The following is a 72,089-nucleotide window of genomic DNA, read 5'->3' on the forward strand; positions in this document are numbered from 1 at the left end:
GGGTAGGTTAGATATCTGAGATATAGAAATACAGGAAGGTTGGAGAACCAAGTTCGCAAACCGCAAGTTCAATTGGGAACAGTTCACGAACCCGGTAGGCTAACCGTGGTGAACTGAATTTTATAAGTTGGATAAATAGGCTAGCAGTTGGCGTCCCCGGTTCATGAACCGTGGTCAATTGAGTTCGGTAGTCTAGTAGGGTTCGCGAACTCGGTTCACGAACCGTAGCACCCGGACTCGTGAACAAGCCCTACGGTTGGAAAACCGTTGTACCAACTGTCCTGATAATGATTAACAAATGCTTAAAGACTATATATTATAATATGTTTAGCATTGCTCCAATAGATTTCAGTTCTTTGGCTAACTTTCCAAATCGAAGAGTAATTATACACGGTTCTGTAACCGAACTTATGTATATAGTCTTTTATTGTATTTGGAAGACCTACATTATTGCTTGATTCTCAAGTTATCTTAGCTTGAAGTCTAAGCTAACCTTGGTCTTTGAAAATTATAAATATAACATCTTTGTCAACCAGGAAAATCCATCCCTGACACTTTGTATCCTAGTTGATTCTAGAGTCGATTTCTATTGACCTTTTATCTCTACGGTTAAAAGACTTAGCTTCGGGATTCGTGAAGCCAAGACCGACTATCTTTACCTTGATAGTTCGTGAATCCTGATCTTGCTTTTCTGTTATCGAGGTTTTCGTAATCTCTTTCAGGAAAGATAGATAGTAATTGCAAAGTTCTCTTCGTCTCAGACTTTGTGATTCCTCAAGATAGATATCTAAAGACTGATCTTAGTTGATCTTTCGAAGATTTTTCTTAAGAAGTGGTTAAGAATCTAGGCTGCTCTTCAGGAGTCGTAAGTTTCAGATTTGTGAGGTTTGCTAGTTTTGTCTAGTGCAAACAGATTTCCACACTTTGATCTTTGATTTAAACAGAAATCAAATAGGCTTATTTGTTAGAGGAAGATTGGTATCAAAAGTCTTCACTTAGGCTGAAGCAACTCTTAGGGTTGTAAAGGACGTCAGCTAAGGGAATCAAGTGCGTAGAATCTTGCGAGGTTCAAGAGACGTAAGGAGCGCCATTGTAACTGAATCTCTTGGAGGGTAGATTCGGTCTCAACTACATTCCAGTCTGAAGTATGATAGTAGGCTAGTGTCTGTAGCGGATTAATACAGTATGGAGTTCAATCTGGACGAGGTCATGAGGTTTTTCTGCTATTGTGGTTTCCCAGTTAACAAAATTTCTGGTGTCTTGTGTTTTTCCTTTTCTGCATTATATTTTTTATCTTTATAATTTGATTTATACAGGGTTGTACGTATCCAATCTAAGTAGATACGTCCGTTTAATTATAATCGATTGCGAGACTAGTTTCTTGTAGAATTCGTGTCTTGAAAGATAGATAACAAGTTTAATCACTTGGCCGAATTCCGATTGAATTATTTGGATACGACTAGATTGATCTTGGATATTTATTTTTGAGATCGTCCAAGTACTATGCTTAATAATCAGGTTCACGGACCTTGTGTATATATACATATTGATTGAGTAGAAGTTGAGATATTAACTCTATATTCATATTGTCAAAGATCATTAAGTTGGTCTACTTGGAATTGTACTAATTTTTGCCTATACAGGTTATCGAACGAAAAAGTTGGGTGTATTTAGTATCCCATGCGTTTTCAATTTTGTATCAGAGCAGGCAAACACTATTAACATAATAAGTATGTGTTTGAAGTGATCCACATTATGGACAAGAGTGCAATATCTACTGACGTATCACCAGTTGTTGAAAAAACTCTTTTTATGGACTCTATTAATAAGATAGGATCTTCCTCTGTTTCAAAAGTATATGAACCTTCGGTTCCCATAAAGCAGTCTGTTGTTGACAATATTTATCCTTGTTATCTTACTAATGAATCTGATTCAGAAGTAGAAAGGGAAGCATTCAAACAAAGTGTTGAGATTCTTAGTCGTCTAAGAATTCGGCTTCTGCTGAAAACCAAACTCAACAATCTTATTTGTAAGGTTAATTTAAAGGATTCACAAATCAGGAATCTTCTTGAAGAAAAGGCTGAAGTAAGTAATCAAATTATTTCACTTGAGACTCAACTTGAGAAAAATTCTTTGGAACTTCAACGTCTTCTAGAGACTCCTCCAATTCCATGTAGCACGTATGAATCTGAGAAATTATCCTTATCTATGGTCGTCTTAAAAATAAAAGAGTTAGAGGATATAATTACCAATGACATTCACAATAACTCAAGTAAATCTCTTTTAGAGGGCCATTCTCAAAGTTTCACTACTTTGACTAAGGATGATCAGTTATTTTTCTCTGACCAAGAAAAAACTGTATCTCCTAGAAAAAAAAAATTTGTTGCTAAACTTGTGCAAACTGACTCTGTTAGGGTTTAGGAACTTTGCTACTTCTATAAAACCGAAGGACATGTTTAGAGGAAGCGTAAGCTTAGATTAAAAAGCAATCAGATTGAGTCTATTCAAGAAACCTTGAATCTCATCTTAAAAGAAGTTACTAACATTCAAAAATTTAAATCTTTGGGTTTATTTAAAGCGAAAGATACTGATTCTCGAATCAAGGCACCTTCCAGAAATGCTAGACAGTACAGCTTACTCGTCAAATAGAACAATGAGCACGGGTTTTGTTACAATTAAGAAAAACCCAAAAAAGTCTTCACAGACATGGGTTCTGGTAAGAACTCAATTTCTTGGAAAATCTAAGGATTTACCAGTTAAAGATACGGCTCAACTTGCAAACATGGATTTGATGGTTGCAGGTTACAATGATCTCATAGACAAGTTATCTTGCACCTTTCAAAGGCAAAAGAACTCAGGTAAAGTTTTCAACTTCATTTTTCTTTATAACGATAGTGAGTTTTATGATAACCTCTCAAAACCTGATGATAAATACAACAGTAGAGTTAAATCAAAACGTGGAAAAGTATCAAATGACGAGTATGATAATACTCGTCTTGATGTTCTCTAAGCAAGGAGGCTGTAATCCTCATCATCTGTAAAAATCCTGTTAGATAGTCCTATTGTATGACATAGTTCTTTTTGTCTTTTCTAAGAGAAGGTATATCATATTGCTGTGATTTCTTAAAGACATTAAAAATTTATTGTTGAGCTTGCTTCGAGAATTTTAAATTGTCTATTATATTTCATAATTTATTATATATGCATCCGAAGTACTCTTGGATATAGATAGAAAGACAATATGTCTCTAAAAGTAATTTCATATTTTGTTTAAAATATAAAACTTCTTGAGTTAAGGAAGTTTGGTTTGCGAACTCTTTCCTTGTTTAACTCAAATTCCAAAAATATAGTGGTCACTGACCGACCATATTCTTGGAAGACTCCTTGTTGTTCATCAACAAATACCTTAGGATTTAGTTGAGTTCTCTCATTTAAAGTATTTTCCGTATTCAAGTGTATCTCTCATGGAAAGCAACAACACGGAGGGGGTTCTTGATAACAGTTGCAGTGGTATTAGGTTAAAGGGGAAGAAGAAGAGAACTCTTGTTGAAGATGAAGTTGATGGATCTGAGGATTATCCTAAGATCAATTGCTACTTTTCATATGATTATCAGGATGTAGAATAAGAAGAGGTGATTTCTGCTAATGTTGTTTATGATTTTCTTAAGAAATTTGAAGAAGAAAAGATTCAGCTTTTCGAAGCACTGAAAAGTCAAGACATGCTACAACCTGAGTTGGAAAAGGTTTCGTCTGACCTTGTTATCATAAAACTACATGTTAATAATCTTGTCAATGAAGAGTTCTTGTGGATACTGTTGATGATAAACTCAAAGGTCTATGGACCGATGAAGTTCCTTCCGGTATTTAATTAGTGTTTTTCTTCTAGTTAACTCCTTGTAGGAATCGTAGGAGATGCTTGTGCCTTATGTCTCCTTGACGCATACTGAGATTTCTTGGTTGAAATCGTCTAAACTAAAGGTTGGAATGTGTTCTATAGTCTTGAAACTCTTTTGATTAATTCATGATTATCCCGATTTTCCACCTTTGCCAATTTTGTTGACAAAAAGGGGGAGAATTATTAAGTAGTATCTTACTACATACATATGGCTTTACGAAGCATCATGTAAGGGGGGTTGAATTATTATCCATATATTTTACTTATTTTGAAAAATTAGTATGTATTGACTAAGGGGAAGAACATATCACAGTAGTATTGCTTCAAAATTATGGTGCGATTGAATTTTGAGGTAGGTAACAATACTATGTTTCTGTTAATGACTAATGAGTAGAGTATGTTTACCTCATTCCATAAATGCTCTAAACGAGTATTATCATAAGTTGTTATCGGTACAAATCTTTAACAACAAAGTGTTGAACGAACACATGCAGAACATTAGTAGAACTTGCAGTACGAAGAATTCAAGACATGTGTTGAAGAACCAAGAAAATCAAGCATAGTGGATTGAGATGAAGAGTTTATTTATTGTATCCATATGTATTGAATAGTTTTTTCACTAAATTTGACAAAGGGGGAGATTTTTATAGCATTGCTCGGTTGAACCCACAAGTTTTGCTATTTCAAGCTTGTTGTTAATGTTAGGTGATCAAAACTATATTTTGATTTCTAGTCTTCTAAGTCAAGTTTCGAATAGGTTAGAATTGTATCAGGTATGTGAAGACTGGACCATTCTATTTTACTCATTATACCATTATTCTATATATTGAGACTATGTCGTATAACTTACATAGAATCACAATGAAGATGTTTCGAGTCAAGATTTTCTTGTGAAAAATCTCGAAATATGATTTAGCAATTAGATGTCCAATGGTCCTTAACAATATTAGTTCTATGAATTAATTTTTGGATCAGTTGAAAATTTCCCATGAAAATGATTATATCACTTGGGAATGTTTCAAACATCAGAGAAATATGAACTTACTGAAATTTCTACTCAGGGTAGGTTGGCGAACCAGTTCGCAAACCATAGATATTTAAAATATAGAAATACAGGAAGGTTTCCAAACCAAGTTCGCAAACCACAAGTTTAGTTGGGAACAGTTCACGAACCCGGTTGGCGAACCATGGTGAACTGATTATTATAAGTTAGATAAATAGGCTAGCAGTTGGCGAACCTGGTTCACGAACCGTGGTCAACTGAGTTCGGTAGTCTATTAAGATTGACGAACTCGGATTACGAACTGTAGCACCCTGACTCGTGAACAATGCCTACGGTTGGAAAACCGTTGTACCAATTGTCCTGACAATGTTTAGCAGATGCTTAAAGACTTATTATTTTAATATGTTTTGATACAGGTGTATCCCTACTCCTCTTAGGAACTTAGTAAACCTCAAACTAAGTTGAGGGAAGAATCCTATATTAGGAAGGAACCCTTATTTGGGAAATATTCCTAGTTAGGAAAGAGTTTTGTTTTAGGCAAAACTCTAAGTTTAGGATATATATTCCTAATAGAAGACTTTGTCGGCTAAGTACGATGAAAGGCTATAAATAGGGAGGTTTGTTTGTTTAGCAAACAGTTTAAGGTTATCTACTATTTAGAGAGATTGTGAGCATAACAAAGAGAGAATTATATTCATTTTCTTGTTCATAAACTAGAGAAGATTTATTTCTTCGAATTACTTGTTTGTGTTATGTTTTCTAAGTTTATGTCTATTATTATTTTGAATTTCTCCTCTATAATAGTAGTCACCAAGGTATAGAGATCATACGTACCAAGTTGGCATCAAGAGCAAGGTTAGTTTTTAGGGATGATCATTGTGGTTTATGGTTTTCACGAGATCTCTCTAAATAAAGCTTGGTGAGGTACTCTAGAAGCTAGAAGACGTTAGGAGAACAAGGGAACCCAAGATGGGTAAGTCGGACAATGATACTAACCCTAGCGAACCACAGACTACGGAAGAAAAGATGGCTACGGTACAAATATGCATGAAGTCGATCCGAATTACCCTTAAAGAATTGACTGAATGTATTTGTTCTCATACACCCAATTCGAAATGAAGAAAAAGGCTACATCTTCACCTATGGTTTTGGAAGATGAAGAGGAAGAAGAAGAAAATGACAAAGAAGAAAAAGAAGGTAAGTTTCTTAAACGTTACTTCAATTAAACATCATGGTAAGAATCTGAAGATTTCTTTTCGTGTTGATATTCCACTTTATGATGAGAGTGTCGATGTAGAAAAATTGGATGATTGGATTGAATGTTTAGAGACGTATTTTTCTTTCTTTGAATATGTTTCAAAGGAAAAGATTGCTTTCATGACATTGAAGCTACACAAGCATGCTCTAACATGGTGGAAAGCTTATCAAAGGCAAAACCTAGGTAAGGGAGCATTGTCGTGGAAAAGATTCAAGGAAGTTGTAAGGAAACAGTTTTATCCAGTTGGCTACCTTGAGGAGAGATAGTTCAACTGGTACAACTTGAAGCAGTCCTACAACCAAACCGTGCAAGAACATATTTCAGAATTTCAGAATCAAGCTATGGTTTTGGATTTAGACTTAGGAGATTATGTTGTCAATATAAAGTATATCTCCGGGATCCATGAGTATATACGTAAGGAGTTGAAGATGTTTACAGCTGATACTATTGCCGAAGCAAGTATAAAAGCTAATGCCATTGAAGGCATGCTTAATAAATATGATTCAAAGGGAAATACTAAGGGAAAATATGGAAGTATTGTTGCGAAAGGAGGTGAAATGAGTAAACAAGAAGGGAAGTCTAGTGACAAGGGATGTTTTACTTTCACACATTGCAAACAAACGGGCCATGTTATCGGCAAGTGTTGATTAAAGAACCCTCATCTAAAACCAAAAAGGTTGCAGAAGAAAGAATCCAAGAAGGAAACACTAGTTGCTCAATCTCCAAAAGAAGTCCAAGGACTAACCGAACACAATTCAAAACTCTCTCTTATGACAGGAGAATAGGTAGGACCTTTAAAGGATGACCCTAGCGAACGACTCTTCACATTGAATAAGCAGGTCAAGACATCGCTAGTTAATGCACCCGGGAAGTCATAAGAATTTACTTTCAAATTATTTGTACAGAAGTTAGGATTGAAGACTTTCAGACATCCAAAGCCGTACTCTTTAGGATGGCCACAAAATGAGGTGGGCTTACAAGTTATATATCAATGTACTATGTTCAAATTTGATCTAAATGAGTCATACATTGGCGAAGTTACATGCGACTTAGTTCCTTTGGATGTTTGTCAGGTAGTGAAAAAATGGGGGTCTAAAAACCACACCCAATATTTAGTTTAGGCCATCTGTATGGACTAACTCCAGTATATTTCCAAGAGAATCAACTAGACAGTCATACTCAATCAAGGAAAATACATCCAAGAGTTATATCTCAATTTCTCAAATCAATCTGCAAGCGAACAGATAGAAATCTGTGAGCCGGCTTAATATGAGAAATAACTTGGATGGTACCAAAGACCAATAGCCAAGCGCCAATCAATTTCAATCAACAACCAAAGGTTGGATTTACCAATTGATTGAACTACGCACAACTTGTGATTATATAAAAATATAATGCGAAAAAGAAATAACACATACACCAGAAATTTTGTTAACGAGGAAACCGCAAATGCAGAAAAACTCCGGGACCTAGTTCAGATTTGGACACCACAGTGTATTAAGCCGCTACAGACTCTATCCTACTATCAATTAACTTCGGACTGGAATGTAGTTGAGCCCTAACCAATATCACACTGATTAACGTACACTCGTGTTCCTTACGCCTCTTGAACCACGCCGGATTCTGCGCACTTGATTCCCTTAGCTGATCTCACCCACAACTAAAAGTTGCTACGACCCAAAGTCGAAGACTTGATAAACAAATCTGTCTCATACAGAAAAGTCTATTGAATAGATAAATATGTCTCCCACAAAAATACCTACGAGTTTTTGTTCCGTCTTTTGATAAATCAAGGTGAACATGAATCAATTGATACACCGGTCTTATATTCCCGAAGAATAGCCAAGTAATATCAATCACCTTACAATAATCTTAATCGTATGGAAGCGAAACAAGATATTGTGGAACCACAGACGAAGATGTTTGTGACTACTTTTTATCTTACCTATCGGAGATTAAATCTCGAGCAAATCTTAGAGAAGATAGTACTCAATACGATAGAACAAAGTAAGATCAGAACACGCAACTACAGAGAAAATAGTTGTGTCTGGCTTCAGAATCTCAATGAAGTCTTTAAGTCGTTAACTTATAATGGTTTTAGGAAAAACCTAGGTTAAAGGAGAATCGAATCTAGTCGCAACTAGTATCACACAGGAGGTGTGAGGATTAGGTTTCCCAGTTGCTAGAGTTCTCCCTTATATAGTCTTCAAATCAGGGTTTGCAATAAATGCTACCTTGGTAACAAAGCATTCAATATTCACCGTTATATGAAAACCCGATTAGAGTCAAGCTAATATCTTTCAACCGTTAGATCGAACTTATCTTGTTATACACAAATGAAATGTGACTTCATTTAGGTATGTGTAACCGTACCCAAACGTGTGCACATGGTTGGCTCAACAATAATAAACCGAATTTATCCATATGAACACTTTCATATCAACCTTGTTCATCTTAATCACAACTAGTTCAAATGACTCAAATGAAACTAGTTACGGAGTTGTTAAATTGTTTATATTCTCATAGAAGTATACAAGACACAATTGAAGCAAAATCGATTTTTATTCACTTGAATCAATTCATAAACATTATATCCACGGTTTTCAAAAGATTGCATTCATTAATATATAAATGTATTTGTTCATGAAAAAACCGATTTTAGAACTTAACCCTCTAAAGTATGCAAACGGGTACGCATACTTAGAATTCCGGACTTGGTCTGGGTTCGCCAGTATGTGAACGGGTACGCATACTGTCGTACATGAACAACCTCAGTTGAATTCCCAGACTTGAACTGTTAAGCCGGTACGCATACGGGTATGCATACTAAGTTCCCGGACTTCAACTATCAAACCAGTACGCATACGGGTATGCGTACTATGGTTCCGGGACTTTGAATAACTTGCAACAGTTAGCATTCAAGTACGCATACTATGTTATATTCAATCAATGGTTAATCGTTCTAAACTCCATATTAATCATTGAAATATTCTTGAAAGACGGGAATAACTGTCTCACACAAACTATTAGCTTCAAAGCAATTTTCAAGTGATCAATAGATCAATACGAAACATTCTGAGTCTACATCAAGTGACTGTCTCACACAAATCATTTAAGACGTTACCAGGTTATTTTCACATGATCATCTTTTGACTTTCATCAAGACTAGACTTCTGAGTGATAGATGAGTTAAAGTTTCCACATACCTTTTGTTGATAAAGTTCCACAAGCTCCCCTTAGTAGTTCTTCGTCTTCAATCGATGAACGCCGTGAAATCTAAAGCTCAACTACACATTCTATCCTAATCCGAGACATAGCTATAAGTAGACTAGAAATCAAGACTTATAGTTTTGGCAACTAAACTTGACATCGCAACGCTCGCGAGTTCGACCGAGCAGTGCTCTAACAATCTCCCCCTTTGTCAATTTTAGTGACAAAACTATCAATACATATGGATTACAAAATAAATAAACTTTGTAGCTTCTCATCCAAATGCTTAGAGTTGCGCAGCGGACCCTAGAAATGAGTAGCTTAGTGATTATACTAACTTTCTTTGAATTGTTTGGAGTGTAATTTTGATATAAATATTATTTTATTAATTTATAATTATTGAATTCATAATTTAATTTATGTATGTAAAAGTTAAATTGTGCTTGGTGAAATAAATACAGAAAATAAAAATAAATCTTTAAGTCTCTTTTCGACCCGTAACGCTTCGAATTCGGATCTCCGTACGGGTTTGACCCTGATCCGGAACTCGGGGTGTTACAGTTTTAATATTGGTTATCTAAAATGGTATGTGAAACCTTCGTGCTTAACTCTTATAGGTTGTACACAAGTCCTTTAGATTTGTAAGATCCTTTCGGTTTGTCCTTTATTTGCTCGTACCTTTGTCATTTTGTGACAAAAAGGGGGATAAATATATGGAATAAACAAGTGATTTGTAATCACTAGGAAAGGAAAATTATGCTTAAACGTTATATCTAACGAAAGAGTAAAGCATTGACTAAGGGGGAGAAACATATCATATTGTTTTGTAGTAATACTTACTTTAAAAGGGGAATAACAAAGATGTTCGGATTGAATATTTACCTTGCTTTCCTTTAGGACGGTTCCTATGGGTGTGGAAAATCAATATATTTTCCAGTTTTGCACCCACTGTGGAGCTGGAAAACAAGCAAACTTTCCTGGCTAAGTGGAAAATTTTCCACTTAGCCAGGTCAGGTCGAATAGTTACCGAGCAGTCGAGTCTCAACCGTTCGGTTGAGTGTAGATCTCCCGGTTTTGTCTCCACCTCTGGCGGTCAACACTAGATCGCTAGGTAATTCTTTAATTTTTATTTTACTTCTTCTCTCCTACTTTTTAGTTATTCTAACAGTTTTTACTATAAAAAGGTCCCACAAAATATTATATAATCCCCAAAATTTAATAAAGACCCCGCCAAACCCAAACAAACAGATTTTTTATTGATAAGGGTGCCACAAAACATAATAAAATATACTTTTTTTGATAGGCTAAAGTCGGACCCAGGCCCCTACCCAAATCCGGTCAGTTGGACTAGTCCCATTGCTAGACCCAACCCCGCCAAACCCCTTTATACAACTAATAATTTAAATACAAACCTTTATTACGGTGAGGATCGAACCCCTGACTTCCTCCATACTGGGGTTGATGGGATACTAGTTTATTAGAATTTGCTAGTTTTATTATAGTGGGAAAACTAGTTTGCCATGCCATGTGGCACGACAAAACAACTTTTATTCCACCTCCCATAGGAACCGGCCTTGGGGGAGTAAAATCTTTTGTTATTCAAATGTCAACAACGGCATTTATTGATTGAATATATGCAGGTTATTGTGTTGTTGAAACTTGGAATCAAGCGTATGAAGAATGAGTTATTTTGTAATTCGTTTAGCTCCATATGTAATAAGAGTTTTGTCATTAAAATTGACAAAGGGGGAGATTGTTATAGCATAGCTCAGTTGAACTCACCAAGCGTTGGTATGTCAAGTTTGGTTGTCATATTTTAGTATTAAAACTCATCTAGAGTCGCTTGATTATATACTAGAGTCAACTTTGTTTAGGTTAGACTAGAAAGTCTAGGAATGTTGATACATACAAGTATTACTCCGAAGACTTGAAGAATGTGAAGAAGTAACGAACTACGACGACGATATCATCCTTCTACTTGAGGTTAGTAATACTGACTTGAACTTGTTTCATTCCTAACGTATCTTTCAAGTCGTGCATATTGAAAACATAACTGCAAAGTTGTATATACTACATACATTGTATATTATATTCTAGTGATGTGACATGATCATAATATTATGATCATAGTATTAAGGAATTAGACTACGAAGTACAACGCTTATCTTTTGAACTTCGTAGATATGACATCGACATAATCTTGTATATAGTGTTACAGTTATGTGAATGGGTTATGGTGAAGATTTCATCCTAGGAAACAATGTTTTATATTTGTTTAAAGAAAGTACATTCATGAACTTGTTTCGTGAATCGAAAGGGAAACCAATAGGCTTATTGATCCGGCTATTCATTTTATATCATTCGATGACCAATATGTGTGAGTTGGTAGACACGATCTTAACTCCGGTTATGTATCTTGGTATAACCGCTCATAATGCCTAGACTTATGATTTGGTATGACCGGTCCTGGTAATTGGTGTAAACGATCCTAAGTAATCACCATGAGATGGTATGATCGATCCTTGTAATTGGTGTGATCGATCCTAGTAATTGGTGTGACCGATCATAAGTGTTATGTGACCGATCCTTGTAATAGGTGTGACTGATCCTAGTAATAGGTGTGACCGATCCTAGTAATAGAGAGATGAATTATGGCAATGCCTATTTTGGTGCCTGAATGAATTATTATTTTGTTCATGTGCAACTGGTTGTCGATTTCATAAAAATTTCTCTTGGAATTGGTTTATTAGCTGAAGAAGGTGCCGACAAAAGCTGGGAAATGATAATTGATATTGTTTTAGAAGTTTTGCAGATTGTTCTGGTAATCGTTACTACAAACTATTGGCTTTTTTCTCGTATGACTTGACACTTTAACATTAACTTATTTCATGTCGCCTCAAATCTTTAGCATTTCTACTTTTCAGCAATATTTTTTACTTATCCCATAAGTGTTGTGCGACCGATTATTGTAATTGGTGTAACCGGTCCTGGTAACTGGTATGACCGATCACATGTAGGTACCATATTTAGGTATAACCGATCCTAGTGATTGGTATAACCGATTCAAACCCATGTATGTGACTTGGAAGGACCGAGCACAACTAACCATTGTGATTTTGTATAACCAATCACATAGTAGTCTTGGAATACTGGCAAACCAATTCTAAACTTGTTTGGAAGTGCGGTATAATCGATTCAAGAAGCAAATCCATGTAGATATGAAATAAGGATTTGCAGTGAAAAGATGTCAACATACTTTGAACACGTGCAGTAACTCTTATCATTTATTGCTCAAAGATATTCCTTGGTGCTCAAGGTGATCCTGTGCCAAAATAAATTAAGAATCTTTTAATTAAGGTTTTGATTTTATATGCTTTAATTACCATAAATTAATGCATAACTCTAGAGAATAAAAATTAGTAATGTGCATTTACTAATTGGAGATTTCCTATTGAGATATTTCAGAAATATTGGACCAACATTTATTGGAATTATGAAAACCGAATTGTTCCATTCATTGCATATCTTGAGAATATTTTCGGTTTTGGAAATTCTTTGGTGTCCAAACATCCTTGGTCTATAAATACCTAAGTTTGCAGTTCTAGCAAACTATCCTAAGAGCTAGGAAAACTTCATTTCTTGTTGTTTCTGGTGGAGCCGTGTATTCGGAATGGAAAGTATCCTAATTAGGTGAAATATCTTATGACCGCTCGTTTAAAGACTCCTATGGAATCAACAAGCTCTACGAGTACCGTTGGTGGGAAACTAGGTAATTGCAGTGTTATTAGTTTTCGATTTGATTTGATTGACTAACGGTTGTTGAAACTTTGATTGCACCTAGTTTGTTTATTCTTGAGAGTCTTCTTTTATGATATAAGATTCACTCAGACTAGATCAACGTATCAACGGGATCTTTAGACTGTTGTTAGATCTAAAGACATCTTGTGATAATCCATTGTTAACAGACTCCGTCTATGCGTGATTTATCACAAGAGATTGAAGTGGTGTTGTTCAGGTTTTGAAGATAAAAGAAGATTTGAAGACAAAGAAGAATTATTATTAATTTTTGTATCTCGTGGATTTAGTGCACAAACCTTGATCGGCTAGGATCCAACTAGAATCAGTTTATCTTTGATATATTTGATTCATTAGTTGCGTGAGATCGGCATTCTCTATATTTCTCTTTGAGATCTATATTGATTGAGTGTGAATCTATAGTTGACTATTTCGGTAGTTAAAGTTAGATTGATAACCAGACAAAGGAGTTTATTAGATTAAATGGAAGAGCCTTTGTCAACGACTCATCTATATATTTAGCAAGATTGATTAGAGTGGTTACCAAACAGATTCTTCTTTTGTTGTTTGAAATACGATTCAAAAGACTTGATATTCACGTGCGTGACTCTAGAAGTCGAAGGTGTAGGGATAATGAGGGAACTAAGTATCTAGGGGTAGTCTACTTGGGCTCAACTATACGAAGTTGGTATTAGATTTTGTATAGCGGCTTAATTCTGGGAGTATCCAAAACTGGACTAGGTCCCGAGGTTTTTCTGCATTTGCGGTTTCCTCGTTAACAAAATCTTGTTGTGCCGTTTACTTTAGTTTTTCACATTATAATGGTTTATTATAATTAATGTAAATTACACTTTACGTTAACTCCGTAATACTTGATAGTGATCTTGTAGAGTTTGGTTATTACCGAACATATTATGAAGTAACACACTTTGTTGTTGTATTGTCTCGATCTTGTATCCATAGTCAATCACACAAGTTATCTTGTCGTCGTATTGTATCGATCTCGTATTCATAGACGATCACACGAAGTGTGAACGGAATTGTTGTATTGTCTCGACTTTGTCCATAGACGATCACATTCGGTACAGGACTTATAGGTTGAAACAAAAAGATTGTGGTGTATTTGGGTACCCTCATCTTTTCAGTCACATCAAGTACTATACTCTTTCCTAGATAAGTAAGTGAGGGAAGATCCCCTTCATAGTACCCTTTCATTCCCTTTTATAGGATTCCCTTTTCTATCTAATTGTGACATATATCCTTGGAATTTCTCTATTTACTAATGTCATTCTGTACATGGTCGGTTTCGGCTCGGTTTCTGGAAAAACCGAAACCGAAACATTAGCCTGGTTTATCATTTTCCAAACCAAAACTGTGACATTAACTAACGGTTTTGGTTTTAGTTTTTCATTTCGGTTTCTGTTTTATCCACCCAGTTCCGGATAACCGATTATTCTGTTGGTTTTAGGTAACTGACAGTTGAAAAGAAAAATTACACATAAAATAAAATTTCACAATAGAAAATAAATCACAATTACATAAATGAAATACTAGTACTCGCCCTAAAGTCAGTAAGGATTTCAACATCCTTACATTCAAATAAATAGAACAAAAAAATTCAAACTCAAAAACATAAAATAGAGTATTGTTCTATGTAGATACATCCATTTCTCTGTAAGGAACATCTCTGCAAATCAAGCTAATAACAAAATAGAACTCTCTTGTTGGTCTTTTATAACAACATCGTACAAATAGACAGGGAACCAATCAACATGGATCAGAAATCTCATTCAAACTTTCATCAAATATTTCTTCAATCCAAATTCCAAAAGCTTGGCAACTGTAAATCCAAACGATCACATTAGCAACTACTCTTGACAACATACATATAGGGCAAACTACCATCAAACAGATGTAAAACTAAAATCAATCATTTTCAGACCAGTTACTCCGAAAATCAACAAACCAAAACAAGAAAGTCAATCATAAACCCCTCCAAAGCAATCTATATCGCATAGTTCATCTTACTTGGAAAACACAACACAAAAAATAGAAAAGTTACCTTGAATCGTTTGGAAAGTCTAGATTGATAAGCTTTAAATTCTTTAAGAATTTCAGAGACGAGACAAATCTAGATTTCATTCATAGAATTAGTAGAAGAAGTAATTAATTTTTCAGATCTAAAATTGCTGATGAAGGAGGAGGAGTAGATCTAGTACAAGTGAATTTCTTCAATGGTGAAGTTAGTAATACGTTTAAGGTAAGAAAAAGAAGAAAAATGAAGAGAAAAAGGAGATAGTGTTATTGCTGGTAGTCATGTACTCTATCAGTGAAGAAGAAGATGAGAGTAGTGGTTCCATGGGTGTTACGGGTGCAGTAGTTTTCTACTACAGCTCTGAAGAAGAAAAAAAGAACTAAAGAAACTGTGTCGGGTGAAGCGAGATTATAAGGATTTCATTGGAGCGAAGTGTATAGGTTACATTTTAGAAATTACATCTATGGTTTATAACTATCGGTTTCCCAGTACCGTTCGGTTCGGTTTTGACATCAAACGAAAACCGAAACCATTAGCTCGGTTTTAAGATTTAAATTCAAAACCAATCCATTAATAAATGATTCGGTTCGGTTTTCTTCTAATAGATTTGGTTCGACTCGGTTTCTCCGGTTATCCGTTACCATGTACACCCCCAACCATTCCTTCCTAACTAACTTAAACTTCGTTTTAGTCCCTCTTTTATCCTTTCATATCCACGGATATGACCATGGGGATTTGGGCTTAGTCCCCATGCCAATCCATGGGCTTGAGCCCTTATCAAAGGTGACCTCCCTTATGAGCATTGAGCAGGTAATCCTTTTTCAGGTATCAACACAGGCATATCCCAATGAAAGAGCCCCTCAAATGTTTCATATGCATTCATAGGCTATTCATCCCTCGAAGCGCCAACCGATATCTTTCAGTGTTTTCACTCTAAATCTGAGCTGAAATCCATTCAGGTAGGCTACAGAGATAGGTATGGCTACGGGGAACATAATCCTCCAAGCCCAATAAGGTCTAGAAATTAGATAATGGATATGCACTTGATGGCCAACTTAGATAAGCACTTGATGGCCAACACTAGGTAGTTACACTGCAATTAGTGTATAGTACCATTGACTCTTTCAGTCAAATGCTTTGATTTTGTTTCAAAATGGAAAAAGCAAACAAACCGAACTTAAGTAGATGAACTGTTTTTTTAAGCATCAACAATTATGCAATTTCAAAATGGAAAAAGCAAACAAACAGAACTTAAGTAGATGAACTGTTTTTTTAAGCATCAACAATTATGCAATTATACTTGTAGTGAGTAAGTACTTCATTGTGCTTCTCATATGATAAATGGCCATTTTTCACAGTTATGATATTGTCTCCAAATACAACTACAAATTATAATCCTTGTCCATTTTCTTAGGACCATTTTAAACCATACTGTCTCACTTAATCATTATCACCCCCTCGGGACTTGAACACGACAACTGTACGAGGGAATTGAACACAACAATGTGTATTTAGTTTTCATTTTGTAACCCTTCTATGAGTGGTGAAATTTCCTTCTTAACATTTTTCATGCATTGTTTTTCAATAAATCTTATTCTCTTGCCGATAAAGATCTTACTATTCATGACGATAAATAAAAGGTGACCAAAAAAAGCAAAATTCTTTATCCAACAAAATACGGTATGTCCTTCTTATTCAACTCTGTCTCCCTAGAAAGATTGCCTACTAATTCTCGTGCACTTCAAAAAAATGTATCTAGGGCGTTGAGGGGGACAAAGTACTTGTTACTAATACCAATCAAACCCTTCCACAGGCTCCATTCCTCAATGCACGAGGATGAACTGAAACACCATCCAGCAAAAATACTTGCTATTAATACCAAGCATTGAACCTGCTCCCAATGAAAGTCGGTTTTAAAAGGAAAGGATAGTCATGCTAGTTTGAACTTCGAGAATATTAGAGCAAAGGTTTTTTCTGCTCTGGTCGCTCTTTTTTTTTCTTGGAAAATGTCTTGTAAGAAAACTTTTTCTTACGACGTTAAATCTAAGGGGAACATTATTTATATTCCAAGATATATCATGTGATCTAATAAATTTGTATGTTCCCTTCCACTAGGAGGTCGAACCCCTTGATTGCTATCTCATATTTTAAGTAGTTTGGATGTAATCTAGAGATCACTATTCTGCCTATTAGAAAAGCCCACCAGTAAGATCATATACATCAAAAATCCGTAATTAACTATCATAGAAACTATCAATTAGTCATAATATAAGAAATCATAGTTCACTAGATTGACCAGGTACAATTGCTCTAGGTTTTTTTTTGAAAAAACTATAGCCATTTTGGTCTTTTTATCATTTGTTTGTAGGGTGAATGTAACCGCGCCGACGTTCTGAACCCAGCTCACGTACCGCTTTAATGGGCGAACAACCCAACCCTTGGAACATACTACAGTCCCAGGTGGCGAAGAACCAACATCGAGGTGCCAAACCTTCACGTTGATGCGGTAAGGTGAATGTTAACCACGCGAAATAACTTCATTGTTATTCTAAACAGTGTTCGAAATATCATTTTCTTTTATTTTTCTCCCTTCTAAGGTATAAAGACAAAAAACCTAAAAAGAATTTGTAGAGTTGTTGTATTTGGAAAGCTGTCGAGGCTTGAACTTAAATTTAGAAATACCTTTTCCTCAAACTACAACTCGTAATTTAATAATTGGAAATTTCTCGACGAGATCTATATTTATATAATGAATAGCAATTTCACTATTTTTCAAAGCTTTAACTTTTATGTTATCGTTTAGCTAAAAATTAATTACCATGGAGTTTATTCTACAACATGAACTGCCAGAATGAACTCCCAATATTGCGAGTTCATTCTATAAATAACCGACAGAATGAACTCCCAATATTGCAAATTCATTCAAAAAATTGAACTGCCAGAATGAACTATCAATATTACGAGTTCATTCAACAAATAAACTGCCAGAATGAGCTACCAATATTATGAGTTCAGTCGACAAAATGAACTGTCATGTTGAACTACCAACATTACGATCTCATGTGACAAAATGAACTGCCAGAATGACTTACCAATATTACGAGTTCATTCTACAAATGAATTGCTATAATAAACTACCCTACTCTATAATGGTGCCCATTCTTAGATATGAACTACCATTACTACTACCGCGAAAATTCAATCTTTGAAAAATAGTAATTATTACTTATTGTACAGATATATAGTCGAGAAATTTCTGATATACAATATTTGTTAATTGGACTTATGGTTCAAGAGATATTTGATTTTTAAGTTTTTCTTGTTGATAATTGGGAAAATGGCCAATATGTTTGTATGGATGTCACGGGAGTCTCACCCTTCACAGGGGAAGGCATCCGTTCTTTTATTCCGTCCCAGGCTGTTTCGAATACTGTGTTGCGTAAACGTACTAAATATTTGGACAAATGTGTCTCACACGGTTATGATTGGGTGTTCTAGCTTTCTCTACTTTGGGTGATCTTAATGAGGATACTTTATGTTTTTTTAGGAGATTGAAGAATTGTTTAGTTAGTAATGATGCTAGTAGTGATGTAGTTAAGTTTCTTTTTTACATTGAAGATATGTTTTATCCGGGAGCACAATGATGATGGTTCAATAACTTTTAAAAATACTCATTATTCTTCTAGGGCAAGGTAACATACAATTGATGACTTCAGTGACCGTTGGAAGATTCAAGCTCCCTCGAGAAAATTTTAGCTTGTATATGGAAACTAATGCATGAGAGAATGGAGAGATATGACATTGTACCTAATATTTGTGTTAGCATAGCATATTTCTGCTCTTTTATGTAATATTTGCATCCACTATAAAACTAAAGTGTGAAAACGCAGGGATACCAAATACACCCAACTTTTTCGTTCGGCAACCCGTATAGAAAAAATTTAATGGGATTGCAAGTAGACCAAATTAATGATCCTTGAAAATATGTATAGAGTTAATATCTCAGCCTCTACTCAATCATTCACTGTACCAAATTTCGGTTTTAGCAACGATTTTTTCCCCTTGCAAAATGGGGTTGCAACGACATCAAGCCGTTGCGAAACACCCTGTTGCAGTTTTTTCACAACGGCAATGTCGACGTTGCGAAATTGGGTCGCAACGACTCGGTTGCAACGGCAGCAGGCCATTACGATTTTTTTATTCGCAACGGCTTTATGCGGTTGCGAAATTTTTGTTCAAAACAGATTAATAAATCCGGATAGGATATCCTTGCTCTAAACCAGATATCCTGGTTCTGGTACTACATTTTGCAACAAGTTCCAGCCGTGCGGAATTTTTGCAAAGACAAAAAAAAATGGGCCAGTCTCCAAGGTAAAAAAGGATATATAAGGGTTTAACATTTCATTATTTAACTGAAGTGTCATGTTTCGAAGCAATTCTGATTTACAATTCTGATTCTGTAAGTTGCAGTCAACTAATGCATACCTTTAGTATATGCAGTCCAAGACCTGTATGTGCACCTAAACGTTGCAGTTCATTTCTCACCCTGATCATTTCCCAATTGTGCATCAATATTTGCAGATGCAAGCTTTCCCCAACATCAACAGTTCAGGAGTACAAGTTGTCATCAAAAGAAAACGACTAATCTAATAAATTATAAACAAATATTACTGAATATGATGAATCTTCAACTAATTAAAACCCAAAATTTTAGGGATGTTAATCCATCAAAACTAATTAACGAGAAAGGTAAAGGAGACTTAGATTTGTTGGAGGCGTTCTCCCAAGACGATTTACTGTGACAAATCTTCAACTGAATCAATGTACCTCCTTCAACTCTTTGATTCAAATCTTTGAAATGGATTTTGGGTTCTGGATCTCATGATATTAATAGGGTTTTCTGAATTGATTTACAGAAAGATACGAAAAAACGAATCTAGGGTTTTAAATTGAGAAAGAAAGCAAAAGAGAAGAAAGTTAGAGATTGAAATCAAAACCCTAATCTAGATGAACTATAGATAGATTCGAAAGAGAGAGAGAGAGAAATGGAACTTGGGAGGAATTCGTGAACAAAAGAGTGAAGCAGGAAGATAGTTGGGACTTTGGGTTAAAACTATGCGATGATGGGCAGAATAATCCTTCATATTCAACTTATTTGGGTGTATACATATTTATCTCCACACACTCAGGTGTTTCCTTGCACATAAACGACTCGCAGACTTAACTCATCATCCGTTGCGAACTGCAACAGATAAAAGCAGTTGCAAAATTGGTAACTGCTACGAACCGTTGCTAAAATTTTGCAACGGTGACTATTGGTTGCAAATTCGAATTTTTGTTGCTAAAACCTAAATTTGGTGTAGTGGGTATTATATATAAACATAAGTTCTGTGAACCTAATTGTTAAACAGAGTACTTGAACGATCTCAAAAATCAATATCCAAGATCAATCTAGTCGTATCCAAATAATTCAATCGGAATTCTGCCAAGTGATTAAACTTGTTATCTATCTTTCAAGATACAAATTCTACAAGAAACTAGTCTTGTATTCAATTACAATTAAACGTACTTATCAGCTTAGATTGAATACGTATAAACCTGTGTAAATCAAATTATAAAGATAAACAATATAATGCAGAAAAGGAAAAACACAAGACACCAGAAATTTTGTTGACGAGGAAACCGAAATAGCAAAAAAAAAAACTCGGGACCTCATCTAGATGGAACACCACACTATATTAACCCGCTACAGACACTAGCCTACTATCAGACTGGAATGTAGTTGAATCCGAAACCACCCTCGAAGTGATGCAGTTACAGTCGCGCTCCTTACGTCTCTTGAACCTCGAAAAGTTCGATACACTTGTTTCCCTTAGCTGACGTCATTTGTAGCCTAAGAGTTGCTTCAGCTGAAGCGAATACTTTTGATACCATTCTTCCTCTTACATATAGGCCTATTTGATTTCCATTTAGATCAAAGATCAAGGTGTGGAAATATGTTCGCAATAGCAATCTAGAAAACCTCACAAATCCGGAACTTACGACTCTCGAAGAGCATCCTAGATTCTTAACTACCTCTCAATAACAATCGTCTAAAGATCAACTATGATCTGTCTTTAGATATCTATCTTGAGGATTCACAAATTCTGAGACGAAGAGAACTTTGTGATTACTATCTATCTTGCCTGAAAGATATTACAAAAATCTCGATAACAGAAAAGAAAAATTAGAAGTTCACGAACTATCAAGATAAAGATAGTCAGACTTGGCTTCACGAATCCCCAAGCGAAGTATTTTTAATCGTAGACCTAAAAGTTCAATATAGGCGACTCTAGAATCAACTAGGACACAAAATGTCAGGGATTGATTTTTCCAATTGACAGATATGCTCTATTTATAGTTTTCAAATACCAAGGTTATCTTAGAATTCAAGCTAAGATAGCTTGAGAATCAAGAAAGCACGATAGGTCTTCAAACTACAATAGAAGACTATACACATAGGTTCAGTTAGTGAACCGTGTATAATGACTGTTCAGTTTGTTAAGTTAGCCAAAGAACTAAAATCTACTTGATTGTTCATTTAAAACACCCAAGAAATTTAATCATGATTCAAACACAACTGTTTAATAAATCAATGAAGTTTTTTAAGTGTTTAAGAGAGTTCTAGCAATGTTAAACATATTAAAATAATAAAACTTTGAACATCTGCTAAACATTGTCAGGACAGTAGGTACAACGTTTTTCCAGGGCTTGTTCACGATTCAAGGTGCTACGGTTCGTGAACCGGGTTCGCCAACCCTACTAGACTCCAAAACTCAGTTGACCACAGTTCGTGAACTTGGTTTGCCAACTGCTAACCAATTAATCCAACTTGTAAAATCCATTTCACCACGGTTCGCCAATCAGGTTCCTGAACTGCTCCCAACTGAACTTATGGTTTGCGAACTGGTTCGCCAACCTTCCTGTATTTCTGAATCTCAGATATCTATGGTTTGCAAACTGAGTTCGCCAACCTACCATGAGTAGAAATTCAGTAAGTTCATATTTCTTTCTTTTGATCTTTAAAACATTCCCAAGTAATATAATCATTTGCATGGGAAATTTTCAATTGATCCACAAATTAATTCATATAACTAATATTGTTAAGGACATTTGATCATCTAATCGCTAAATCATATTTCGAGATTTTTCACAAGGCAAGGTTGACTCGAAACATCTTCTTTGTTAATCTATTATATGTCATACGACATAGTCTCAATAGATAAAATGATGGTATAGTAAGTAAAATAGAATGGTTCAGTATTCACATACCTGATACAGAAGTTCTCCAAATGTCTTCATCGATTTTCAGTCTTCAAGGGTGATCTTCGATACTCAACTGCAATTCTAACCTATCCGAAACTTGACTTAGTAGACTAGAAATCAAGATATAGTTTTGATCACCTAATATTGACAACAATCTTGAGATGGAAAAACTTGTGGGTTCAACCGAGCAATGATCTAACAAAGTGCACTTATCCTTTGAATGCTCATATGTTAGTGCAATGTCTGGTAACGAGTGTAAATTGGTTGATATGGTAGGTTTGCAATAAGGTAAGGATTCTTAACACAAATTTGTATCTTTTTTCTTGTATTAGGAATTTCATCCACGAAACTGGTAAGTGTGTAAGGGATTATATGTTGAACAACATTAGGTACTGATACCGAAGGTCTTTAGCCTTAGGTATAATCCGAGAAAAGCACAAAAGTGCAATGGCGTCTTCTGGTTTACAGATGAGTGAAATTTAACTTGGATGAATGGTCGATCGAAAATACAGGATTAGAAGAATGTGGGGTGATTTTACACAATAATATTGTGTGGTTCTTAAATGCTCCGAGCTTGGTGTAGATAATTCTATCACCGTTGATTTTTGGGGAGTTATTCATGTGTTTTGAAATGCTAAAGATCGCTACATGACTCGTATATGGTATGAATGTGATTCTAGCACTCTCTAATAAGTCTTTAGCTCTAACTTGATTTTCTTTGGTAAAAGTATCTTCGTTTCCTTAGGGGAATGTTTGTGTAAATGTATTGGCAAAATTGGGTGATTCGGAAACTACTATCTATTGGTGGTCTAATCCCTTAATATGATTTATCGTCTAAATCAACTTCGAATAAGTCGTCTTTCGCGAGAACAACACTACAAAGATATTAAGATAAACAAGCTACTCTCCTTGAACACTTAAAAAATGAATGCACGACAACTTACTGTATGGACTAAGCAAATGGATATGCCGGAACAACAAGTCCCTCTACAAACTGTCCAGTATGAGAATGTGGAAGAAGACGAAGATGATGCCTCAGAAGAAAACGAAGATGAATACAGTCTTCATAACTGATTTTAATTCTTGTTTAGTTATTAAGTTTAATTTTAATGTAAATGTTTAGTTAAAATTTCATTTAATATAATTGTCTTAATTGTAATTTTAAGTGTAGTCGTTTAGTTAAAAACAAACAGCTTTACATTAAATAGCACATTAATAAAAATAAACAACACTAAATTGAAAAATAACATCTATTTGCCTCTGCCTCGCCCCCGCGCATCGTCTGTTGCTCCTTTTAAATCCCAAAGGTGCTTAGTTATTAGATCTTCTCTTAGTTTTCCATAGATTTCTCGGTTTCGGATTCTGTTAGTGGAAAGTCTATATTCTCTTGAAGGACGCCCATGCTGCACCACAAGATTCAGCCTCAAATCTTCATCTGGAAAACTAGTCCAGGTTGGGTCACGTCTGGTTTCTTCAATGATCATGTTATGCAGAATGATGCAAGTCAGCATAATTTTTTTTATTTCTTGAAGATCAAAAAGGCGTTCCGGCCTAGCTATAATGGCGAACTTCCTCTTCAGTATGCCAAAAGCGCGTTCAACATCCTTTCTGCATTTCATTTGTTGGGTGTTAAAGTACTTCGTATCCTTCGAAGTCGCCGGTCCAAAACCTATATGACTATAAGCTTGAATCATAGTTGACCATTCTGGATACATTCCCTTTGCTATATAATAACCCTGAGCGTAGTCATAACCATTGATGGTGAAATTACAGTGCTATAAAGAGGTATAACAAAAAAATGTACTTCCTCAGTAGCGCGATCCCATGCTTAATATCTTCAAACAATGGTGACTTATACAAAATGTTGAGATCGTTATTTGAACCCAGGAGTCCAAAAAAAACATGCCAAAACCAACAATCATAAGTAGCTGAAGCTTCCAAAATTACAGTTGGTTTTGGGTAATGACCCTTATATTGACCTGCCCATTCAACCGGACACGCATGCCACGTCCACTGCATGCAGTCAAGACTACCTAGCACTCATGGAAACCCCTGGCGGTGTTTTTTGCAGTTATTCAATGAACATCTTCCTGCGTATGCTTTCTTAAAAAGGTTGGACCAAAATGCTCGACTATTGTTTCGTAAAACAATTTGAGATACCTAAAGGCTATTGTTTTCCCAATACGGATATAATCATCCATGGAATCCGCTGGTACCCCGTAACATAGTATACATAGGGCCGCCGTGACCTTTTGTTCGAGACTAAAGCCTCGTACATGTCGTGCATCATACTAATAATTAAATAAAGATTGTATCTGACAAAGATCGGCAATAATCCTTTGCGTCAAGTTGCGGCCCATGGGGAATCGTCTATGAAAATCCTTATCGGAATAGACACAATCATGATTAAATAATCATGCATCATCTTGTCGTGGTAATAATGTCGATCTCTCCACGTCCATCTTCTAGTCATAAATTCATATGGCTTTAAAGGCTTTGGTATGATCTTCTTTGTACTTGCAACATAAAATTTCGCCTCCTTCTATCTTGAATTGCATCTTCATCCATTTGACGCAAAAACTCCATATACATTTCTTCCTCTTCTTCATACAACATTTCATCCATCTCCATATCTTCCTCAGAAGAACCAAAATCAGGATTCACGGTTGAAAATCGAAAGCAATTGAAATTAAGAAAAGATTGATCGGATGAAAGATTTTTGTGAATTTGTGAGATCAAACTCGAGTTGTATTGATGGAGGTAGAAACTAGTCATTCCGGTGACCGTTTAAAAGTAGTCGTTCGCGGTCTTGGTTCACCCGCCAGCGGTTTTACCACGCACGCCAGCGTTTCTTCATCACACGCCAGCGGCTTCACTTCGTCCTGGCGCTTGACGATCAACCTCCCACTTCATTTCCCATAGTGCAGAATCACGTTTGTCCATCCACCTGGCTCAACAAATATTTTGTTTTGTACATTACCATAGGAATTTCCCTTATCAGCTTTATATACTTATACTTCAGCATATACTTATATATACTTTGACATATACCTGCGGAGTATTTTATTTATTAGAAAAATTTAGTAATAATCATGCTAAAGCTTGAGAGGATAATGATTACTGTATAGGGAGGAACCGGCAGATAGTATGTCTAGAGCATAATCCGTGTCGTAACGACACGACTCGATGATAAATAATTTCATATGCTTTAATTTTGATTCGTGCATTCTTACGTAGTTATTCAATAACGTGGCAATCAATTTCAGTATTTTTTTAATTGTCGTGTATTACAATCTAATTTATTTTAATATTAAAATAATCAACCACGTTTTATACTTTGTAACTTATACGTTTTGTATGCTTCAAAAAAAAAACTTATACGTTTTGTGCATCACGGAATTTGCATAGTCTATTATTACTCACTAACACCCACCACCACCACAAAACCGCCTCATTTCTTTCTATACTACCACATGGTGGGGGTGCCAACGGTTGACTGGTCCTGGCCTAAAATTTTAATAACTACGTAAAAATTCTCAATTTTATTCCAACCTATATTTTAGGATTGAGTTCACCAAAGTTTTCATGTTTCTTAAAAATAAATTTAGCTCCCTCAATGTCAATTTCTGGCTTCGCCACTGCCACCACCGTCGCTGCCCACACCCTATAGGTTGTTCGACGTAATTCTAGTTTCCAATTGAGCAAACTTAGGCCACCTGATACCATTTCTTTCTCTACCAACACACAGTGGGGGAGCCAAGGGTTGACTGCCCTGCCTCTATCCCCTCCTAAAATTCTCATAACTATATAAAAATCCTCAATTTTATCCCATAATTTTAGGATTTAGTTTACCAAAATTTTCATGTTTCTTAATTTTTTTTAGCTCCCTTAATCCAATTTCTGGCTCCGCCGCTTCCATCATTATCGCCGCCCACCCCCTATAAGTTGTTGGACGTAATTCAAATTTCCAATTGAACAAACTTAAATCGTCAATTAATTTAACCATTCTATTTTTTTTTTTGTTACATTCTCTTTACATTTGAACCAATTTTATTTTAACCCTGAAAACCATGATTTATACGATTCGGTATCAAAAAGATCAGAATTACCATTTGGGTGATTCAACAATCATGATCATTTTTTCCTATAAATCGATATCATCCATGCCATATTTGATATTTGCCTTTATCGAACGGGCTAAAAACAACTAATTACATATTTTAATAGTAGAATGTTACCCTTGTTATAAAGAAACAAACTAATATTGTCCAGTATTACTCACCAACAGCCACATCCACTACTTTATCCACCACCACGAGGGACGGAAGCAGGGTTTTGAGAAAGCGGTGTAAAAACTCTTGGCAAGTTGGATAAGGATGCAAAATGAACTTAGTAGATCATTTTATGATAAAAGACCAAAAATAACTACAATTACGTTTGGATCCGTCCCAGACCAATACTAATGTTTCTGCGTCCACCGCTTTCTATGAATCGCCACCACTTTCCCACCCAGTACTTCTTCTACTACTCTATTAATGTATGTCGATATTATTTTTTTGTCAATATTATTTTATTAATGGTAATATATATTTATTAGATTAATTAAGGGAACATTTATAATAAAAAAAAATTAATAGGTCATTTATTATGAACAATCAATAAAACACTTACAATGCTTAAGTTTAACTCCCTAAAAATAAATCCCCAAAATATTTGCTTTTCTTATAAAAAAAGAATAACCTTTTAGTCTTCTCTCCGTATAAATTGAAGAGCCTTAATTCCCAATTCTTTATGAACATTAAATCTCCGAATACTATCGCATTTATTCCTCTCTATGTTATACCAAGAATGCACCACATTCGTAGATTTATCTCTTGGAGAGTAAATTTAAACCGTCCCTTGCATAGGCTAGTTTAGCCAAACTGTGATTTGTATTATTGAAACGGTATGATCTAGTAACATTTGAAAAGAAACAAAAAGAAAAAGAAAAAACTGTTAATGGGTGCCAGTTTTTTTAACGGGAGGATTCCCAAACCCATATAAAACAAACTGACAATGTTTTTACCTGATTTTAGCACCCTCCCCTGTAGTTAACCGGTACCCATTAGCAGCCCTGAAATAAAATCCTATGACAACTAATGAAGTCTTTGAACTAGCCAACAATAAAGAGAGGCTGTTAATGTGTCAAAGAGCAGGTTAGTTGTATAATGGCGGGAAATGAACGTGATGACGCGGAAGGAAACAGACAGAAAATGCAAATGCATAACCGTCTCTTAAAATCACCTGAGGACGTTGTGGTACCAACAAAATTTAATTCCCCCAACAAAACGATATTTCACAAACCCCATAAATCTCACTTTCTCTCTCTCTAATTCCTCAGATAAATGGAAAAGAAACAAAAACAAAAGAGTTTCTCTGTCTTCTTTCAATCTCTTTAACGATTAAGTATGTGTAATCAAATCTTCTGGTAATATTTGTTAATAAAGTGGGAGATTTGGATCATATATATAGGAATTTGTCTGTATTCTTATAGATTTCTCCGTTGGTCATCTAATTGGTCGCTCCGTTGAGGTTTTAAATCGATTCTCGGTGTATGCTGAGATTGGATCAGCTCATTTTCTGCGTAAGTTTTGTTCGGGAGGAAACAAGACAAAGCGCCAAGCAATTCTTCGAAATTTAGTTTTCTAATATATAAATTCTTCTTAGGTAGCATTGTTTCAATGGGATGTGCAAATTCAAAGAAATCGCGATGTCAGCGCTGCAAAAATCCCTATATTCAAAGCTCCTCTGTAGCCGTTTATCAACCAGTTCGACGTAGTAAAGCCGGCAAAGGTACCGATCAACATTTTGTTGCTTTAACTTCTACAACAATTGGCTCTCTTCATTTTGACTCGCTGGATCAAAGCCATAACCATCTTAATCACAACAAATGCAAACAAGAGCACCAGGAGAGGAACACCAACAGCAGCAGTAACAACAAGAAGAATCTCATCAATAAAGATCGCAGTAGTAAGAAGGAAAACAATGGAATGCCCAAGGATGTCATCATCCAAGATAAGGTTTCGTCCGAGGTTCGTAAAATCATCCCGAAAACACCAACAAGAACGCCGCCTGGTGAACCGGAAAACATTAACACTTGGGAGTTGATGGAAGGATTAGACGAAGCCAATCTAGTACCTGACCATTGCTTTTCCTTCCATAATGTATTTAACCAAACAAATTTCTATCAGTCCAACCATAGGTTACAAGAAGCTGGTCTTGAATCCCCAAAACCCTTGTGGCTTGAGATGGCGAATAAGGAATCAAGTATACAGTCGAATTCGATCATTTCGGATTTTGATCCAGACATCATCAACACATTCAGAAAAGCACTAGAAGAACTTTCTCCAAGGACTTCGTTTAAACTCCGGACATCAGGTGCAACTTCTCCATGCAATAATACATTGTTGACGAAGGATTCCACAATCGAAACCAAGAACAAGGTACAAAGTACTAATGCAGTTGGACAAACTAAATTCCCACCATTTGGGCATGACAAGGTGGTTATCTATTTCACCAGTCTGAGAGGCGTAAGAACGACGTACGAAGATTGCTGTTACGTGAGGATGATACTGAAAGGCTCGGGATTTCGTATAGACGAGAGGGATGTTTTGATGCACAAGGAGTTTAGGGAGGAGTTGATCGAGTTACTTGGAGATGAGTGTAATGGGAAACTACCCAAAGTTTTTGTTAAGGGAATGTACCTCGGTGATGCCGAGGTGGTGAGACAGATGCACGAGGATGGGAAGCTGCAAAACATTTTAGAAGGTTGTGAGGTGGGTGAGGAAGGAGTTTGTGAAATGTGTGGTGATGTTAGATTTATTCCCTGTGAAAGTTGTTCAGGGAGTTGCAAGATCTATTGCGAGGAAGAGGATGATGATGGCGGGATTGAAATTGGAGGAAACGGAGTGTTTCAAAGGTGCCCTTACTGTAATGAAAATGGGATTGTTAGGTGCCCTGTATGCTGTCATTATTAGATAGAAAAATTGATTAGTTTTTGTAGTTACTCTGTAGATTATTGAAATTTTTATCTCAGTTTAAATAGGAATTGTTGATACAGGTAATGACATTTGAAAAACACAAAAGTTGATTTTAATCTGCTGAAGCTTTGTTTTTTACTTTTCCCTCTTTGTACTAGGAGGTTGCAAACACATCATTGGGGTTTCGAACCGACAAAGAATTAAAATAACGAATAGCTTCGAAATAGATCAATTTTGTTGATAAAACGTAAAAGCCTGCCAAAATGCCTGAAAATGGAGATACAATGTTCATTCATGAAATATATAGAAGATTTGATTATAGTATGACCAATGGAGATGCAACATTCCGTTCATGAAGTATATATAAAAGAATTGATATAGGAGGTCATACAAAGTTTATCGTAGGTTATACAATGCTCTACAATTACAAATGAAGACGCCAATAATGTAGACTCTATTGGTCCTCATCCTGACTACTTGTAGATCAACCCTCTGGGTTGATGATTATACAAAATCTTTGAGATCAAGCTCAGAACAAGGAACAAAAATACAAGCAGAGAGCCCTGACAGCTCTGAAGATCAGGTTTTCTGTATGAGCTATTTGCCAAACTAAGTGAGGGGGGAAAAATTAATTTGAATATGGCAACAGTGAATTGGGTACCAACCGGCAAGGGAGCTTCAACTAGTGTTGCCAGAGAATCATATACAGAGTTCGAGCGCAGTCGATTGCCTCATTGAGATGGATGTGGGAAGGAGGTAGAGGGGTAGTCAGCCCATATGCATACCAACTGATTTGTAGGAATTGCTTGCAAGCTTTGGAAGCCTCATAATTGCAATAGTAGCTCCAGCAAGGGCAGCAAAAGATGCCATAACAAAAGCTGGCACGTTTCCTCCTCCAAAGAGAGCATCCCATGGGCCTGCACCAAGGGACACAACCATCTGCAAGTATATTGGTAAACAAACAGCTTAGCACCTTGACAATCATTTGCCACTATTACTCAGTGATCAGCAGTTTAGATTGATAAACAGAACTCACATGATGAGTAAAGGTGGGAAAGCATAAGTCATCTAGTAAGATGTGACATAAAGACAAGCTTGTAATAGGATTCAAAACTATCAAGACAAACCAAGCATTACCTGAGGAACAACAATTGCAAGATTTAAGACCCCGATAGCTAATCCTGCAAAATAACCCCTAATTTTCAGAATCACAATTCCATTGCAACCAGTAGATAACAGAATGAGTAACAACAGGATAGAAAGTTCAAAAGAGATTGCTAACCTTGGCCACCTCCTGTATCAGCTGTCAATTCTGCAGTAACAGAAAAGGGAACACTGTACGTAATCTGCAATCAATTGATCAGTTAAACAGTGGGAGACTTGAAAAATACTGCAGGCGAAATGGAAGTGACAGATGGCGCTACTTACAGAAAGAGGAAAACCAAGAATTGCAAATACAACCAAGGAAGCAATCCTGATTGTTGGATTCCCTCCAGTGACACCTTCAACCCTTCTAGAATATTCTATGACCGAACACAAGCTAATGATTGCAGTTGCTGCCATGCAAAGAAACACAACGAAATTGCTCATTGCCCATACGATAGTTGAACCCATCCGCCGACACATTGGCTCAATAAGGATGGAGCTAATCCCAAGAACAACCTAACCGGAAAAAATAAGTTTAAAGTTTACATCCACTTAGAAGCACGAGAAAATAAGAGAATTTCCAGAACTTCTATGCTAAATTTTCACCTCAGTTCAGTTAACTGTTCATGCGACATATCATAGATAAAAAAAAATGCAAATTTGATTGATTTTGAGTTCTTACCGAATTCAATAGCAAACCAAATGCACCTTCTCTTACACCTTGATCATAAGCATGTTTCTCATCAGAAGTCCCATTTGGGTTCCCATGGTAAACTTCACGTCCCATCCAATCAGTATCGAACAAAAAGAACGGAAACCATGACAGCTGCCAGGAAGAAATTGGATATACATTAGAATCTAGAAGACAAAGGAAAGAGGCTGGGAACAACTTGCAACAGCTTGACAAATGATATCGCTGACCATTCAAGATGAGCAATAGAAAAATAAGTAGACATGTGTACTAATGATTCAATCAAATAATTTGTGCAAAACATGTATCACATACCCAAGTAAGAGCCATAACAAGAAGCACTGAATTCATTGCTGGTGGTAAATGCCGCATGCTTGTCAACAGATTAACCAAAACTGCTCCAGGGCTATCAGTAAAAGTTTCCATCCGATCATCTTCATTTTTTGACTCAGGAAGCTTTGGACTTTCATTTTTACTCCCACCAACCACAGTATTGACACCAGATGCGTGACCGCTAGAATTTAAATTCCCATTTACAGATTGTTGACTGTTGTCTAATAAAGGAGCGGAATCTGATACATATGCAGGTTTTTCAAGAGGGACCTCTTTAGCAAAATACAGAGTGATAAGAGTGCAGAGCGTGAGGAAGATCTGGAAAATAACAGTCAAATAGATTAGAACAGAAGCAAAAAAAACTGCGTGTACATTCTAAACTTTAAACAAACTCAAAGTCCATCTGTAACCTTTTTCATATGTTAACACTAATAGAGAGCCACAGGCATATTTAGTCCTTCATGGGATGCCCAATACCAAGTATTCTGATCATTACAAAGCCAACGAGACAGAAAGGATGATAGTTATCTAGGATGGTAACTATGTTGTTTATGAAACATCTTTTTGTTTCTTTTTCTTTTTCCATTACAAACTTGTCAATAAAAGAGATGCCAACAGGCAAGCAAAGACCTATCGTGATTAAAGATTTAAACATTTCATGACTCAAATTATGTATTTGTCTGTAAGAGTTGGAACTAGGAATGGAATTAATAAAATCAAACAAATTATAGAAAGATTAAGAGGCTTACCACCGCAACTAAAAAGGCTGCTTTTAAATTTGCACAGGCTTCACAACAAGCTTGCGTTTTCAGAAAAGGAAACCATCTACAGTTTAATAAAAATAATAATCAGATGATCTTGTCTGTAGAAGCCAAACAAAAATATGCTTCTAATGTTATGTAGGGGAGCTGCATATCTTAACAAGAAGAGTGAAGCTTTGGCTACATAGAAAGCCAAACTGATGCAAACATTTGGTTCTCAAGCTGAAGGTGGTTTGTAGCAGAAACTAGGATATAAAGCTCGTGGCTAGGTCAATGGGAAGGACATATATACTCAAGCAAATCATAAACTTAAGAAAACTCACTTGTGCCAATTTCCACTGGCACCAGAAGAAAACCCTAGGACATTTCCAACAGCCATCCATGAGCAAAATATTGCATTTGATGAATTCCTTTGATCAGGACCTGTAATTAACACAAAATCAGTAATGATTGATGATCTTGTGGTCTTGGAAGTTACTACCCAAATGCATACATGTCTTACAGTTCTTCAATAATCCTATTAGAATTAGGATGAGTAAAACATCTGACCTGATAGATCAGCGAGAAGAGCGCGAGCTGGGCCCTAGAAAAAAATATGAAATTCAATGCTGGTAGTTGATCCACAAAAACCTAAATCGATAGAAAGAAACCAACAATATAACTTACTTGAACTGTATTGTTAGCCAGGTCCAGCATCCAGAAACCAACCACAAAGACTATCGCTGCACTAGTTCTAGTACCTTTATAAGTACTGCATTTATAGAAGAAATAGTGGTCAAACATGAACCCGGAAGTGCACATTTGAAGAGAAAAGACAGAGTTCACATAGATGCAAGATTCACCTGCAATGCTCCTTCGTATCCCCTATATAATATCCAATGTCTGCAGAAAACCCGATTATTGTCACCTAAATTTGAAAGACACTTCATAATGTCAAAACTAAAAGGACCCTGCAACAGCTACTGAAAAATACAATATATCTTTGAACTCACGGCAGCAGAGATCATGAGAGATCCGATAAGAATAAATGGTCGCCTTCTTCCATATTTAGAATAGCACTTATCACTCCAGATACCAACGCAAGGTTGAACCTAAACACCAATATGAGAATAGATCATGCACAGTTGGCTGAAGAGGCACTTAAACCAGATAAAAAATAAGAACCATATTATTCATAGTCATAGGTTGTCAAAATGAAGATAAAGATACGAATAACTGAAAGGATCTTACATCACCTGCTAATATAGAGAAATTAAAATACTGATCAGATAAAGTATTTAAGGTCAAATAACCTACCAGATAACCTTAAGTATAGAGAAACTACATTTTTTAATTTTTGAAAATCATGGGATATGTAGCAACAATAATCGAAGCTTTGTTTTGTCTTTCAAATGGAACAGCCCTTTGATTCTCACATAAAAGCCACTTTATTTAACATTTTCTTACACTAACAACTTAAAATGAACTGCCAAGTAAATAACCTACCACAAGGCCTGTAATAGGGCCACAAAGCCAAATGAAGGAAGAAAAAGCATGCCCTATTCCAAGCGTCTGCACCAATTAGTTAAAAAAAGGAAAGGATCAGATCAGTGGTGAAACAAGCAATTAAGTGTTTCCATGTCAAGATGTATATATACATATATAGTCTTTGTATGAGTGTCATAAAGAGTGAAACAAGATATATTGTTCAGAACTTAGTCGAGCTAGACTAAATAAACAACCATAAAATAATTTGCATGCCCATCTCCCTAAGGCATGATCCAATTTCACAGAACACTCTCAAGTTAAATTTCTGCAGCCCATACCAACATGTGTAAGAGATATGTGGCGATGCATTACACGCCTCATGTAGATCTAGCTTTGAATAACGTCGAACACATCAACGCATGTCCGTTATCAAAAAATAAATAATGCATTACACGCCTCATGCAGATCTAGCTTTTGAACAAATCTTAAAAATTGGCGCTACATGTAGAAGAAAAATTCCTCTGAGATTTTTCGATTTTGGTCAACTAAAATAGTAAATCAAAGGTTTCGGCACCCATCCAATTTCCGCAACAATGAGAAAACACTGCCTAACATCACAACTATGAATACAGTAACAATTGCTACTACTTGCAGGTTACATAATTGCACAAACCTAATAGTTCAGCAAATGCAGAACCCCGAATCTAAAAGAAAGTCAATACCCTAGGAACTACACACTATACATCGGCAATTTGCTTTTTAGGTTAAGCACATGTATTGATGTTTCATATTGTTTGATTTCTTACCTATCAACCTCTACACAATATACATCTACACGTACCTAATCAAACTTCCTAACAATATGGAAACAGTCTACAACCAGTTCCTACTACTTGCAGGTCCTACAAATCCACAATCGCGCTTACTGAATAAAGAAATATTTCAAAAAATCTAAATGGAAGTGTAAATACCTTAACAACTAAAAAATATAAATCGGCAATTTACTCTTGGAGGCTAAATTGAAAAGCTTTGTCAAAACCATTACAGCATTCATGATCTCAACATGCACCTAATTGAACTCCCCAAAATTAACTTCCTTAACACAGAGAAAGCACTGCCCAATATTACAACTATGAGTTTAAAACCAGTGCCCACTTCTTTTAGGTCCTCTAATTCACCCAATAGCTTACTAAACCTAAAATTCTCCAAATCTAAAACGAAGCCTCAATACCTCATTCATGTGCACATGTATTGATACCTAATTAATATGAGATGTATAATTTCCTAGCTAACAAATTCCTATAGTGTTCCAAAACCAAATAATCAAAATATAACAGTATACATGATTTAAAAATCCAACTAGTTTTCATTCCAAAATGAATAAAGGGAGAGTGAATGGAATTACTTACCTGGATATAAGGAGTTAAAAGGGAAAGTTGTAATGCCCATCCAAATTGAACACCAGCAGCAACCATACAACTTAGAATCAATGTCTTCATACTAATATTTCTATGATTATTATTGTTATTATTTGAAGATGGAGATCCATTAACATCGGCTGATGAAGATCTAGAATGCAAATCAATATGATGATTTACATCACTTAATCTAACCATTTCAACTTCTTCTCTTAACGTTTCTTCTCTTAGATTCTTGTATAGATATCGTATCGGTACTGAATTCTCCATCTTTTCTATTTCCGTTCAATTCTCACCCAAAAACTATTTCTTAAAAAAATAATCAAAAATCTACAAAAATTCGGTGAAGTTCCATTAATAAATTACAGATCCCATTCCAAGGTTTCTTCTTTTTCCGGAGTCCCTTCTAAATGAGGTAGTGATTTGTTATTTTAAGGTTTCTACCAAGATCTGAAATACATAAAGAGAGTAATACTCAAATTTGGCGGGTGTACGGAGGATCAGTGCTTGTATACTAATCCTAGTTTCTTCCTTCTCTTGTTAGTAATTTAGTCTCGTATTCTTTTTCTTACATTAATTTTTGTTTGCCATTGTTGGTACACGAAGGGTAAGTTCGTCAAATTAAAGAAATCTTGGTTTCCTCTTTGTTCTCGTTTGGTCCAATAAATAGTCACCGACACCTTTGAGCCTAAGTCTTGCTTTCTCACTCAAACGCGTTGCCATGGATGGCACCAAATTGGACCAACTTGAGTGTGAATATTTTTTTTCCATCCAACGGTAAAGAATTTGGTGCTGGCGAGTTTCAAACTCAGATCAGTGATATTAACATCCAGTAACTATACCATTGTATTACAATGACACCGGCTTGACTATGGAATGTTAACAGGAGAAATCGGTTTCATTATGAAACTATTTGTTGTAAACATTAACCGTGAGGTTCGGTTCTATTATGGAACCATTTGTTGTAAACTAGAGCCAAAAAAAAAAAAAAGCAAAAAGAAAAAACAGTTCTCCTGGGAAGGAGTTTGGGCACTCCATTGGGGTAGAATTTCTCCTGTGGCGTATGCCTTTTTCCATCAACAGTCTTATTGGATGCACATCCAAATGTAGTTTTCCGATTTCTAGAAGTCTAAAAGTGAGAATTTTTTATGAAGTAAAAATATTTTGTTTCCGATTTCCGCTTTTGGTATTCAAACGCGTTAAGAAGAATTCGATGTTTTTTTTTTATATTCTGACTCGTACTGAGTTAGATTTCTTACAATACCATTAGTTTTCTTGGGAAACCAAATGCATAGGTATTGACTCAACCATTTTTATTTTCAAACCCTGCTCCATATAGAGTAGTTATAGGCTTGGGCACTTGTGGCAGCAGTACCGTAGGAAGAGATTTGAGTAAGGCTAAATCTTATGGGCTAGATTGAGCTGCTAGATTAGCTGAAAAGTGTTGCAGTTCAAAAAGAAAAAGTGTTGTCTATTTGTTAACACTAGCTCTCTCTCCTAGTATTTGCTCGCACTTGAACTAGTAGCGAGATAATAGCGCTGAATGGTTCAGCGCTACAAGAATCACCTTTTCGCTGAATGGTTCAGCGCTGGAAAATTTATTTTTTGATCTGACGGCTGAGATTGATTGCGCTGAACCAAACAGCACTGGGAACTGATGTGGACTGCTAATCTAGCTACTAGATTAGCACTGCCATAGGACTTAAGAGGTTTTCCTAACTGACGTGGACTGCTAATCTAGCAGCTAGATTAGCGCACCATAGGACTTAGCGTTAATGGAGAGTAGAATAGTTTTTAGATTTATGGAAAGATTTGAAATGGTTGGTATATTTTGTGGGTCTAGTGGTAGCTTTTAAGGCCTAACATTTTAGACGCATTGAAGATGTTAAAAGGTGATATTGAGTTGAAGATGTTAGAAAGTGACATTGAGGCTCCTCTTCCTGATCGACCACTACCACTCAGTCAGCCGATCCTTCCACAGTAGTAAAAACAACTTCAGTGCGCAGTATTGCAACACTTGCTTTGAAAGTTGTATATTACTCTTATTTCTTGATGGAAGTAACCCGTTAAGAATATCCTCTCCTTTCAGCAGCGCGATTTCTTCCTCTATAAATAGTTTTACATGGACAACTGGTGCCTGAATAGATTATCAGTACTTATTTTGGACGAATGACTATTTTGCTAACCATAGACAGAAGAGGCTAATGCATGATCTCACAGGATCCAGTTAAAAAACACACTTTTATAAACTCTACACCAGCCAACTTCAAACAACTGCGTAAGCTATATAACTAGACCATAATAGTTAAAACTCGATTCAGTTTTTACTAGCTGGAGTACCTAAATCAGCTGCAGCTTTAGCTGCCTTAGTTAAAGCGCTTGAAACCCATAAAGCTCCTTTTGAAAAGTAGGTACTATTCACCACTGTATGTGCCACTGCCGCAGCTGTTCTTCCAGTTGCAGATGCAACTGTTTTGGTAATCTCTGACACTCGGTAAGTCTCATCCACAGATTTTACTGCCCCGACCCCTGTCATTATCTTATCTGTAAGTCCGATTCTTTTGCTGACTTCACAAACCTTTGCACCTGCAGAAGCTGAAACATGATAAGACTCGTCCAGTGCTTTGGCCTTGATCAGCGCATCTTTGCCCAGTACATATCCTTTGGATAGCATGGTTACAACTACTTCTTGGGCCAGTGTTACTGCTTCTCCAGGGGTTGAAACAAATTGATTTGCATGTGTTGCATGCTAATATGATAGAAGGATCAGATACATATGAAACACGATTAATTTTCAGAAAACACATAGGTACTCAATGAGTTCCATCAAAACAAAATACTCGTGAGTTTGACTATCTTTCAGGAGATAGATTTTTGGACTGAAGTCTTTTTCTCGTTTCATATGGAATTCATATGGAATTCAAATGTTAAGCTTACCGTGTGAGAAACAGTTTCATCATCAATTTTCCAAGTAGGTCTATTCCAAAAATCAAACTGGTCTGTGTACTGAATTCCCCAAGGTGTTATGCATACACGTTGATCTACAATTGTAGCACCCTGAATTCAGATTGAACGTATTAAAGATACAAATAACAGAAAAACACCACAGATGGTAAAATGAAAGATAGGTCTAGCTTACACTGAGCAACACAGCAGTCTCCAGAGAATGTGGATCCTTAAATGTTACATAGGCAGTGCAAGCATATTCCCCAGACCTGTTTTTTCCCAGATATAAACAGAAGTACACAAATTAGAGCAATCAAACATGGTAGTGTATTTTCTAAACGGAAACCGATTCCAAAGTACTGTTAACTTAAAATGTGTCATTTCTTAAAAAAAAAAAAAGACATACTTTTGATCTTCCAAGTACAAAGTTGGACTCCAAACAGGAATGAGAAGATATGTAAGAGAAGTGACAACTCGATCTCTTAAGCAACAGAGTTTCAGGTAGAATAGTTTTTCATGGTTTTCTGAAAGCATCTTCTTCTACCAAAAAAGAAAACTGCCGAAAGTCTGACTTTAAGCCAATCTTTCGTAGTCGCTAAACTGGAAAAACTCATTGACGGAACGACTAGGGGGTGTGTTGCCTCAATGTTGAACATACTCGTATATGATCATTCAAATTGAATTACATCTAGAAATCAACTGAAGTTCTATAGTTGAAAACCAGAATCTAGTTAAACGGTACAGACCAAAAACTTGAACATTGAAACATCTAAAAATTAAAACTTGATACACTCTGGATCCCAAAATATGCTGGGATCCAAATCTAGTGAAAATTGACTGAAGACAGCCCCACGCACTTATAGAACGTAAATGAATGACCAAAGCAAATTTTGGGTGGATAAACAAAGTCCTATTTTTTGTTTAAGATGTTATCTATAACAAAATATGGATGTTGAGTATGGACTTAAAATTTTCAGACTTGAAAGTTCAAATTCAATATAGTTACACCCATAACAAGATGGAAAAATGGAGAAAGGTTTAATATGTATCATCAATTAACAAAATAAGAGTTTTAGTAGTACCTGATTATGTCAACTTGTTCAATTTCGCCGGAGAAAGCAAAGAACTCATACACATCCTTCTCACTAGCATTAGGAGATAAACTAGTAACTTCTACTGTATACGTATACCCACCTGAGTTCATGCTTTTGGTATATCAAGCCTGTAAACCAATAAAATACTTAAAAACACTGGGGGGTTTTTTCTTTGAGAAAATTTCTATCGATAAATCAAAGAATGAATTGTGGAAGATGCATGTATACAAAAGAGAGCTATAAACAGAGTTCTACTGGCAGTATGGGTAGTATTGTCATTCCAAATGCGAGGGTTATTTGGTCATTCTGGAACATTGTAAGAGCCAAATTCATTGACTGACAGATGAGGGTAGAATTTGGATTTTGTAATAAGGATTGAGAAGGCCTCAGTGATTTAAGACAAAAAATTGCATTATCTGATTATCTCTAAGCATTCATTTCAAGAAAACTTCACAAGGAATGTATGGGACTAGTCAGTGCATTCTACCATCCCAAATTGGTATTCGTGCATTTGACATCTACGATTGAAGTTAAATCTAATAACTGTCGACCAATCTATCAGACAAATGATCACTGTCTGCAATTGTAACGTTACAATCAGGATTCGGGGTCATGGCGTCAAATGACAATATAATACAAGATATGGTACAATAGAGATTGGTGAACTTGGTTTAATCAAAAAAGTTAAAGAAAAAATAAGGTACTTATCACTCCCACTTGAAGTAATTTGGTAGAATGTCAAGAAAACCAATACAATACGACTTAGTTTAAGCCAAAAAAGGCTGAATTGTACATTTTGGGTGCCAGGGTGAGTGTTACTTAAGTTAAGCCTACAAAATAAAAAATAAAAACATGGCTTCCATGGTTTTACTAATAACATGATATTTATCTCATACTTAGGGTGAATTCCTAAACTACAGTCTACAGTCACCCTTCACTATTGGTCCTAAAATGACAAAAAAAGATCTAACTAGATAATGCATAAAGAGTCCCAAATATTAAAATAACACACACACATACCCTACAAACACTTTTAAATAATGGAAAAAAAAAACAATTTTGTTTGAATTACAGAAACTCATCAGTGATTTCTCAGTAACTAACCCTAACAATGTTCCAATCAAAACAACCCGAATTGGAATTTCTTTCAAAACCTCTATTATACACAGAGCACTTACAAGGAACAGGAGATACTAATAGCAGTAACACTTTCTAAATAAGCAAACCAAAACAAAACAAAGAAAACCCAAGTAGGATAATTTGACATACACGAAATCATCTATATAAAAAGCTTAAAATTGCCATATTAACAGACAATAGAAAACAAAATTAAGTAAAACCAGAAAAAATATAGTGTAATTCAGTAAATCAATTACCTGGATGTTGTTATCAGGGATAGGAGAATGAGAGAGAGAGTTACACAAACCGAGAAGATGAAGATTACCACAGAGAGAGATAGTGTGTGTGAGAGAGAGAGAGAACCTGTTGTTTTTTCATGTGTACTGGTACCGGTCACTATTATGGTTTTCATTCAGTCTGGGTGTATTGCTTGTTTTTTTGTATTATTACGTAATTGACCTTTAGCGTTGTTGGATACTTGGATTTGATAGGCGGAAAGGAGGAGAATGACCCACTGTTTTCTTGTTAGGTCTAACCGTGCAACTAAATGAGACGGTGAAAAATATGGAAGGATCGGATCACGCCATTTGTCTGGCATATGTGTGCTTCATTTAATTATTATCGTCTAACCTAACAAAACATGCTTATACCTATCAAAAAAAAACGAAAAGTTTAGATACACTTAGGCTTTTTCACCGTGATTTGCACCGACTGAAACATAAGGCGGGCCTCACTTCTAACCCTTACGAATCCAAATGTATAGAACGCTAGGTGCTAGCAGTCGATTCCCTCTCGGGACAAATCGAAGCATAAAACTTCAGTGTGTGTAGACTAAGCTGAGCGTAGGCTAAGCTAGAAAATCTAAATGTGGTGGTTGGAGGAGAAAACAAGCACTATGGGACTACGTCCACTAGGCTATTTGTACATGGTAGAAATTTAGGTTCCCGCCGAGAGGAATTTATATTTACTCAACTATCTCTTGTTCATCTTGGAGTATTATTCGCCCACAAATTTTGTTATCTCAAATTTGTTATTAATATTAGATGAACAAAATTATATCTTGAAATTTTGTCTGCTAAGTCAAGTCTCGGACTATGTATAAAAGTTGGTAGTTGAGTATCAGACATCACCCTCGGAGACTGAAGATCGACGAAGACATGTGGAGATCTTCATCAACAATGTATGTGAAAACTGAACCATTCTATTTACTCACACGCTTTACCATTATATCTATTTGAGACTATGTCGTATGACTTTTAGTAGATTTATTGCAAAGAAGAGATTTTGAGTCAAGCTTGTCTTGTTAAACATCTCGAAATATGATTCAAACAATGAATGTTCCTTTAACCTTAACGATATTAGTTCGAAACAATTTATTGTTCAACAATTAATTCTGTGGATCATTTGAAAATTCCCCAAGCGATTTTATCATTGGGAAGGTTTCAAACATCAAAGAGAGGAATTCATAACTTCTGTAATTTCGGCTCTAGATAAGTTGGCGAACCATCTCGCAAACCATAAATATCGGAGTTTCTAAAATACAAGAAGGAACCAGTTCACAGACCTTAAGTTCAAAATGGGACAGTTCACTAACCCAGTTCATGAACCATAGCGCCATGAGTTCACGAGTCATTAACAGTTGGTGAACCCGATTCACGAACAGTTTCAATGGTTCACGAACTGTTTCAACGGTTCACGAACCGTTTCACCAATGGTCCTAGTGGATTTTTAACAGATGCTTAAAGTCTTATTTTTCTAAATATGTTTAACATTGTTATTACTCTCATAAACACCTTTAAGACATATATGATCACTAAAACACTTTGTGTATGTGCATCAAGATTAACTTCTTAAGTGTATAAATGGGCACGATATTGCTTATTAGTTCGAAAGGAAAACTTGCAAAGAACTATCATTATACACGGTTCACGTGCCCGGACCACTATGTATATTCTTTTATGTGGCTTAAATACAAACTTCTCACATGCTTACTTGAGACCCTAATTAGAGCTTCGTCTAACATAAAAAAGTGTTTGCTTGAATCTCAAGTTATCCTAGCTTAAATTCTAAGCAACCCTTAGTCTTGGACATCTATAAATAGAGAGACTCATTCAACTGGGAAATTCAATTCCTGACACTTCGTGTCCTAGTTGATTGGTAGAGTCATCTAGGTTTCCTCTGAAAAATATAATTAGGTCTACGACTTAAATACTTCACTTGGGGATTCGTGAAGCTAGGTCCGACTATCTTTTTCCTCGATAGTTCGTGTATCATGATCTTGTTTTTTTGTTATCGAGCTTTCGTAATATCTTTCATGCAAGATAGATAGAAATCACAAAGTTCTCTTCGTCCAGACTTTGTGATTACTCAAGATAGATATCTGAAAATTATTCTTAATTGATTAGTTCGTGATTATTCTTGAGAGGTGGTTAAGAATCTAAGCTTCTCATCTAACTGAGTGTAAGTGTTTTGGATTTTATGAGGTTTGCTAGCTTTGTCTATTGCAAACATATTTCCAAGCCTTGATCATTGAACTAAAGATAATACGAATAGGCTTATCAGTTAGAGGCGGATTGGTATCAAAAGTCTTCTCTTAGGTTGAAGCAACTATTAGTCCATAAAGGACATCAGCCGAGGAAAACAATTATGTAGAGCCTTACGAGGTTAAAGAGAAGTAACGAGCGCGACTGTAACTAAATCGCTTGGAGGATGGATTCAGTCTCAGGTACATTCCGGTTCCAAGTCTAATAGTAGGCTAGTGTCTGTAGCGACTTAATACAGTTTCGTGTTCAAGACCGGACGAGATTTGGGGGTTTTCTGCAGTTGCAGCTTCGTCGTTAACATAACTCCGGTGTCTTGTGTTTTTCCTTTTTCGCATTATATTTTTTATCTTTATAATATGACTTACACAAGTAGTGCGTATTCAGTTCTAGTACGTATGTATAATTAAGATCAATTAAGAGACTCGTTTGTAAAATTTGTATCTTGGAAGATAGATAACAAGTTTCATACTTGGCAGAATTTGGATTTGAATATATTGAATACGACTAGATTGATCTTGGATATTGATTTTTGAGATCGTCCAAGTACTCTTGTTAAAGATCAGGTTCACTTTGTCTAGACTTTCTGATTGAGAAGAGATAGTGATATTAACTCTATAAGCAAGTAGGAGCATACACTAATAATAAAATGTAGTAAATTATGCACTTATCAAATTCCCTTACACTTATCTTTGCTAGTCCTCGAGCGAAATACCCAACCTAAACTAAATCACATCTTACTTTCGTAGGAATTAAGGTTGCACTTAGCATGTATAACAAGTCTTTAAATCCCTAGCTAGATGACCCTAGTGGGAGAGTTACAGTCCCGTGAGGATTTACATAAGATATACCCAAAAAATCTACTCAAATTACTAACTATTTAAACACTAAACAACATATTTAATTGTCTATTTGGGCTCTTAAACCGTAAGAATCATTATCTTGCGTAAATCCCGATCACCATACACAAGGTAGTTCTCACATACCACATTCATATAGGGATGTAAAACAAACTCAAATAAGCATCTTATTATACTTGATGCACGTCTTTCAACAAATTATGAACACATTACTCAAAAATCCATTATTACCACAGTCACATAGACAAATAGAATAAATGGGTATTGCAACTAGAGTAACTTCGAATGATTGATCTTCATCCTTTTTCGTAACCCAAGTTTAAACACACAATCCATGAGCATTACTGAAAACGCAGGGGTACCAAAATACACCACCAACTTTTTCTTAGGCAACCTGTATGGACATATTCAAATACAATTCCGAGAATTCAACTTAATGAATCTCAATCAAGGAATAATATTTAGAGTTAAATCTCTTTCTCTCACAATAAGAAAGTTTACAAAGACAAGTCCATGAACCTGATTTGCGTATGAGAGTACTTGGTGATACCAAAGATCAATTTCCAAGTATCAATCAAGTCGTATCCAATAAACAAGGATGGATGTATCTACTTTGATTAATTAACGCACAACCTGTGATATTTCAATTATAAAGATAAACAATATAATGCGGAAAAAAAATAACACAGACACCAAAAGTTTTGTTAACGAGGAAACCGCAAATGCAGAAAAACCCTGGGACCTAGTCTAGATTAAACACCAAACTGTATTAAGCTGTTACAGACACTATCCCACTACCAATTAACTTAGGACTGGAATATAATTGATACCGAATTAAACCCTCACAACAATACAGTTACAGTCGCGCTCCTTATGCCTCTTGAATCCCAGCAGGACTCCGCGCAACTGATTCCCTTAGATGACATCCTCTACAACCTAAGGGTTTCTTCAACTCAGTTGAAGATTTTAAACCAATCTACCTCCCACAGATAAGCCTATATGTGTGATTTCCTTTTTTATCGTAGATCAAGGTGATTGGAAGTCGATAGCAATAGACAAAGTCTATCTAACCTCAAAATCCGGACTTATGCAACCCGAAGTGCAGCCTAGATTATTATTCACCTCACAAGAATTAAACTTGTGGAATCAACAAAGTATGAGACAAAGAGAACTTTGGTGATTTCTATCTATCTTGTTCATGTGAGCAGCTCAACAATCGAACAAGATCAGGATACTCGAGCTATCATATAAACAATAGATGGACCTGGCTTCACGAATCCCTATGAAGTCTTTGTAGTCGCTAAACCCTAAAAGGATTTTAGGAAGAGGACGACTCTAGTTTTGCAACTAGGACACACCAAGAAAAGTAGTGTCGGGTACAAATATCCCAGTTGCTTGAAGTTCCCCTTTTATAGACATTCAAAGTACATGGTGCTTTAGGTTTAAGCTAAAATATCTTTGGAACCAAGAAAACAATATCCACGGTTAGATGAATCTTTGAATATCATTTACATAAAAAGAATCTGGTTAGGATGAACCGTAACCGAACCGTGTATAATACCATGCTTATGAATGTTAGACGAAGCTAGCCAACTGAACTATGAGCTTGAACATTTTCATATGACACTTAACACTTAACTCGAAGCACAATCATGTGATAAAATATGTCTATATTGTTTGTTTTTAGGGATTATTCAAATGTTAATTATCTCGGAGAAATAATTTATGTGAATTTAATCGACATGGTGAGTAGGCGTACAAGGTACAAATACTTAACATGTTCGTGAATAGTTATGTCATGGTACGTATACCGGTATGTAAACCTTAAGAAATAAACCGAGTTTTGGGGTCCACAGAACTTTTTCGGTATGCCTACTGATATGGATACCATTTAACATAATTGAGTTCTGGGGTCCACATAACTTTTCTGGTACGTGTACCGGTATGGATACCAAACCAGTTCCGTAACCAACAATTGTTTCCTAGTGCGTGTACTGGTTTACGTACCAATCCGGATTCACGAGTTCATAGACTTTTAAAGGTGTGCATACTAATATGCGGTACCAAAAATATGTTTGTCGACATATAACTACTCCGTTACGTGTACTGATTACATGCATTACGGCTTCAGACTTATAACAGTTTTCCCAGTCTGTAAGATTGGTATGTACATTGTCTTGTATCTGAATTTGTATTAGTTCTATATTTCTCTCTAAATCAATTTGAAACATTCCAAAATAACATCAACGACACATATCACTGTTCCAGGATATTTTCGAATGATAATTCTTGAATCATGTTTTTGATTGCATACAATAAATTATCCTTAATCGAAATTCATCAAGTATAAACAAATGTTCATTAATAAGCTTAGTCATATTTCGAGAACTAATTACAAGAAGAATCTTGACTCTAAATTCTTGATATGTGTTAGAGCACTGCTCGGTCGAACTCGCATGCGTTGCTATCTCAAGCATGTTTGTCAATATTAGTGATCAAAACTATATGTCTTGATTTCTAGTTTACTTATGACTAAGTCTCGGTCTAGGATAATTAAGTGCAGTTGAGCTTCAGACTCCATGGCGATCATCTTACGAAGACGAAGAACTACTCGAGGAACAAGTGGAACTTCATCCGAATAAAAGGTATGTAGAGACTTGAACTTATCTGTCACTCAAAAGTCTATTCTATCTCCTACTATTGAGACAAAGCCGTATAAGTATGATAGTTTTCATACATACACATTTGCTATTTCGAGCGGAGTTTACTCGCATATCTTTTTCTCGAAATATGTGTTGGTGAGATTTTGCTTTAACCATTTTCATCTTTACCCGTGACGAAATTCATGATGACGTTTCAATCTTGAAAATAGCTTTGATGACGATAGTCGTGAATAACGATTGTTATAACATTATAGAAGAATGTTTCAATGATTGAAATGTAGAGTTGAGATTACCAACTATGGATATAAGCATATATAATGTGTTCACACATTAGTGTATAAATCCATGTGCCGGAAACCAAGTGCATACATATGTGTGCATGCGGTATTGGTGAAGGAGACAGGTTGAGTACGCGTACCTGCGGAAGTTTTCATACCGAAAATTTCTGCTGAGTTTGTAAGTTTGCAAACTAGTAAACAAGTCACCTTAGGTACGCATACCCACGGAAGTTTTCGAACCAAAAATTTCTGCTGAGTTTGTAAACTCAAATCCGGTAGCTAAGGTACGCATACCCGTACGCGTACCCAAGCTGGTTATTTCTCAAATCGGTAGTTCATGAGCTTAAAACATAAATTATAAGGAATGCAATCTTTGCAAACCGTGGCTATATTGTTCATGAATTGATTCAAGTGAATCAAACCGATTTTGTTTCAATTGTGTCTATGAATAAAGACCTAAGCAATTGAACAACTCTTGAACTAGTTCTTATGAGTCATTTGAACTAGTTATGAGAAAGATGAATACGGTTAATATGAAAGTGCTCATATGGTTAACCATTGGTTAACTATTTGTGAACCAAATAAGTGTACACGTTTAGGTACGGTTACTCAAACCTAAATGAATACATTTCATTTGTGTGTGACAAGCTAAGTTTCGATCTAACGGTTGAAAGATATTAGCTTGGAGAAATCAGGTTTTTCATCTAACGGTGAATATTGAATGCTTCGTTACCAATGTAACTTGGATTACAAACCCTGATTTGAAAACTATATAAAGGAGACATCTAGCAACTGGAAAAACTAATCCCCACACCTCCTGTGTGATACTAGTTGGTTTTTCTAGAGTCGATTCTCCTTTAACCTTAGGTTTCTTCTCGAGACCCTGTAGGTTAACGATTGAAAGACTTCATTGGGATTGTGAAGCCAAGTGAAACTACTTTCTTGTAGTTGAGCGATCTGATCTTGTCATTTTCTATCTTACGAGTTCAATTGAATAATTGACTTGAGATTATATCTCCGATAGGGCAAGATAAAAAGAAATAACAAACATCTCCGTCTCATCGTTTGTGATTCCACAATATCTAGTTTCGCTACCATACGATTTAGATTATTGTGAGGTGATTGATAATACTAGGCTGTTCTTCGGGAATATAAGTCTGGGTTATCAATTAGTGCCTGTTCACCTTGATTTATCAAAAGACGGAACAAAAACTCATAGGTTTATCTGTGGGAGACAAATTTATCTATTAGCGTAGACTTTTCTGTGTGATACAAATTTGTTTATTGAAGTCTTCGACTTTGGGTCGTAGCAACTCTTAGTTGTGGGTGAGATCAGCTAAGGGAATCAAGTGCGTAGTATCCTACTGGGATCAGAGACGTAAGGAGCGCAACTGTACCTTGAATCAGTGTGAGACTGATTAGGGTTCAACTACAGTCCCGGCCGAAGTTAGTTTGTAGTAGTCTAGTGTTTGTAGCGGCTTAATACAGTGTCGTGTTCAATCTGGACTAGGTCCCGGGATTTTTCTGCATTTGCGGTTTCCTCGTTAACAAAATTTCTGGTGTTTGTGTTATTTCTATTCCGCATTATATTTTGTTATATAATTGAGATATCACAGTTTGTGCGTTAAGATCAATCAATTAGAATATTCAACCTTTGGTTGTTGATTTACATTGATTGACACTTGGATATTGGTCTTTGGTACCATCCAAGTTTATCTCTCTAGTATTTGATAAAGACTCTCATATTTCCATTTGCTTGAGCAAAGATCAAATCGAGAGATTGAGATATTAACTCCTGGATATACTTTTTATTAAGATTGAGTCTGACTGTCTAGTTGATTCTCTTAAAAGTATATTAGAGTTAGTCCATACAGATTGCTAATCGAAATATTGTGTGAGGTTGTTGTACCCCCGCTTTTTCAATATGATTGTAATAGTCTAATTAGTTATGCGATATCGTCTCATAGATAGAAAGATGAATATAACTTGAGAAATATGTGGTTCAGTCTTCACTTACCTTTTCTTGAAGAAGTTCTCCAAAAGCTTCGGTTGATCTCTGCCTTCAAACGATATAACGCAATTTAAAACACTGGGGGTCCCAAAATACACCACCAACTTTTTCGTAGGCAATCTGTATGGACAAACTCAACACAACTCCGAGAGCTAAAACTCAATAAAGGAAAGTGTCTAGGGTTATATCTCTATCTCTCTTGCGATTAGAACGTTTACAGAATTGAATCCATGAACCTAATCACAAAGAAAGTTCTTGGACGGTACCAAAGACCAATGTTTAAAGATCAATCAAGTCGTATCCAACAAACTAGGTCGGACGTATCTACTTTGATTGATCAATGTACAACCTGTGATATTTCAATTATAAAGATAAACAATATAATGCGGAAAAAGAAATAACATAGAAACCATAAATTTTGTTAACGAGGAAACCGCAAATGCAGAAAAACCCCGGGACCTAGTCCAGATTGAACACCAAACTGTATTAAGCCGCTACAAACACTAGCCTACTACCAATTAACTTCGGCCTGGAATGTAGTTCGGCCCGAACTCAGTCTCCCACCGATTCAGGTACAATCGCGCTCCTTATGCCTATTGAATCCCAGCAGGACTCCGAGCAATTGATTCCCTTAGATGACGTCACACCAACTAAGAGTTACTTCAACTCGATTGAAGAATTTAAACCAAATTTGCCTCACACAGATTAAACATATATAATTGATTTCCTGATTTACGATCTAAACGGATGATCAGATCAAACGAAATATCCAGGTGATGAAAATCGATAACAACTTGACAGAAGTCTGGCTATCCTCAAAATCCAGACTTATGCAACCCGAAGTGCAACCTAGATTATTATTCACCTCACAAGTATAAAACTTACGGAATCACAAAGTTGAGACGAAAAGAACTTTGTGATTACTATCTATCTTGTTCAAGTGATAAATCAACAATCAAACAAGATCAGGATACACAAGCTATCAAAATAAAATATAACTAGACCTGGCTTCACGAATCCCAATGAAGTCTTTGATAGTCGCTAAACCCTAAAAGGATTTCTGGAGAGGACGATTGTAGATACAACTAGGACACACCAAAAAGTAGTGTCAGGATTCAAAATCCCAGTTGCTAATAATTCCCCTTATATAGACTTCAAAGCCTATGTTGCTTTAGGTTTAAGCTAAGATAGCTTTGGAACCAAGCAAACAATATTCACCGTTAGATGAAAGCTTTGAATATTATTCATATAAACAAGATATACACTTTGGTTGGGTAAACCTTAACCGAACCATGTAAAAAGACTATGTTCAACATGGTTAGCTGAAACTAGCCGGTTTGAACTTAAAAGCTTAACACTCATTTCCATGAACACAAGACATTAATCTTGAGTCACAATTATGTGATCAAAGTCTAGTGTTAATTAAAGAATTGATCAAATGCAAATCATCTCGTAGAAATAATTTAATCGTATTTGAACACAATCGACATAGTTTGTAAATGCACAAAGCACAAATACATGAGCCGTTCGTGAATCGAATGAGACCAGTTTGCAAACTTATGAGCAAAACCGAGTTCCGGAGACAGAACTTTTCAGTTCACGTACCAATTTGCAAACTTTGGTGCAAAACTGAGTTCCGGAATTTATAAAACTTTTTCAGTTTGCGAACCGGTTTGGAAACCTTAAGAATTTACCGATTCCGGAGTTCACATAATCTTTTCAGTTTGCGTACCGGTTTGGGTACAAAACTAGTTCTAGAACATAAACTTATTGGTTCGCATACCAGTTTGGATACTGTTAGAGCACTGCTCGGTCGAACTCGCATGCATTGCTATCTCAAGCATGTTTGTCAATGTTAGTGATCAAAACTATAAGTCTTGATTTCTAGCCTATTTATAGATATCTCGAACTAGGACATAGTTTGTGTAGTTGAGCTTAGACTTCACGGCGTTTATCACTTGAAGACGAAGAACTACTAAGGAAAGATTGTGGAACTTCATCGACAAAAGGTATGTGGAGACTTAAACTCATCTATCACTTGGAAAGTCTATTTCTACTTTATCTCATATATTGAGGCATAAGTCGTGCTACGATATAGTTTTCTCTATACACATTTGAGATTTCGAACTGAGTATATCTCGCTTACATATTTCTCAAAATATGTGTTAGTAAGCTTTCACTTTGACCAAGTTCATCTTATATCATGGGAAAATTTCCGAGTAACATCTTACATGGTTTGTGTGATACAATCGTTTGGTGTAAGACTTGTAATGTATCGATATGATTATTTCAATATCTTGAAAATTGCTTTGATGCTAATAGTGTGTGAAAACGACTATAGTCATTATAGAAGAATGTTTCAATGATTGAAATAAAGAGTTTAGAATCTTGTAACCATCTTTGGATATAAGCATAGTATGTTCGCACATTAATGTATAAGTCCAAAACCGGGAGCCTAAAGTATGCATACTTGTGTGTATACAAAAAGGTTGTAGGAGACTGGGTAAGTATGCGTACCCGTATGCATACTGGCGGAAGTTCACGTCCGTGAATTTTTGCTGAGTTTGAAAACCAAAACCAAACTCATCTGGTTACCTAAAGTACGCTTACCCGTATGCATATTGGCGGAAAGTTCACATCCGTGAATTTCTACTGAGTTTGAAAACTAAAACAAACTCAAATCCGGTTACTTAAGTACACATACTTGTACGCATACTTAAGTAGGTTACTTTCTAAAATTGGTTGTACATGAACCTAAAACATTTATTAATAAGGAATTCAATCTTTGCAAACCGTGGCTATAATGTTCATGTATTGATTCGAGTGAATCAAACCGACTTTGCTTCAATTATGTTCTTGTATAAGTCCATGAGTATATAGCAATTGAACAACTCTTTAACTAGTTTCATCTGACTCATTTGAACTAGTTATGGTTAAGATGAATAAGGTTGATATGAGAGTAATCATATGGGTAACCTCGGTTAACTATTTGTGAACCAACATGGTGTACACGTTTGGGTACGGTTACATAAACCTAAATGAGGGTACATTTCATTTGTGTGTAACAATCTAATATAGATCTAACGGTTGAAAGATATTAGCTTGGTTGAATCAGGTTTTTCGTCGAACGGTGAATATTAAATGCTTTGTTACCAAGGTAACTTGGATTGCAAACCCTGATTTGAAAACTATAAAAAGGTGAACTTTAACAACTGGGAAACCTAATCCCACACCTCATGTGTGTTACTAGTTGCATAACTATAGTCGATTCTCCTTTAACCTTAGGTTTCTTCTCGGGACCCTGTAGGTTAACGACTTGAAGACTTCATTGGGATTGTGAAGTCAGACCCAACTATTCTCTTTGTAGTTGCGTGATCTGATCTTGTTGTTTCTATCGTGATTGAGTGCAATTGTAAAACTGGCTTGAGATTTATATCTCCGATAGGCAAGATAGAAAAGTAGTCACAAACACCTTCGTCTCATCGTTTGTGATTCCACAATAACTTGTTTCTCTAGTCGATTAAGTTTATTGTAAGGTGATTGATAATACTAGGTTGTTCTTCGGAATATAAGTCCAGTTTATCAATTGGCTCATGTTCACCTTGATTTATCAAAAGACGGAACAAAAACTCTTGGGTATTTATGTGAGAGACAAATTTATTCAATCATATAGACTTTTCTGTGTGAGACAGATTTGTTTATCAAGTCTTCGACTTTGGGTCGGAGCAACTCTTAGTTGTGGGTGAGATCAACTAAGGGAATCAAGTGCGTAGTATCCTGCTGGGATCAAGTAAACCAATACAAGTAAACGACTGACTAATCAAATACAAGTCTGCTTTGCAGACTCCACGTTCCCGAGACATCAATCACGTCACATGGGGGATATTAATTAGGGTTTTGGTCTGGCGGGCTAAAACAGCAACTGTACTTTGAATCAGTGTGAGATTGATTAAGGTTTAACTACAGTCCAGTCCGAAGTTAATTGGTAGTAGGATAGTGTCTGTAGCGGCTTAATACAGTATGGTGTTCAATCTGGACTAGATCCCGGGGTTTTTCTGCATTTGCAGTTTCCTCGTAACAAAATTTTGGTGTCTGTGTTATTTCTTTTTTGCATTATATTTTGTTATATAATTGAAATATCACAGGTTGTGCGTTAAGATCAATCAATTAGAATATCCAACCTTTGGTTTTTGATTTACATTGATTGACACTTGAACATTGGTCTTTGGTACCGTTCAAGTAATTCCTCTTATATTCAATCGGGCTCGCAGATTTCTATTTGCTGATTGCGAATTGAATTAAGAGTTAGAGATATTAAACTCTTTGATATACTTTATTCTAGATTGAGTCTGACTGTCTAGTTGATTCTCTAGAAAGAGTATTGGAGTAAGTCCTATCAGATTGCCAAACGAATTGTTGGGTGTGGTTGTTAGACCCCCGCATTTTCAGATACTTAAACCGGTTCCCTTACCACAGTTCCAAAACGGTTTGTATATGGATATACATACTTATCCGGATCACGAAACAAAACAGATTCTCCATGAAGTGCATACGAATATGCTTATCACACAAATCTGCAAGTCGATATATAGCTACTTCGCAACATGTACGAATATATATAATACGGCTTCAGACAAATAACAGTTATCCGAATATAGTAGTTCTATATTTTTCTAAATCAATTCGAAACATTCCCAAATAACATCAATGACACATATCACTGTTACAGGCTATTTTCGAATGATAAATTTGAATCAAGATTTTGGTTCCAAACATTAAATTGTTCTCCACCGAAGTTGATCAAGTATGAACAAATGTTCATTAAGCTTAGTTATTATATTTCGAGAAATTCATAAACTAAATAATTAGTTCTCGACTCAAAATTCTTGTCTATGCAAGCTAGTCTAATTAGTTATGCGACAATCGTCTCAAGGATAAAAATATGGATATAACTTGAGAAATAGGTGGTTCAGTATTCACTTACCTTTTGTTGACGAAGTTCTCCAAAAGCTTCGGTTGATCTTCGCCTTCAAACGGTAGAACGCAAATGATGACTGGCTCGTTTCTCAACTACCTCTATCCTAGACCGATACTTAACTAATTGTAGACTAGAAATCAAGATGTAGTTTTGACAACTAAATTTGACAACAAGCTTGATATAGAAACACTTGTGAGTTTGACCGAGTAATGCTCTAAAAATCTCCCCCTTTTTCAATTTTAGTGACAAAACTATTAATACATATGGATAACAAAAATAAAGCTTCGAAAAACTCATCGATCCATCATGTCTTGATTTCCTTGATTTCTTCAACTACTCTTCGTTATTTCAAGTCGCAATGATTCTAAACGTGTCCAACTCAACATCATTGTTGTTGAATATCCATAGCTATAACAACTTTCGTCGTTATATAAAAACATAATATTATTATCTTCTCTCCAAAGTTCAATTGTGTCTCCACTATGAAGTAATACTACGGTGATATGTTTCTCTCCCTTAATGAATACTTACATCTTTTATATAATAGGTGAAACCTATTGCTAAATGATTCACTTCCCCTTACATAATGACCAGTAAACCATATGTATGTAGTATGAAACTACTAAATAATTCTCCCCCTTTTTGTCAATAAAATTAACAAAGGTACGAAAATCGCGGGTTCATAATGAATACAACCAAAAAATATCTCTAGTTTTAAGGAACATGGAGATACTACATAATAACATAGTTAAAATGTAATTGTAAGGACCCTCAAGCTCGTCAACGCTATTAGACTAGTCAAGAGACGAATTAGTCGATAATGACTCGATTAGTTTAACTCGAACGTTAATTAATAGCAATTAATCAAACAACGATTTAGATATGAAACTAGTAGCGTCCGATAGATCTCGAAAGATTACGCGGAATGGACTACTCGAACGTGTCGATCGGATATCGGATGAAGAAGATAATATCAGTTTTGTAAGAAGGGAAAATTAGTCATTTATTTAAACCGCCTGGCTGTCCTTATCGTTTGGATGGGTGCCCTTAGTAAATCTGGTTGGCCTTATCTTCAGCTGAATCGTTCGAGAATTCAGTTTCTCCTTCCTTTCTTCTTTCTCTTTCTTCTTCTCTCTTCTTCTTCCTTCCTCTCTTTCCCCTGTTCTTCTTAGCTCGTGATTTTGTGGGAAGATTATATGATTTTGAGATCAGAAACTTAGGGGAATCAATAATAACTGATTGTGGTGGTGCTGTTGATGTTTATTGAGTCGGGAGAAGAAGAAGTTGATGTTGTGAACAATGGAAGTTAGAGTTTCTAAAGTTAGTTGAGAGATTTTATGAAATTGAATCTCTGATGAGTTCGAGATGTTGGGTTTCCGTTAATGAAAGATAAGAAGAAGATTTAGTAGATGATTCTTGAATTGCAGTGGAGGAAAGAAAGTTTAGGGTTTATGCATGTTGTGTTGGATTCCGAATTGGGAAAGATTGGGAAGATTTAGATAGAATTGTAAGATGGGTTTGTTTAATTAAGGATCTGTGAAGAAATTAGGGTTTCTTGATAAGTTCATAGAAGATGTAGATGAGGCAGATGAGAGTTTAAGGAGAAGATTAGAGATGGGTTTGATCTGAATTATAGTATGAGGCTGACGAGTAGTTTGAAATTGAATGTCAAGGCTTAATTCTGTTTTAATGGAGATTGTTGAGATTTGGCTGTGACGAACTGCTGGATTAGGGATTGATTCAATTGTTGGGGTGAAACCTTTTGAGGTAATTGTCTTCTCAGTAAACTTAGCTAAGTTATGTGATTTCCAATATTGAGTTTATAAGTCTGTTATGAATTTATAATTCTGAAAGATGTCTGGGTTTATATGGGAGCTGTGTAGATACAAGATTACAATGAAATTGGTGTTGCAGGTAATGTTGAGTTTATCCCATTGTCATTAGTAAGGTCAATGCAGAGTTGCAGGTGAACGAATGATGTTAGATGGAGCTGGTTGTGTTGAGATTGAGTTACAGTTGTGGACAATGGTGTTATGCTCAAGAACACTGGCTATGTGTTGTTGTGAGAATTGGATATGTTGCAGAATGGTGGCTGGTGGTGTTGGTGTTGTTGTTCATGGGGTTGGCAGTGATTCCACTGTAATGGATATGGTGGTATTATAGTTATGTTGGCTGATGCAAGTGGTTTTGCTTCAAGGAAATAAATTAGTAATGATGATGTTGTTACAGGAAAGGTGTTGGTGGAGTTTTGTGTTGGTGGATGTTGAATTGAGTTTAGCTGTGATGGTGCTGTAAGATATAAGATAGAGTCATAGTGGTGATGAATTTGTGGAAAGGATGAATGAGAACTGACTGAGAATCTGATGTTAGGTGACTGAGTCATAGGAATGAAGGTTTGATGAGTGTGTGGAGTTGAAACTCTCTTGTAAAAGCTTAGAGCTGCAACTGCAGGTAATTAAGCTGTGATTGTGTTTGTAATTTAATTATGAAGTTCAGTTAAATTGAATATGTTAGTGATGTAATGGTAGTTTGGGTTATTGTTTGCTAGAGTTTGAGTTGAGCTGATCTGAGTTTGGCTTAGAGCCGCAATCGCAGGAAAACTTGGTGTATATTTGTAAATGAAGTTTCTAGTTATTTAAGATTGACTGATTTGATGTTGTAATGTTAAACAAGAAGTTGAGAATGTAAGAAATAGAGTTGAAGCTTGTCTGCAATAGAAGTATGCCTGTTAGTCATCCTAGTCAGTGTAGCTGACTTACCTGACTCAGACCATCTGACTGAGTCGGATCAGATCTTAACTTGCACCTTGTTTGTTTACTCCTGACTCATCTGAGTCGTCTGGATCTGAATCATCTGGATCTGAGTGAAATCACCTGACTCATCTGGATCTGAGTCGATATGTTTGTTTTGAGTCAGATCTGACTCATCTGACTCGGAAATAAGTGAGTCAGTGGTTTGGTCCCATGAGTCAGGGGTATTTTGTTACCTGACTCAAATGAGTCCGAGTCAGGGGTTATGTCTGAGTCATAGGTCGAGTCAGATCTGACTCAAAATGGAAAACAAACGGTCTGACTGCTGACTCGGTCCGAGTCAGGGGTTGACTCAGATTCAGACGCCGAGTCAGCTGCAAACAAACAAGTTCTTAGTTGATTAGACCTGACCAGACCGTAACTGACTCAGTTTGACCGAGTTAGACTTTAACCTTGGACTGTTGACCTGACCTTGACTCCGTTGACTGTAGTCTTGACTTGACCATGACGGACGTTGACTAGTTAGACCAGGCCTTGTGTAATGGGCTTGTTTAGTTGGACTTGGATTTAGGTTTAATGTTCCCATTATGATGATTTGGACCCTTATGGTCCGAATTAGACTTTGCTTTCTTCTACAAAGTTTTAGATATTCATAAGACTTATTTATTGGACCATAGAACCAATCTGATTTAATTAACAAACCTTAGCTATGCTAAAGATAGAGAATGAAAAGGTATAAAACTATAAATGGGCTTAGAACCATTTGATAAACTTATATGATTCTTGTATGAGCCATTTTGTCTAGTTTCTTAGACTTCTTGTGTGATTAACAGTTAGTATATATTAACAACGATCGATTCAAATGATGAACCAGTGGATCGTGGATCTCGAGGTAGGCGTGGCTTGTCATCAAAAGAGGTGGGAATTTACATTTAGCTCTTTTGTGATTATTGTTGTTTTCTTTTGCAAAAGTTTATGTTTAACAAATTCATGCATAGTCTGATTGTGTATTCCATGCGTTGTTTTATTTTAAACTCCGAAAGTACCGTTGATTCTTTTAATCTTTCCATTGTTTGGAAAGGAATTGTAATGCCTTGTTTGTCTTAATGAATTGTTTGGGAAATAAGAATTTCCATTTGATTGTTTGGAAATGAGAATTTCCATCTGTGGTATATAGGGTACTGCTCCTTCATTTACTGGTGCGGGACGAGTCACCATATTATACATTGTTTAGAAGGAGTTAGTTCCATATACATGATTGTTTATCTCTGTGAATTGGTTGTGTTTTTAGTGTTAAGGAAAACATGAATTGTTTTCAAATCATTTCAGTGATTACTTGAAAGTTAAATGTTATTCCTACGGGGCACCCCTTTTAGGGATGATGTGCTCACCCATTCCCACTTTCAGTTTCAGAGACAGATCAGAGTTGCGCGGCGAAAGCTTCAAGGGTTAATTTCGTTAGTTGGTTAACTTTTACTATGTTTATCATATTGCATATTGTATTTGTAAACCAAATGATTATTGTATATGTATCATTTGAGAGAAGTTCTTGTATATATATTTCTGAGCGGGGCTAATTTTGGGTTAAGTTTTGTAACAGTTTTCTTAATTGATTGTTTAAGTAAATGATTTAGATTTTTAGTGCCTCTTATTTGGTTAATCTCTTGGATTAGTCAGCTGCTAGCTTAGGGGGTGCTACAGTAACTCTTCATATAAGCTTATTTAGATGATATCATATAGTAATAAATACTTAGCGCTCATCCTAGGAGATTAAAAAGATACAAGCATCCCCTTTAAAATTCCACAACCACACTCCCCACAAAGATATAACAATGAAGCACAAGTACATTTAAGAACTCTCCCACATTAAATATCATTCCCAAGAGAACAACATGAGTGACCTTGCTTTTGTGAAAAAGAAGGATTTAGGCGGACATTAACAAATCATAAGGACTTGTATCCAAAGTATCGACATAAATTAATCTCAAGGCCAGTTACGATCAATGAGACAATTTTACTCGATTTTACTCAACATAAGAGAATCTTACGGAGTGTATTCAAGAATCAAAACACAAAAGTGTGATCACAAATAAATCAATACTGCGAGAAAAATCTCAAAGAGTTTGTTCTATTTTCCGTTTATAAAAACATAATAGATTTAACTTCTGAGCGTATATGAAATATTAGCTAATTCACGAGAATGTAAAAGCATAAATATTTCATAAGATTTTTGCAATAATTAAACCAATAATGATTACATACTGCAAGTTCATCTTCAAACAACTCTATAATTTAAATAAATAAATCTAAAAACATGCAAGATGAAAAACATTGGAAATAGTTATGTCCAATCACAATATTTGCTATACCAAACCCTAGTTATACTTCTCAAGAAAAAAATCCTCAAAAGAAGTTTCCTAGATAATACAAAAAGAAAACAAAAATAAACTAGATTTTTCTAGACACTTAAACGGTTTTGAGACCCTTGAATTTTTCATCAACTATTGTTGATGGGTTAAAACGCTTTGCTGGTTTTTTAGGAAAGTGGAGACTCGAGAGTGCGGGCGGAGACTCCTCAAATGAGCAAATTGATTAAACCTTTTTCAAACGGATGCACTGCACGGGAGTGCTTTGAGTTCGAGAGATCAATCTGTAGGACTCCGGCCCAAACCAAGAAAATGGTCATTCCAGAGTCAATTCGGTCACAAAGAGGGATAAGGGTCGATCTGTAGGAGGGAAGATGAGAAGTGTGTGAGATCAATGATGATCAAGGATTGTGGATGTGTTGATGTTTTCTGCAAGTTTGTGAACTATTGAGTTCGGACGAGATAGGTTTTGATTGATTGAGCGATAATTTCTCATTGGTCGAAATTGTTGTTGTTCAATCATGGATTCAAAAACTTATTTATATTACAAGAATAATAGATACATTGATCCCAGTAAGTGTGACGGTTGCTGGAGTGAAAGAGTGGGAAAGTGGGAAATCGTGGTTAAACCAGTTCCACGTCGTGCGGAGACTTGGTTGATCGTCCATCCATTACTTAGATAACTCCCTTAACTGCTTGCACGACTTACTCACATTTCTCATCGTGGGTGTACATACGTGCCATAGGTCGCCAGACCAAAACCCTAGTGAATATCCCCCATGTGATGTGATTAACATCTCATGAATGTGGAGTCTTCAAGGAAGACATGTATTTAATTAGTCAGTTGTTAACTTGACTCATGGATGAATGTGGGTATGCTCTGAGACTCATGGATTGAGCATAAGATGTTTGCTGGGACACAATGATGGAAAGACATTGAGTCTTGATGAATTGTGATATATCATTTTACCGGTTGAGGTAATATTGATATTTTTATAATTTGGCTCGAGCGTCCGATGAGATTGCTTGACCAAGGACTTATTTTGATATGTCGAGTATTCGACAAGAAATCAAAAATATTTTTGAATTATACAGAATGCTCTTTTCTGATCTAATATATCATGAATGATCGAATGACAAAGTAGGAATCAGAAATATTGGATGGTGATCCGTTCGAACCATGTTGCTCAGTCGAGCAAAAATGTTGGTAGTAGGACCAAACATTAAATATAAATCAGAATATTAATTGCTGGATCAATAGAATTCTCAAATATTGATAGTTGAATCAATATGAGGAATATTTCTCGAGCGAGCAGTTCATAGTTGAATCAATGAGTTCTGAACCAAGTTGATCATATATTTTTCTAACTTAAGCAATTTAGTGTTGATAGATGAGCAGAATAAATATTGCTAGTTAGAGCAAATATCGCTCGTTAGAGCAAATATCGCTCGTTAGAGCAAATATTGCTCATGCTCGATTCATGAATTATTAGTATCGGGACCAAATAAAATATTAATTAAAAATACGAGTAGCTGGATCGAATATTGTATAATTAATTAGGATGTTGATTGCTAGATCAACATAAAATTATTAGTGTTTGGACTTGCTACAAATTATGGTTTGCAGAGCATTTGGTTTGAAACCCTAATTTTGATCGATTGTTGATTAATTGATGATTTACTGAAAATCAACCAAATGAGTGAGAGAGGGACCAGATACACGAGATGATGGGACAACCATGTAGTGCCCAGGTGCTTGAATGAGCATGAACCAAAGTCCTTTGAAGACCAGTTGATGAAAGGATGATTAAATGCTCGTTTAATCATCATTAAAATAGTGCTCGTCTGAGCATTAGGTGGTAAAACCTAATTATGGAGAGAGAGGGACCGACCAAGGGGTATGAAACCGGCCCTTGGTGGTCGTGGAACCAACTGATGGTCGATTGATCAAATTCCAAGTTGTTTGGAAAGAGTTTGAACTCAATATGAATTATGAAAGATTAATTTGGTTAAAATCATGGTAGAGTGTGGGACCGGATTCTGCAAGCCAAAGGGCAATATTTTGGATTTTCAGAAGAGTTTGATCTTGTCTGAAACTCTCGATTTTGCTTAAATGAGCAAGTAGAACTTTGCCCATGCGACCAATATTTTGAGAATATTAAAATAATTATATTTTAATATTTTCCATGAGAAGCCTGGATGGTCGTGTGACCATTTGACTTTTTGGCTTTTTGGTAGTTTGAGCAATATTTGAGAAATATGGAAAAACCAGGTTTTTTGCTCAAACGAGGGAGTTTCATGAGATGAGAGAAGAAATAATAATAATAATAAAATAAGAAATTAGGGAGGTGTGGGATCGTCCTGCGTGTCCGGTCTCGTGCTTTTCCCTATTTTATATCATTATTTTTCATCATGTGAGGAAATATGGAGAAACTAGGAGTTTTGCTCAAACGAGGAAGTTTGCTCAAACAATGAGTTTTCAAGAGACAAGAAAAATAATAAAATAGGTTAAAAATAAAATAAAGGGAGAGGCAGGATCGGCTACGGCGGCATGGCCGACCGGCAGGTAGGCCCGGTCCCGTGCGCCTCTTGTTTATTTTATTTTATATTATTTTCTTTCCTTATTTTGCGTAGGTTTCCTCGTTCGCCCATATTTTTGAATGCTCGTTTATGCACTTGAGTGCTCGTTCGTGCATTATTGTTAAGTACACTCGCACCATTTTCTCGGGGCTTACTCGGTGCTGGTCTAAATATGTCCGAATAGTGAACATCTATTACTAATTCATGGAATTCAGCTGAGAATAAGCCATGAAACTGAGTAATGAGATAGATTGAATATCCATTACTAATCCATGGAATTCAGCTGAGAATAAGCTATGAAACGGAGTAATGAGATAAAATAGATTATTTTCTAGGAATTCAATTGATGAATGTTGCGATAGAACTAATCTATGAATTTCTCTATACCAGCATGGAATATGTATATGAGCGTTTATTCGAGAATCGAGGTATTAGATGGTAGAGACATCATACTCGTTTTGAGTATTAGTTCTGTATAGTCAGGGAACATTGAGACATCCTGAAGATGTTAGTGCTCTATACTAGCATGAAATATGTTAGGAGCCGTCCAATCATTATCGATTCCTATATAGAAGTATTGATGAAATATGTGAAGTGTCGAAAGCTCAGTTGAGAGGCTTTACGAATCACATATTCATGCATGCTCTAAGAAGGTCTACACTTAGTCAAAGATTGTGAAATGAGCTTTCACGAATCCTAAAATATGAGTTTCACATACGTGTTTGAAGCCGTGTCAGAAATATGATTTTATGATTTTATCCTTTGTCGAAAATCCACCAATCAACAACTGTATCCACGAGCTCTCCAGAGAAAATATCCTCATTGAGTAGTTTACGAACATGAGATTTCATGAGAACAAGGTCGGCAGAAGCCTTTTTTAACTCAATCTTCAATATGTATAAACTTTTTAGCCTTTCAACAAGTTCTAGTTTAACTTCTTCAAATTGTTTAAGGAAATCATAAACAACATCAACAGAAATCATCTTTTCTCGTTCAACATCTTGATGATCATATGCAAAGTAACAATTCACATCAGATGGAATTTCAGATGAATCAAAAACTTCTTCATCGACCAGCGTTCTCTTCTTTCCTCTTGTTTCAATACCATCGCGATTAAGAGCTTTCTCCATGCTTTTAAGAATTCGAGATATAGGAGACATGCTTGGTTGCAGAACCTTGGATGAGAATTTCTTAATCAAAAGTTATGGAATACAAAGGAAAAAATGTGTTATGGGATGGATGACGGTTCACGACCCGATTTAGATATTAGGGTTATGCGCGGTCAACACGAAAGGGTACGTGTACCCCTTGTTAGTTTGGGACCGCTTGATCCTAACGGGTTTCAGAACACAATTTTTGAGGGTAGATAATAGTTGTATTTTTAAAGAGCACACAAAAATTTATCGATACTTCAACAATCCTTTTGATAAATATTCTTCCTTGAATATTAATGTATTCTTAGCTCAACAAACATGAGTTTAGAGCACAAGAGAATTAATATCAACGAGAAAATTTTAGCTTATCATGAAGGGATTGTAATAAGAAAAGATTGTTGCTTATCATAAACAAGTACTACTTGAGACAAATAGTACACCTGTCATGTAGTAATCCTTATCCAGCAGGATTTTCATGGACAAGGTTCCAAAATCTGCACCTAGTTTGCACAAAGGTGAGTTGTACACTCACCACTGGAATAATGCTGCTATTTTCTTTTGCTATTTCTTTTGAAACGTGAAAAATGATCATAGAACTGTCATCAAAATAAGAGATATGATTAGAACTTTTACCCGAAGTTTCTTGTCTTGAAACAGACAGTTTGTCAATAAGATCCTTATATCCTGTAATGGTCAAATTCAGGTTAGCTTGTTGAGTTGTTTCAAAGGTTTCCACCCTTTTTGGAGGTATATAGGTATCCTTTTGAACCCATATTTGTGATGGTTTCACCAGGTTCTTCTTAAACCGATTTTGTCTACTACCCTTTTGGTTTGCTTGAAGATTCGTGGACCATGAAGTGCTGACATTCCTAAAAGAAAATTTTATTGAATGTGGTCTCACCTCAAGAGGTTTAGACATCTGAATATTAGTAACACCTTTCATAATTAAATCCAATGTGTTTTGAAGATGGTCAAACAGAAAGTTTTCCAACCTTAGTTTACACTTTCTTTGAATATGTCCTTTAGTGTTGCAATAGAAGCACACTTTCTGAGTTTCAATGAGGTAACACCCCGAATTTTTAGCAATTTTGTCGCGTTAAGAGGAATATTACCCTAGAGACAATGTTGCATCATCATGGTGCATCGGGTCAGTTGGGTAGATGGACTTGAGCGTTGCTGCGCAATCATTGCGCAATATGCGGGCTATTGGCCTAGAGCGAATGTTGCACAATCACTGTGCATCAAGCCAGACAAGGCTTACCGAGTGAATGTTGCGAAATCATTGTGCAATAGACATAAAGAGTGTTGCACAATCATTGTGCAATATCCAGGACGAGTGTTCCGTAATCATTGTGCAATATCCAGAACGAGCGGTGCGCAATAATTGTGCATTACAAAACATAACTCAGCAATCATTGCTGGTTATTCAAGGATACATGGCAACGACCATGAATAGTGAAGCACGCATATCAATCCTCTCCCCTTCCTAAGTCGTAGAAATGGTAAGTTAACATATATAGGGAGGGGTAGTTGGTTGAAGGTGCATATGCGGACCATGCACCAAGTATGCTTCATAGCTTAGCCGAAATAGTATAAATGAATGTCTAAGACTCATTTATAGCTGCATAGCCTTGTGAATGGAGCATATGATGCGAAGGAATCACTATGCCATGTCGCAGACTCGATAATGCGCAACCTTTGTGCATTTTGAAGGAACGACCTATGCGGATTAGGCCATTACCATTATTGCTAGTCCGCGACCTTGCAAATGAGTTTTCCTAAGTTGCTTGTCCATTCAACGGCGAACTACAGGAAGTGATTGATCCCTTTAGAGTAGGGAAAGGTACGTAGGCAGCCGCAATGAGTTGTAGCATTGCCGGTCTAGTACTTTGTCTCTCATATCATCTAATTGTAAGATGATTGCGACATACTGACCTCTCATATCATCTGGCTCAGTAGCTCGACACAAGAGATGATTGTGGCCAAGCTTGATGAGGCAAGTTGCATTTCTTTCCTTGGATGCTCATGCTCCATATCAAGGCGTTCGACTTAGGCATGTACCAATAGCGCATTGGGCATGGCCTCGAAAGTAAGCTACATCGATATGAAAGTTAGCGGAGCTTGCATAAGCCTAAGGAAAGTACGGCATGATCCTGATAGATGCACCCTTGGGACGAGCAAGACAAGTGCATTCTCTCAGCAATGCCTAAGCTAAGTGAAGAAGGGGTATTTGGCCTGCAATGGCCTATGCGTAAGTTCAATGCATGTTCTATGCCTAAAATGGAGTCGGAAGCCAGCGATGCATGTAAGGTACATCAGCCATAACCTTCAAGGATTTAAACCCTTCGCAGAACAAGGGTAAGTTTGAAAGGTATGGAAGCTAAGTTAGCTGCATCTTGCTACACGAGCATGCTTAGAAGGGAAAATGAACGTGCATTTGCCTAGATTTAAGGCCCGATAAGTAGCATAATAATGGCGCACCTGGGAAGTTACTGCCTGCGCGCCCAGGCGCGCCAGGCGTAATTTTCGGTCTGTCACAGTTGGTATCATAGCAAGTTCCGAGATAACTCTAGGGGTTGTACGTGAATGGATTATCTACGAGTTTTTTCCTTGAATGAAAAACTTAAAGTTGGAGAGTAGGCTAACTTTTGCGCGGAAAGAGTTTGTAATTGCTATGCCAGTTACTATGCGAATCGAGTTGGCTTACTGTGAGTTTGCCTGGCCTAAGTGGCACCCCACTTACGAGTGGATATCCGGATGACCGTTCGCAATGGTATGCATACAACGAGACTGATCATCCCCACACATTGGAAACTGGCCAACGGTGTCACTACACCAAATTCCCGGATTCGTAACAGCAGTTAGTAACGACTTTGTGGCCGTTACAAAATTCCCGTTACAAATGGCCGTTACAAAAAATTCGTAACAGGCTAAAGCCGTTAGTAATTTTTAAAAAATTCGTAACACTGCTAAGCCGTTACGAAATTTTTTATAGGCGTGCCAGTCACACGCTTGGTCACAGTTGGGTCGTAACACCTTTAGAATGTGTGTGTGTCATTCACATGCGTGTTATTGTGTTTCATCTACACCGTTTATGCTTAAACTAATATCTCTACCATTCATTTTATTCCCGAGATGCGTCTTAATCATAAAATTTCTATCGAACCCTAGTCCTATCTCTCGAAGGTCTCGAATGGATTTTCTTTTCTTTTTTCTTCAGAAGAAAAATCTCGAGCCAGATTGGCGAAACACAGAAACCTCTTTCCCTTCTCAGTTTCTTCCGTCGATCTCTAGATCAAACCTCTTTCTCTTCTCTTCTTTTCTGTTTTATCTCCATCTTTTCGAAAATCATAGAGAAAGTAGAAATTAGGGTTTCAATCTTTGTTTTATGACAAATCTGAATCAGTGTCGGTTGATGGATTTCGAAGAAATTAGGATTGGATTTCGGTGAAAAGGGTATTGGTTCCTCTTTACTTCAAGGTATTGATAAATCTAAATAGCTTTTATCTTTTTTCCAAGGCTAGAAATTCGATTTATAGTTTTTTGTTCTTCCTGTTTTGAATCTTAACCATTTAACTGGTTATATGGGCCCCCTGGTACTGGAAAGACCCTTATGGCTCGTCAAATTAGTCAAATGTTAAATGGAAAGGATCCAAAGGTATATAGTTGACTCTCTTGCTTCTTCTTTTATTCTTTTTTTTTTTCGTACTTATATATAGACTTGAAAGATAACATATTTTGTGTGAACTATGTGGAGATTTTAAAATTATTTCTATTATTCTTTGATTCTCAGAAAAAGTATTATGTATAGTTTTTGCGTTTCATTTCAGTGTTAATCTATATGTTAAACCTACAAATCCTTAAATTGATTTTTATGTATACTCTAGATTGTGAACGGGCCTGAAGTGTTAAGCAAATTTGTCGGAGAGACTGAGAAGAACGTTAGGGATTTATTTTGGGGAAATTAGGGGGAGACTCAAAAAAATAATATTTTCGTTCTCAGGCCCACAATTAATTTTGTATACCGTGACACCCATAATTATATGAATTATTATATGAATCAATACATAACTGGTCATGCATACTATCTTTTCAGGCATAACTCGTTATGCATACTATCTTTTTCAGGGGTATAATTGGCAGCGCAACTTGGACATAACATATCTAAAAATCCGCGCCTTAGAATTTTACAAATTTTATATCGTTGGAGATCTTTTTAAAAGAGCTACGCAACGAGTACAAACAAGAATATCAAATTTTTGTTTTTAACGAAAAAATCGGAGGTGATCCTCATTTTAGGGAATTTTTTTGAAAATTTGATACTTAACCATTATGCAGTCACCAAAAACGATGCATAACACATTCTGCAGACGCATAACGAATCATGCAACCATTTTTCGACTGCATAACAAGTTATGTATCTGCATAACAAAGTTATGCATCTATAACAAGTTATGTAACCATTGTTTTGGTTGATTTAGTGCGTACATAAAAAAAAATGATGCATAGTGCAGTATGCATCCATATTTACGGATGCATATCAGGTTATGCATCTATTTTCTCGATGCATAAAAGATTGTGCAACAATTTTCTCGATGCATAATGCATTATGCAACAATATTTTGGATGCATAACAGGTTATGCATCCATTTTCACGACTGCATAACATGTTATGTATATATTATTGTAGGTGCATGACAAGTTATGCAACCTTATTTTTTGTTGGTTTCAATACTAAGAAAAAAGTAGCTGCATAACGTGTTATGCAACCGTTTTTTGGACTGCATAACAAGTTATGCAACAACTTCTATGGATGCATAACAGGTTATGCAACCATTATCATAGCTGCCCAATAGATTATTCAACTACTTCAACATGTTTTGGTGCAACTCAAACATTCGTGTGCTTTTCGAGAGAGATTAAGCTCACCTACTTTTCAGTGTTGTCTGACCAAGAAAAGGTCAGTGTTGTCTAACCAAGAAAAGGTTAAATAACCTTTAAGATAATTGAGGAGATTGGGGTTAGCCCTCATCGGACTAACCCATACCGCCACCATAACTCAGCCACTGATTACACCATTCGGCTGCAATTGAACGACAGCAGTTCATTCCTTCACTATCTCCTCATAACTATCTCCCACAACCTGACTTCTAGGTCAATCTGAGCTCCATTCGCTAGCTGTTTTTACTGGCTCAAATTCCTTGTTACAGGGTCTAGAAAATATGGCAGACTAACCCATCATTCTTCCCTGACTTTCCGATATGAACTGAACTCCAAATATCTTGCTAACTCTAGTTCAGGAATTTTGTCAAGCACTATACGTGCGTATTGCAATCTGATGAGGGCTATGCATGACAAGTCATGCAACCTTATTTTCTGTTGGTTTCAATACTAAGAAAAAAGTAGCTGCATAACCGTTTTCTGGACTGCATAAAAAGTCATGCAAAAAAAAAAAACTGCAGAACGTGTTATGCAACCAATTTTGGGAATGCATAACAAGTTATGCAATAAAATTTGTAGGTGCATAACCTGTTATGCATCACTATTCACACCTCCATTTTCTTCACCGACGTTGCAGATCCGTTCAATCTAATATCAAGACAGACTGGTACCCAAATATCCACATCTTGTAGGCTTATAAATCAGGTGAAAACTGCTGCCGAAAACCCCTTATACAAATCCCAAAATATCACTGCTAATCAGTCTACACAAACTCTTCTTTTACTGAACAGCACACCAACAAACTCCCAACTGCAGTCCCATTCTCTTGGCTCCCCTGAATTCGAGACGCACTCATGTTACTTCTTTGTTTCATCTTGAAAACCCTCTCCTAATCTGCCAAGAACAACCAACATAACTTCACCACCATTCATCCACAAAACAGGACAGAATGCAACCCAAATCATCCCAAGAATCTTCATAAGCTCAACCCAATACTCGACCCAAACTCCATTCATAAATCTTGTACCGCCAGCTCCATCTCTTTCCATAGCTGCCATTGTTTCAATTTCAAACCATGTATGCCTCGTACTTTGAAGCTTCAATTATCTCTCAAAACCCATTGAAAGCTTCCCCCAAAATCAATCACGTAACAGCTGAACTTCTCTCAGCCGTTTCGTCAAACAGTTGTTATGCACAATTTGATGTTGTGTTGCATCTAGGAATCATTTTCTGTGGCTCTCCAATTTTTGCAACAAATTCAAATACGATGCAAACCCATAACTACTAATCATTCATAAACACCAAAACAGGTCAGTTTCTCCTCCAATCAACACCAACAGACCCAAAATTGAGCTAACAGACTGACCATATCTCATGCCTTCGTACTACCTATTTCTTGTTGTATTCAAGCTCAAGAACCCTTGCTTAATCCTGTGAGAATCATCCCACCAGAAACCATCATTTCAACAACACAAAACCCCTTTCGTCCAACTGGTTTACGTCTTGAAACGCAACCTAATTCAGCCATCACCCCGAGCTCCATCTGCCACACCAATTCGAACCAAATACCCCCATTCAACAACCAGAAATCTTCCATGTAATTCTCATCTCATTCATCTGCAAACGCAAGAAGAAATGTAGCCTCATGACTTGAACTGATGAAAAACTATACCACCTATTGGAAATAAGAAAAACGAAAACATAATTTCTCAAAATTATGGGCCTGTGCATAATTTTATCACCGAGAATGGGTGCGCGCCTGAGAATTTCTGAGCGTGGGTTTCACAGTGGGAAGAATCTGTAAAATGGGTTTGCCTGTAGTTTACACATTTATTTTCTGATACTGAGAATAACCAAAGGACTCTAGGTGAGAAAGGAATTATATATAGCAACTGTACTTAAAGTTTGTCTGTGACAGTGAATAATTCTTCACTTTCTGCTTTCAGGGGATCAAAGTGAGCTGCATGTTATCATATTTGATGAATCGATGCTATCTGTAAGGTACGGAGCTCACAAACCTGTAAATTGTCTTTTCTTTCTGTTACTTATACATGACTTGTCACCTTAAGGCAAACTTGATAGCAGCAGATCCTCTAACTTTAGGCCACTTGTTTTCTGCATTTGGTATATGCATTATGCAGTTGATTGGCTTCTCAGTCTAGTTAATTAAATAAGCAAATTTGGGTGAAACTAAGCATATCATATGCCTTTGGTAAATTCATTATGAACTTGAAGGTGTTGTTAAAAGTGTCATATCATATGCCTTGAACATGCAACTAAGCCTATAAGATCTTACTAAGACATTGGATGAGGAGAGTATAAAAGTAACTATGGATGACTTTCTGCATGATCTTCAGTAAATCATTCCTGCTCTCAAGGCGTGCACTCTCAAAGTATCTCAGGAAAACTGTAGCAGTGGGATGATGCTCTCAAGGAGTGCACTGTCAAAGTATCTCATGAAGCCAGTATCTATGTCAGTTTGGATGTTACATGGCATTCTTACCCTACCGGTCACCGTTCGAGATCGTATCATTTTCTTCTTTTATTTTGATGTTGAACTTAACTATTTTCCTTACAGGTCAATGATGGTCGATTAAGGATAACTGGTGAGGCTTCTCCAAGGAGTACTAAGAAAGATTGGGCATAGTGGATGAGGCATTTGGTTATTGAGCTCCTTAAAGAATCCCCATCTCCATCTTTTTTTCCTTGCATTGTGCGAGGCTTGCGCAATTGTAGGTGGTACCTAAATGTTTTATAAAATTTCTTTTGGTCATGAGAATTGACTTTGTAATTGCAGACTCTGTGAGTTGCTGGGCTCAACTGACGATAATTTTTTATGAGAAGCTTCTCATACCCGGTCTCAAAATGGATGTGAGAAAGTGAGAATCGATTCTTTAAGTGGCCAGCGCGGGGAAGGAAATGAGAGTGAAGCTTCTCGATGGATCAAAACAGAACTTCTTGTACAGATGCAGGTATTTGTGATGCTAATTTGTGAAATATTAACTCCTTCCTAGTTTAATATACGAGTATGTGATTGTTGGGCCTGACCTAATTATGTTGCTGTTAACGATTTAGAATTTGAATTTTTGTTGAAGATGCTATACATTTGTTGGTTGCAGTTCCACTTGAAGATGTGGTACTTGATTATGTACATTGATGTCTTCAATGGCGAAAACGTCTGAGGTCCAGTTTTTGTAAGAAACTTGTTAGACATTGGGCATTTTCGTTTTTGAAGACATCATTGTAAATGATTTTTTTTTGTAATAAGTTGCCGGAAAGTGACAACATCATGCTGCAAGCCTGCAAGGATAAATTCATAACTTGTTGTGTTACAGAAATTTTGTGTTCAACGACGAAATTTTGTGTTCAAGAATAAATTCATTACTTCCAACATCTAAGTTTACTTGTCATAATAATGCATCATGTTATATTTTGCAGGATTTCCTACATCGAGTTTTCTGATGCCCAAGCTTTTAACAAAAGCAAGCCTGCAAAGGATATAAAGCTTAGTTGCGGTTATTTGAATGATGCTCTATTTCATCAGAAAAGGTGGAGAACAAAGCAACTAAGATTTGTAAGTTCCATGATTCAAGTTTTGTAGGCATTTAGTAAGTTTCTATGTGTTCCCTTAGAGATTTGGAACCTTCCATGTATTCCCTTAGAAATTTGATACTTAACAAAAAAAAAGTTTGGTACTTAGAGAAATTTCAGTTCTTTTGTAATTTATATCTGTTCAGTTCTTTTGTAATATAAATCTGATATAAATTGAATGAATGTGATATGAATAGATTCAAGAAATTGTTGTTGAGTGTGGATGAGGAATGTATGCAGGTATTGAATTTAGAATTCCGGCTTATTTCCGGCAGAAAAAGAACTGCCAGTCAGCCTTGATCTGGTCAAAATTGGTCAATATTGACCAATTTTGACCAGGTCAAGGTTGATTGGCAGTAATTTTTTTTTTCTGTTACGGAAAAATTCGAACGGCTAGGAACCGTTTCAATTTTCCACGTAGTAACGGCTCTAGCACGTTACTAATATGCCACGTAGTAACGGCTCCAGGATGTTACGACCATGTTGTTACAAAAAATTCGTAACGATCCTAGCTGTTACTACGTGTCATTTCGTAACGGCCCTATAGATGGTGGATTTTCGACAAGGGCTAAAATCGTAAACTCATAATTATACGAAGCTCTGATCCAGCAATCAGACGTGAGTATAGAGACATGGGTCTCTCATCGAATTCTCAACGGAGAGTACTTTCTCTCAGAGTACATGTAGATATGTAGTCTCACGACTGGACAAAGACATATCTCATGAATACTGAACACTTTCAGTGATTATTTCTATATAGTATCACGAGATGGACGTCTCCTAGACAGCTTGCTCTGCTAGTATAGAGCGATAAAGTCTTCAGGAACAAACAACGAGTTTACCCTGACTATATAAAGGATATGACTTACCGACAAACTCATA

The 72,089-nt window shown here is 36.2% G+C and overlaps 3 protein-coding genes across 3 annotated transcripts; 1 reads left to right on the plus strand and 2 right to left on the minus strand.

Annotated features, from left to right (window-relative positions):
- The first annotated feature begins 27,901 nt into the window (after window positions 1-27,901).
- Window positions 27,902-29,544, plus strand: LOC113277431 (uncharacterized protein At3g28850-like). Its single transcript, XM_026526529.1, has one exon. The coding sequence runs from the start codon at window positions 28,222-28,224 to the stop codon at window positions 29,515-29,517; it is 1,296 nt and encodes a 431-aa protein (XP_026382314.1). The 5' UTR covers window positions 27,902-28,221; the 3' UTR covers window positions 29,518-29,544.
- Window positions 29,545-29,851: 307 nt separating this feature from the next.
- Window positions 29,852-35,906, minus strand: LOC113281621 (sucrose transport protein SUC3-like). The gene is made up of 14 exons (XM_026530409.1): window positions 35,328-35,906; window positions 33,937-34,002; window positions 33,444-33,542; window positions 33,294-33,358; window positions 33,118-33,202; window positions 33,001-33,034; window positions 32,775-32,874; window positions 32,440-32,515; window positions 31,673-32,008; window positions 31,349-31,492; window positions 30,949-31,182; window positions 30,803-30,866; window positions 30,658-30,701; window positions 29,852-30,459 (listed from the first exon to the last, which is right to left on the minus strand). Exons 1-14 carry the CDS (start codon window positions 35,604-35,606, stop codon window positions 30,289-30,291), a joined length of 1,797 nt encoding a protein of 598 aa, XP_026386194.1. The 5' UTR covers window positions 35,607-35,906; the 3' UTR covers window positions 29,852-30,288.
- A 1,510-nt stretch (window positions 35,907-37,416) lies between these two features.
- Window positions 37,417-40,907, minus strand: LOC113281622 (binding partner of ACD11 1-like). Its single transcript, XM_026530410.1, has 5 exons — window positions 40,753-40,907; window positions 39,365-39,504; window positions 38,476-38,551; window positions 38,274-38,393; window positions 37,417-38,085 (listed from the first exon to the last, which is right to left on the minus strand). The coding sequence occupies exons 2-5, from the start codon at window positions 39,484-39,486 to the stop codon at window positions 37,654-37,656; spliced, it is 750 nt and encodes a 249-aa protein (XP_026386195.1). The 5' UTR covers window positions 39,487-39,504; window positions 40,753-40,907; the 3' UTR covers window positions 37,417-37,653.
- Window positions 40,908-72,089: the final 31,182 nt, after the last annotated feature.

The sequence above is a fragment of the Papaver somniferum genome, chromosome 5 (genome assembly GCF_003573695.1).
Source record: "Papaver somniferum cultivar HN1 chromosome 5, ASM357369v1, whole genome shotgun sequence".
In the NCBI taxonomy this organism is placed as follows: Eukaryota; Viridiplantae; Streptophyta; class Magnoliopsida; order Ranunculales; family Papaveraceae; genus Papaver; species Papaver somniferum.

Excerpts from the sequence above, each read along its gene's own strand:
- LOC113277431 (XM_026526529.1), top strand. The coding sequence starts at position 28,222 with ATGGGATGTGCAAATTCAAAGAAATCGCGATGTCAGCGCTGCAAAAAT.
- LOC113281621 (XM_026530409.1), bottom strand. The coding sequence starts at position 35,606 with ATGGAGAATTCAGTACCGATACGATATCTATACAAGAATCTAAGAGAA. Across the intron at positions 33,035-33,117 it reads TGGCTAACAATACAGTTCAA|GGCCCAGCTCGCGCTCTTCT; the intron begins GTAAGTTATATT and ends ATTTTTTTCTAG. Across the intron at positions 31,493-31,672 it reads TTGTTATGGCTCTTACTTGG|CTGTCATGGTTTCCGTTCTT; the intron begins GTATGTGATACA and ends TCTTCCTGGCAG.
- LOC113281622 (XM_026530410.1), bottom strand. The coding sequence starts at position 39,486 with ATGAACTCAGGTGGGTATACGTATACAGTAGAAGTTACTAGTTTATCT. Across the intron at positions 38,394-38,475 it reads AGACTGCTGTGTTGCTCAGT|GGTGCTACAATTGTAGATCA; the intron begins GTAAGCTAGACC and ends ATCTGAATTCAG. Across the intron at positions 38,086-38,273 it reads ATGAAACTGTTTCTCACACG|CATGCAACACATGCAAATCA; the intron begins GTAAGCTTAACA and ends CTATCATATTAG.